At 41.5% G+C, this 72,089-nt stretch overlaps 1 protein-coding gene across 1 annotated transcript; it reads left to right on the top strand.

Annotated features, from left to right (window-relative positions):
* The first annotated feature begins 36,718 nt into the window (after positions 1-36,718).
* Positions 36,719-60,408, top strand: LOC6563098 (homeotic protein antennapedia). The gene is made up of 6 exons (XM_001990617.3): positions 36,719-36,736; positions 46,805-47,080; positions 47,405-48,217; positions 48,400-48,438; positions 48,585-48,807; positions 59,922-60,408. The coding sequence occupies exons 3-6, from the start codon at positions 47,573-47,575 to the stop codon at positions 60,170-60,172; spliced, it is 1,158 nt and encodes a 385-aa protein (XP_001990653.1). The 5' UTR covers positions 36,719-36,736; positions 46,805-47,080; positions 47,405-47,572; the 3' UTR covers positions 60,173-60,408.
* The last annotated feature ends 11,681 nt before the right edge of the window (positions 60,409-72,089 follow it).

Here is a 72,089-nt window from a genome sequence, read left to right as displayed (position 1 = left end):
TGCACGCATTGAATTTCTTGTAGACGTGCGATAAAAATTTGCGACATTGCAACAGTTTGGCGAACGTGCGAGGTGGCGGTGCCCCCAGCCCCAGCCCCTGATTCTGCCTCTGCCTCTGCCAATGCCAGTGCCACTGCCTCCTCCTTTGTGGAGCGTTACCAGCTGGCGTAGAGCGAAGCACTCAATGCCTGAGCTCTTAGCCATAAGCCGCACCACACAAAGCAGATGACACGCCGATACTGTTAATCTGCGTGAATAAAAATGTAAATGAATTGAAGATTGCGCCGCCATCGAAGATGGAGACTAACACAGAGTCAGAGTCACAGTCGAGTCGAAGTCAGTGTTGGAGTCAGTGTCAGGGGCATCATGTGGCAGCAACAGCATTATGAGCTATGGCCATGTCTGGCCACTTAGGTGCCTACAAAACTGCCCGGACAAGTGACAAGCGAGATTAGGCCGGGCTATCGAGCAGGCAGCCGTGTTGGACAACGTTTAATAAGCAATGACGTGCAGAATAAAGCTTCAGGCACTGGCTGGGCTAATCAAGACTCTGGGTGCAGTTGATGCTCAGCCTGGGATGACTTCAACACAAATGTTTATTGAACCTTTTGGCCAATAGCAGCTCGCTTGGTGTGTGTGTGTGTCAGTCGTAATAAAGTGTGGACAAGTTTAGCACCAAATGGATAGATGGCCAGATCGAGTCGACGAGACGGCGAGGATGCACGCAGTTGGCAGCCAGACGCAGCCAAAATCCAAGTCTCAAGTCCACATCAGCCACGTACAGACAATATACTACTCTCTCGCACTACATAAGCAGCCTGAGAAAGCTAACGGCCAGTTGTTGTTGTTGTTGTTGTTGTGGTCGCTGTTATTGTTGTTGCTGATGTGGTTTGCTGTGTATGTTCGCAAACATGTTTCAAGTCCAAGTCCGCCACACGAAAGCCAAAAACACAATCAGCAAACGGGCCAGCTGCCGTCAGTGGTGTGGCACAGAAGGGGCTTCAACTAGTTTCATTTGTTATTCCAGCTAAAGAGTGGAATAGGAAGAAAATATATAGACTATCATTACATAAACGTAAAGTTGCACTCACTTATAAAATATATAAATTTATAAATGCTATGTGCTGAAAAAATTGACTCTAAAAATAACTAAGTTTAAAATTAGATAACAATTTTAACTAAAATACAATTTAGGTAATTTTTAATAAAATGATTGATAATAACAATTATTGTTTAATATGATATCGGTGCCAGTTATTTATTAAATTGTTCCTACATTCCGCATTTACCTAATCCAAACCTCTCAGTACAAAAAACAACCTTTAATTAATCTTATATGTAACAATTACCAACATATATTTTTATATACTATATTTAGCATTGTTATTTACAAGAAGACTTGAGAATTTCTGTGGAAAATAGTTAGACAATTTGCACCATTAATTTCACTTCTTTCAAACTGACCCCCTACGTCACTGGCCATAAACCATTTCCGAGTCCCGATGCCCCCTTGTAGCGAGTGCTCCTTTCGCGTAAAGTGTTTGTCGATAAACCGTAGCAAATGTGAGGGATGGTTGCGGATGCTTGTGAATGTGGCTCTGGATGAGGATAGAGTTGAGGAGATGGCGAACGTGTGCGATTGACCAAAGGCGCATATAATAAAAATTAAATCGCACAAAATAAAAATGTTCAAGTGGCGAGTCGGAGGCACGAAACCGACAGCTAACCAGAAAAAATGAAGATGGAAGACAGCAGAGGAAGGAAGAGAGAAAGAGAGACGGAGAGGCGGAGAGGTGGAGAGGCAGAGAGCACAAGAAGAAGAGAACGCCAATGTAAGCGGTAAAAATCGAGTCACGAACATTGAAATATGTGTCCACAGCTGATGAGGAGGACATAGACATGGAGCATTGGCAGACACCGACACCGGCTGATAAATGCGTGGAAAATGCAACAGCTGCCAGTGCTGGATAACAGCAGGCAGCTAGGCACCAGCAGAGGCAATTGGAAGGCTCTGAAAGGCGAGCGGAGAAAGGCCGCGATGCGCTGTTGGTAAACAAATCATTTGAAAGGATTTTCACACACAATCTATCTTCGTTGCTTTTGGCCAGCATTGACTGACTGCCTGCCTCCGTCGCTGAGATGTTGCCAAACGGCGGCTCAAGAAATTTGTCAGTGCACTGCGGGAATGGCATTGGAAATGGGAACAGGAACGGGAGCGGGAACGGGATCGGGAACGAGTAGAACCTGTTTGCGTGCCAAACACACAAAAAAATACAAAGTCGAATCCTTTGCGGCCTAGAGCGAAAGTGTCAGACAACAGGACCTACAGCACAACATGCAGCAGGACAAAGGGCATACGGATTAGTCCAGGCACCGGCTGCGATTTCGTGCTGCTGCTGCCGAAAGAGAAAGTTGCATTGTTGTGCGATGCAGTGGGCGATTTTGTTTTTATTATGCTCACATTTGAATAGCCAAAACATTGCACCCAAATTCCCTGTCCTTTCAAATGGTCAGCTGAACTTATGCAACCTCGACTCGACTCTCGCAGAACAATCGACATTAGTTACAGCCACACTTGGGCAGCAGCAAGGACACACGCAGACAATTTGCGTGACCTCGCCCAGGCAGCAACAGGCGTATCAGGATCAGCATCGTTCAAGGCGAACGCATAATATTATGCAATCTCTGACAGCCTCTCCGTCTCTCTGACCATGTGTCAAGGTCAGCGGAAAGTGCAAGCGACAATTTTAATGACCTTCAGCATACAGACAGTTCCCATTAAGATGCCCATTCCGATAGCGCCCACGCCATCTTGCGGTTGGGCAAAGTGTAGCAAGGTCAACGTCTCTGGATTCTCATTTACCTAAGAATAATGTGGCAGTAATTAGTTTTATGACTCAATGCGGCGCTGTGACAATTTCAAATATAATCGAATTTGCAATGCAATATTTTTCAATATTTTTCCGTTCTCATTTGGCCTGCATATGTCGTCTGATTCATGAAGTTATTTCTTTCTGAGCAATGTTGGGTTTATTTCATTGGAAAATGTGTATTTCATATGCCACATTGGCAATTACCTTGAGATTTTTTATTGACAGCAGAACACCGCTTAATTTGTATTAGTTTCTTAATTTGAATAGTTGCAAGCCATGAATTTAACACATGAACTGTTCTAGACTTTAGAATCTCGATTAGTTTTACAAAGACTGTTCTACGATTTTGAACACTACTCAGGAGACTTACAAATATTTCTAGACTACTCTAGGAATTCAATTGAAAATATTCTACAACAAATAAGAACATGGAAATTTCAATAAATTCTTAGAGAAGCAGAACACTTCAATGTCGCTGACGCTTGCCCAGAATCAACTGTGTAAAGTTAAGGGTGGTCTTAGGGGGTGTACATGGATGGTAAGGGATATGCCATTTCATTTTGTAATTTACACAAAATTAAATTCGAACTGTCCTCGTTGTGTCGTGTCGTTGCGAAAGACAACAGCAACAGAGTCCTTGCAATAGAGAGAGAGAGAGAGAGAGAGAGAGAGAGCTCCTTCATCTGGCGGCAACAAATGAAAAAATTCCAATGCAGCGTTTGAAGTTTATTGGCCCATAAATAAGAGATGGCCGAAACGGAGAACGCTTAACAGGCGACAGCGATTGACAATTTGATTAAAAAAGCGAGCCGGCCAATGAGTTGCATGCAATGACGACAACATCAGCAAGGATGCGTTTCGCATTAAAGTGAAAGTGCGAGGACACAATTTAATGCCAGCAGCAGCGCCACAATGCAAATTGCCAGCCATCCGCTCTGAGTAATTGTTGCTAATGTAAACGCGTCGAGCCGAGGAGCGGGATGCGGCAACCTGCCGGTGGCGCATTTAAGTGGCTAATTTCGCTGGGGCCAATTGTCAACGCAATGCCCAGGAATGCGCACAGCGGTGGATGGTGGTTGTGGTGGTGTTGCAACAATAGAGTGGAGCGGGTGACAGATGAAATTGCAGGCGATGCACAAAATGCAAATGAAATGTGCAATTGCCCAGGGATACAGGACAATGCGAATGTGTGAACATCCTGCAACATTCTACGTATGCATGTGTGTCTACATGTGTGATTGTGTGTGTGTGTGTTTTGCATGAGTGAAATGTCCTGCGTGTGTGCGTTGTCCTATGCCGTCCAGTGTCCGGTGTGGACTGCTTTACAAATTTCGCATTTATTGCCAGTGACAAAATATGATACGAAAATTAATATTATTGATTAAATAATTGAAATTGGCGTGCCAGCAACGCACAATGAATTATTATCTGCCCCAACCCAGCACCCCAACAGATACAACAACTGCTGCGAATGTCAAATGCCATTTGTATTACCATTGCATGTTTACAGCCTGTGTGTCTGTGTTGGAGTTTGACTGCGTTGACATTTTGAGCTTTTGTCATTTTGAAATGCATTGAAATTAATTGGAAGGCTTGTGCAAATTAAATGTTGTAAATTATATTGAAAAAATATATTTATTCATTTTCTTAATATAACGATGAGCAAAATAAGCACAATACATCATGATAAGGAAGACAAAATTGGGTTACCAAAATAATTTCTTTAGTCATGGTTATTCCTAAAATATATATTTTGCATCGACACGCATTTTTTAAAATAGATTCCAAATTAAAAAGAAAAATATATGTATATTTATACTATATTTGAATATATATAAAATAGTGATATATTTTAACTTTTAAAAATGTGAAATCATTATGTGACATGATATAATAAATTCCATTTTTAATTAGCAGAAATAGGCTAAATTTACAGTAAAACTTGCCAAAGTTGTTAATCAAATTTGTTGCCTAGCGTGTTAAATAAGAGAATTTTTTTGCGGGTCAAAGCTGATTTGCTTTAATATTATATCATATGTGCTAATACATAAACAATTTAACCGTTTATATTTATGTAATAAACAATTACGACGCAATCAAATCCCTTGGGCACCCAGCACTTAGAGCCCCTCAATACTTCGCCTCGCATCGTCACTCTGGCCTGTTAGACAACACCATTGTCCTTTGGCTCGTGTCATTTTCCTTCTGTTTTAATAAAATATTTCATAATTCCCGCTCAGTTTTGCTATTGGCACTGTCTGACGGCAGGCAGCCCTCGCAGCCTTGCCCCCCCCCCCCCCCCCCCCGCCCCCTGCTCTCGTCCTCCCGCTGTGCTGTGCAAACGCGTAGGTGAAAGTTTGCCCCCTTGGCGAAGGGGCGATGCAACACAGCCCAGCACAATAGCAACAACAAACACACAACTCCAATAGCCAAGCCTCAAACCTCAACGAAACCCATCAACAATGCCAGCAGCAGACCCTGTCCGGTTGGCTGTAGGGGTAGGGCTTGGCAGGTGGGGCTGTGGGGGGGTGGTGCAGGCGTCGGTGGTTGAATTGATTTCAGCGTTGATGGCGTTGACACAAAAAGCTTTTACGGCGCCCTCTGCGGTCGCGTACCGTTGACCACCTACGGCGCATCCGCATCCTGTGGCTGCTCCTGTTGTTACTGCACCGTTTGTTATTATTATTGTTGTTGTACTTGTTGTTGTTGTTGTTGCTGTTGTCGTTCTGCCGGGGAAGCTGCTCGAATGATTTACATACAAAGTGAACATACCCAAGCCTGAAGCTGTGTGTCTGAGTGCAAATGTGAGTGCGAGTATGAGTGAGTATGAGTGAGTGTGTGTGTGTGTATGTGTGTGTGTGTGTGTATGTGTGTGTGTGTGTGTGTGTGTGTGTGTGTGTGTGTGTGTGCGTTTTGATGGTGCTTCTTTTTGCTGTCCTGCCTGGCTGCTTGGCTGCCATGGAGGAAGTCCTGCGGCGGCCGGCTCCAAAGGGCGGAAATTAAAGTTGTGACACGCTTAACCAAACAACTTTTTGGAGTGTGAGCCTTCACAATTTTGGTAATTCCTTCAATTTTTCTATATGTAAAGTGTTAAAGTTCTCATTTCAGTTGTGTGCACCACTCACTGAAATTACAACCACCGAATTGTTGGTGTCTGTTATTGCTGTTTCTTTTGCTGTTGCTGTTGCTGTTGGTGTTGCTGGTACCTTTCGCTCGAGCGCACAAAGGATATGGCTGTGGTGCTCTGGTCCTGGTTGCTGCTGCCCTCCAGCTGCGTCCGAATTCCCTTTTTAACCAGCCGCCAGTTGCCAGTTGCCAGTTACCAGTTGCCAGTCGCCGGCTGCCATGGCCACCAACAACACACAATTCTGATGATTCGTTGGCTGTGTCGGTGCCCCCATCTCTTTTATGCCTCTCTACCTCGCCAGCCCCCAGTTGTCCAGTTGATTTGGCCTCGAAACCATTTACGCCTCTCTGCGCCGTCTACAGCTCCGCTTGTGGGCATCGCAGCATGTCTTCTGCTTTTCTGCCACAGCAACAGCAACAAAAACAGTAACGTCAAAAAATATCCGCCCGTGTCTGCAACCAATTCAAGCGACGGTTTATTATTATCATTACTTTTTCTCTCTCTCTCTCTCTCTCTCTCTCTCTCTTGGCTTTACCCTCTTTTGCTTCCCTCTCAGCACACTGGATTTTGGTCATGGTTGAGTTTTACGTCCGCCTCTTTGTCTAAATGGCCGCTGTATTTAAGAGAGTATGGAATTATCTGAATGGCATCTCGAGATATATGAAGATCTTAAGTTAGAGTAGATAAATAGCTTACCCAAAACTTAGAGCAAAAAAATTGTAATTTTCTTTATGTGTAATCCATACTATATACATGACATGGACTTTAATTCAACTGAGAATTTGTTAGCATAGTCTGTTTCATATTATAGAGCTATTTAGGTTATTTTAATGAGCAGCAGCTCGTTGCGATGCACCAATAAAATTTTTGATGTCATTTCAATTGGGCGTAACACAATTAAAACTCGATTTTATTATTTTATACCCATTCCATATGCATTGGGAGCAGCGCTGACCTAACCTAAGCTCGTAAAACTCTTGCAAACCCAACCCACCACTTCATTATATCACCATAAAACATAAAAGGCGTTAAATAATTATTTACTTAGCCAGTTGGTGGCATTAAAACATTTGGCACACTTTTTATTGGTCGTTTAGCACATGGAAACGTTGAAATACTTTGGTCGCGTACATCTCATAAATATGTCCCATAAAAGCAACACTTCACACAATGCTGCAGAGTCACAGGCAGAAGGACAGTGAAAGGACCAAATCAGATTCAGTTGGAGAGTAAATCCAACTGTGAGATAGATGCAGTGGGATAGATAGAGAGAGAAAAGATAAATGTCGACAGAGCGATTTGTATCTAATTTTATGAGGTCATAAAAAGCAATCATTTTGCCATTTGGCCCCAGACTCAGACTCAGACTCAGACTCTCAGGCTGAAACTCAAACTCGAACTCATACCGAAACCAAACCCAGAAACAGACCACAGCTGGCAGCCATGCCCATAAAAATTGTAGCCCAGCCCAGAGCACAAAGCGAGCAGCTCTGCTTGAGAAGAGCTACGAGATCCGGCAGTTGAAAGGTTCTAATGCGGCAGTTAAACGGATTTTATGAGCTCTGTGAGCTTTGGTTAAGTGAATTACATGAATTGGCTGCTTATTGGCTTTTAATTGCTGTCTCGGGCCGAGAGCGTAGTCGGGGGTCACACGGGGGCGGAAGCGTGAAACTCTGGCCAGCTTTTCATTTCCGCAGGTCACTGCTGGCCAAACGATCAAAAAATGTGCTGCAGATAAGCGTGTCACATAATTAATTGGATACAATGAAAATTTCAACTAATTAGCACACAAAACAAAAGGCAAATGCCAAAAACACCAGTGCGGGGGAGGGGAGGAAACACACAAAACTTGATGGTTCAGCAGAGTCTGACTTTTCTATGGGCAGGGGAGGGTGGCTGACAGTTAGCAAGGGGTGGGAGATCTTTGGGAACGTGCACAAAATAAAAATGCGCAGTAAAATTAAATTTAATGAGTTCATAAAGTAATAAACACAAAGCCAACGCCAAAGCCAAAAACCAAAAACAGTTCAAGGTTCTGTGCACACCAAAGGGCAGACATGGGTTAACAGCAACAGCAGCAGTTCGAAAACATAAATATTTAGAGAAGAAAAAATACATTTTTAGCTGAAATCAATTTTGATAATTATTAAAAATTAGATACATATGTTGCGGCGCCAGTGTTGCAGCTGGCTGGCAGTAAAGGCGCCAGGGGAAAATATGGCGAAGAGGCTGTGTTGGGCGAGTTTCATGAATGAAAATCCAAGTTGCTGCAGATGCCGATATGCTGGCTGTGTGCACCTTTCTAGGGACAGCAGTGGAGAAACCAACAATTTTTGGCTGGCAGCGGTATCCGTATACGAATTCGGGTCCAACTCCTCAATTTGGGCCCATAAATCAATCGATGCGTTGCCAGCGTTCCAAACTTATCCCAAAAAATCGCCGAGTATGTGAATGTGGTTGTGTGTGTGTGTGTGTGCTTTTGGGGATTTGTTTTAGTTTTTGGAAATGCCTGAAGAATAGCCAAATAAATATATATGCAGCGAGACTCATAAAAATGTTGCCAAACACTTGGCGATCACTTATACATAAATAAAAATATAAATATATATTTAAATGTGTATATCTTTTGTGTTCATTTAAAAAACCTTCACTTCTGTGATTCTGTGTGTGTTTTTTTTATTTCAGCACTTGTGACACTTTGTGAGTGCTAAAACTGTCAAGTTCCCTGTCTTGTCATAATTAAGAAGGAAATTTTCCCAACAAATTTTTTGCCCATAAATAATTGTCTTCTGTTTGGTTGAGGGGAGTGAAATCCATTTGGCAGAAGGCGTTGACGGCTGATTTGGCAGACACCAAAAAGTTAATAAATTTTAAAGCTTCGCTTTTATAAACAAAACAATAAACAATAACAAAACAACACCGACTGACAAATAATATCTTTGGTTAATTTATTTAGCCTCTTTAAATACCAAAATATTTTTTTGTATTTACTTTTAATTTTTTTTTTAAATTTTTGGATTTGTTTATGTAATCCAAAGTGACAGCATATTGTGTTAACAAATCTGTTGCGAAATAACCAGATCAGCTGAGAATTACTATACAATTGTAGAAATATATTGGAAAACAAAATAATCAGAGTTTCTCTTTAATCTACAATATAATGGGAAATTAAATTAAGTGATTCCATTGTCGTTTACCTACTTAGAAATTAATAACTTTTTATCTTTACTACGCTTAAGTTCTTTGTTTACGATATGTTCATAACATTTGTTGCCCTCCCATTAGAAGTATGCAATTTAACAATAGTCTAAAATTCCAACACGCACTTCTACACAGAGTTGTAATACTGGGAATTACGACACACACATTTGAGTAATGCTCAAGTAATTTCTCATTTTTGGAGTTATGAATGGTTGTTGTAATTAGTGTAAAGCGCACTACAAGATGCTTATCACTGACCAACAATAAAACTCGATTTGAGGCTGAATAGCACCACACAATTCGCTCCCTTCTGCTCGGCTTTTGTTGTTGTTTTTGTTTTTATGGTTGTTGCTGTTCCTTATTTTAATTACGAATATATTTTTAAATGCTAACATGGCATACGACGAAATGGAAATGAGAAATGTTTGCACGCACATGTCATGTCAACTACAAACGCATAAAATTTATGCCGAACACGCAAATCCAACAAAGAAATCAACACGAGCCGAGCCAAAAATTGAACACAAGCTGCCCAAAAATACAAAAAACGACAGAGACCAGTAACCAAAAATGAAAATAACACGAATTTAAGCGCCGTCGAGATCTATTTGATTTGGTCTTTGGGCAATGCTGATCCCCGAGTCCAAATGTGATTGCTAGTTATTATTAGACTAAGACCGGGCGCAAATCTGTATGCTCTGCAGGAGCGAGACCCCCAAATCAAATCAAAGTTCCGAAAAATCCAGCGCTCGACTTGAATGAAAGGTGCAATTTTTATGATTTATCGCCGTTATTATTATGAAAGCGGCAAGAGGTGGAAACCAAAGAGCCAAAGAATTTCACAGCGCTAAATTATTCAAAAATGAAATAGGAACGTGGGTCGCCGTCGTCATCGTCGTCGTTGTCGTCGTCGTTGTTGCCGCCATCATAAGGTAGCCAGACCTCTGTAATTTTCTGAGCTAATGCCATCTCGCCTCCACTCCCTTATCGCCACATCCCGCTCTGGCGCAGGGCCAAAGCGCCTGAGGCGTCATCGTTGCTTGGAACCAGACCCAGCCGTAAGGTCTTCTTCTGGCACTCGAACAATAATAACAAAAACAAAAGGAAATTAAGGCGACTACACTCCAAGTGGATGTGGATGTGGCAGTGGAAGATGGCGCGCCAAACATTAACATATGCAGCGGTTCACACGATATATTCACCCACACACTCACACACACACACACACACACGCTCACACACTCGCTCACACACTCGCTCACACATGTACGCTGACAGGTGCCAAGGCATTGAACATTGACTGGCAGCCAGAGGAATAATAGTTGGTCTGGATAAGGCATCTACCCACTTATAGCTCTCAGGGCCTTAGTCGCCTTTAATCAATAAGCGTTTACGCGAAGTAACTGTAATTGGTGTGTGCCTATCGCAAGTCTATCGATAATTTAGCCACAATTTGCGCCTCGCTGTTATCGCCGCAGATTTGACCGGCGCACCACCGGTCGCCTCCCCGCAATGCCTCTCCACATCCCTCGCACATAAAGCTGTCGGGTCGATAAGCCAATTTAACTGCATGGCCAACGATCAAAACTGACCAGTCCCCAACCACTCTACCCCTCCCGCTCCAACAAGTCGACCAGCTGCAGAGCCTACAGCCCCGACAGCGACAGGCAACGGCAACTTCAAATTGCAACGCCGGTGGTGCTGCCAAACGAGAAAACAACTCGCATTCACTGTGGTCAAGTATCGCGAATAGATTGGAAAAACATTTCAAATACAATATAAATATCGATGAATTTAAATTTTTAGCATATTTATGATCTTGGAGGCCTAACAACTGATTATTTAAAATGTGCGATTTGTTATTGAATGTTGTAATTTTTGTTAATATTTATATCAAAGTAAATAATATCGAATAAAATATTACCATATATCTTATATAAAGTATAGTTAAATTTGATTGTATTTACTTTGCAGTCACAAGAGTAGAATCCATTCTCTTTCTTTCAGTTTTTATTCTACAAAACAAAATGCTTAGCGCTTTTATAAGCTCGTATGAGTTTATTTAATGTAATTAATTAATTTCACACCATTTATTGCCAAGATGGCGCTGAGTATTTTATTTAATATGTTTATCGACTTCATTAATAATATATTATTTGACTATAGTAGAATACAAGGAGTGCATCACATTGCTGCACCCTTGTTGCACTCTTTGCCCACTGTGCGTACTCGCCATTAGATGGATGCATGACGCATGACGGAGACTGGCTAAAGCCCGGGCCAGACACCAACACACATATGAATAGAAGCACGCAGGGCATTTGACTGACATCCACTGCAAATGACTTAGAGAGCTAGACGAAGAGCGTGTGCGTGTGTGTGTGTGTGTCTGGATATGGTAATATGTGCTCGTGTGTGCGAGTGTGAGTATCTAACTCCAAGCACTTCGGACAGGTTGAGACACACGCGTAAAAACTACACAAATTGACGGGGCAGCCGCCTCAAATGGAGGCTTAGCGGGGGCGCTGTGCACCACTGAGTTGGGGAGTCGTAGTCGGAGCGGGAAGGGAAGTCGACGGAATCGGAGTTGGAGCTGTAGGCCGCTAATCGCTTCAGCTGCAGCCCAGGGCAGGCCAGTCAGACGAGCGACTGAACGACTGAGCGAAACTGACCAACCGCACAGATCATAGACGGCAGATAGCAGGACAGCAGGCTGTGGTGTAGGAGCCCGAAGAGCAGGAGCGGGTGGAGTGGCAGGAGCTGAGGCAAATGTACATGTCCATCCGGCAGTCCGAACTGGCCGGCCACGTTCGGCCAATTCCAGGCAATTCTGCAGTCAAAGCGTTCGTATTTTGATTGATTTTAAATGATTATGGTTGACATTGATTTATGTGCGCCTCATGCATATATTGGGCCACAAGATGGCGATGGCGCGAGAGCTCCAGAGACGAAGCTGGAACATTTGTTTTTATTGTTGTTGTTGTTTTTATTGTTGTTGTTGTTGTTGCTGTTGTAGTTATTGTTGTTGTTGGTGAAAGGTGGCCCAGGCTGGTTCAACTGATTCGCACGCACTCTGGACAGCTCGGACCCAACCGGACAGGACGACAACAACGATTCCGATTTGGCTTAGAGAAGCCTTAGAAGGGGTTTTTCTCCACTTTGAGCTGAAAGCGGAGACTATTCAAAGCACGTTCCTGACCTAATATAAGTAAAAACACCCACCAAATTACCACAAGCTGCGAACTTTTTTTCCGCCATGTGTTTGTTGCCATGATTATGGGTTTCCGATGTTATATGTGTGTCGGTGTTTGTGTCTGTGTTGGTCATCTTGCTGCAGACGGTCCGCTTTCTTCCCTTTTGTATTCTATTTTTCCCATTTTTTTTTTGTTTTTTTTTTTTTTGCATTTTTGGCAATCGTTTTGGGCCTGTGCCACACTATTGGTATTGGTAGCTCCTCGCCCTCATTTCGGTTGGCATTTTGGATTTGATTTTAATGAATCGATTTGAACTGTGTGCTCATAACTTCCGAGAAGCGGCTAAATTGGATTACCAATTTGGTTCTGGAAGAGGCACAGGGATTGGAACTCGTTTTGAGCATGCAATTCATAAATTCCAAGTCCAAAAAATTCATTGACGAAAGAAATGTTCTCAAATATGCGGGCGGAAGAAATAGTAAATAATAAATAATGTGAATACAGTTGGAACCCCTGGGGAATGCATGCTAGGAAATTGAACAACAATTTCCAGATATGTACGTAATCATTAAAATAATATTATGAAGTGTAGTTATTTCTGCGCTTTATTCCTTTCCCATTTGTTCCCATGACTCATGCAGCTATCGATAGTCCAACCAAATATGAAAGCAAATATGTATGGCAAACCTTGGAGAATTGAGTCTGCGAATTGCGTCATTTCATGTCAGAGTCGTGTCACAATCAAATCAAATCACAGCGCATTCAATCGTATCGAAGTGCTGCGAAAAACTGTAACAACTTCATTCGCAATGAGATCTGGGGATAAATTTGACTTGAAGGTGCGTGGCTTACAAGAAAATGTCATAAACAGCGCACTGAACCGGTCCCTCAGCTAACAATGAGCAAAAAGACGAGCAAAAAGCCGACAACAACGCAACAGGTTACCAAGCAAACAATCAGCCCAAGACCCAGAGCCAGACTCGCAATTGGACGCATTCTTGAAGTTAGAGAGTTGGAGAGGGGGAGTGGGGTCACCTACTAGTGGTATATATATCATAAATACGCATAACTCGTGAGCAAAAACGTCAGACGAATAAGGCAAAAAATGCCACGCAACAATGCGCTGGCCAAAGCCGAAAGCCAAAAGCTGCATTAAATTCATTAGCCAGGCCCGGACAGAGTCCGAGTCCGTGCCCGAGTCTGACTCTGAGAGGTGTCCCACTGTCCACAGCGAGTACTCGACTCGCACTCACACTCACACTCACACTCGCACTCGCACTCGTAGTAACGAATGAGCGACACACGCTTACACGACAATGATGTCAGGCGCACGAACATGCATCAACTTGAGTCTGTGGTGATAGGAAAGGGGAGTAAGGCACGGGGACGGGGTCGGGTGGACAACAATGGGTAACTTGGGAGCAATTGCGCGGCGGTGGCGGCATGGAATTTGGATCAGCGATTGAGTTATAACCAGGCCCAGGCACACACAGTCCATGCCGTCCAAACTTGAGACATGGACATGGGACATTGTTATATGCTCACAAGATGAGATCAGATCACCACACAGCCAGCACCAATTCCAATACCAATTCCGATTCCAATTGCAATAGCAATTCCACCTGATGAAGATGTCGAGATCAATGATCGCGGCGAGTTCATAAATTTGTTTTATGAAGTGCGAGCGACATTTGTAACGAATGCGATGTGCCCGATTAAAGTTGCACGCTTTCATTTTGTATTCGTATGTATTCGTATTCATTGTGTTCAGATCGGATGAATGACATGACTGAGTACACCTCGCATCAAGTATGAATGTGTTGAACGTTGTTTAATATACATTTAGTTAAATTGCACATGTACTTATGAATAAATATTATTAATTTGTGTACATTCATAAGTAATATTATTAATTAATAAATTAATTCATATTAATAAATTGTTCATCATCTCAATCAATTTCATTCGGTATAAATATTACTTATTCTATATAAATATATTTATCTTATTTTAAACGATTTTTAAGCCTAGAAGCATCTATTTCTAATTTGTGGACTTTTCCACCATAAACATGCATCATACTATTGGCAACTTTGTCATCAACAGATTTTCAATTGTTGCAAACAACTCATGAAAAAATAAATAAATTGAGTAATGCTGGGAAAACATTGCAAATAAAGTGAAAAGTCAACAAAAATGTAGCCATTAACTTTTCCCCCAAAATGGAAACTGTTTGCAAACATTTTTGTGCACTTTGCTTTTGTATGCTCACATTTTTTTTTTGTTCTCTCCATTTTTACTTTTTTTGGCGAGACGGTGACTTTGTCCTCACTCTGAACTTAGTTCCAAGTTTTGGTCCTGGGTTCTGTTGGGCTGCTGGGCTGCTGGGCTGCTAGCAACGGAAGCATCCCACGCTGCCGGCGTCGAATCGCCCTCCGAGTGAAAATAATCGAATTACTTTCAACAGAATAATTTCTAATTGAAAAATATTGTAACTCATGTATGGGCAGGGACCAAGCGGACAAAAGGACGAGCTACAGACAAAAATCCTGAGCGCCAGACCGGCTAAAGTTGGTTTGCAGACTTTCGGGTTGTGGACTCGATTTGGAGGCCAAACGCATTTGTATGCGAGTGGCATTGTTGTCATCTCGCTAAATGTCTTGGGCGGCCTGCTCAACCTTTATTTTGGATACATTTCTCGACTGATTTTGTTGTTTTCATTCCAAATTATGTTTTTTCCTAACTACGCCGAGCAATCAGTGGGCATAGCCCTAATGATAAGAGTTGGAAATGCGAATCAAAATACTTCATGGGAAAAGGAAATGTAATTCAATTTCCTTAGGCCACGTGTTCGTGTGACGAATTTATAAGTGCATTTCACTTGTTTACATGAATCGCTCCTAAAAGGTCGGTCGAACTCTTCCAGCCTTACTAACGAAAGTTTCTTTCTCTTTACAGGTAAAATTAAAACTCTTACTACAGAGGAGGCTACTGAATATAATAGAAATTCAGTGTAAGTGAAAGCTCAAAATTTAAATCTATTATTTGTCTCGTATTGACGAAACATTTCTACAACAGCTATTTTTGATTAATCTTATTATATAGATATATTATATTATCTAAACATTTTTATTTCATATTAAAAAAATTTAAAAATTGTTATAACAACATAACTTCTTCTCTTAGGTATAATTGCTTTATAAAAGTTTCCGTATCCAAGTGGGTCGCTGACCTTCTTGAGTGTTATCTAAGTCCATCTTAGTGAAACATACTATCAGATCATAATGCTGTCTTCAAGTATCTTAGTTAGAAGCATAACCCATTAGCCATTGTTCAAAGGGGGTGTATACATTGTATATTTAACTCATCCCAGTGGCTCTCAGGCGTAACCAATTAAACTTTTGTAAGACGACCGAAAAAATGTTCAAACCCAACCCAACCCAAAAAAAAAAAAAAAAATTAAACAAAAAACAAAACAGGCCTACAAATTATTCATGAATAATTTTCGAAATTTTCTGGTGTCCGCCAGCCGCCCGCGCGTTCTTCACCAAATTGTATTTCAACACATTTCGCTTGGTCTGTATGAAAATAAAAAACAAAAGAATTACCTACAAAATGGGAAAACTTTAATACACAGTCGCATTTCAATTTCCATTTCCACTTCGATTTCCACTGCGTGCGCTTTCGACTTGAGTGCGTCGCGAGGCAACAATTAACATTTTCCATTTTCCGGTTGCCAGGTTTTTTGTTGTTGCTCCCTTTTGTTGTCGCTGTTGCTTGTTTCTCTATCGCCTGTCACCTTTGTCTGCTGCCAGACACAGCACGCAGGATATTTATGAATATTAATCAAAGTGCATGCCGCGGAAATGAAGCTAAAGTTTGCCCCATTTGCATTTGCATGACAAAATCGCCCCCAACGGCAACTGCCGCCTAAAACCCCCCTTAGACACAGCTTCTGCGCTGGTGCGGCAGCCATTTTGTAGTTCGAGCTCGAGCAGCCCATTTTGAAAGCAATCAATCCGAGCGCAACGCAACGCACCCCCGCCCCTACCACTGCCCCTACCCCTGCCCAGCCCTGCCTCGCTTGGACACACGCCATTCACAAAAATCTCTCTCGCTGCGGGTGACAGTTCGTCAGTTCGCCTTGCCTAGCTCCGGGAATGATTTTAGACACTTTACCGCCCTCGCTCTCGCTCTCTCACACTCACACTCCGCCATAACAGCAGCAGTCCGTCATCCGTCATTGTCCGGGGGTGTTTTTTTTCCGACACACGCACCGAAAGTGTCCAAAAACTCCCAAAGACAACTCAAAGCAATTCTGCGCTTGTAAATGTATCTGTAGCTGTATCTGTATATCTGCATCTGCATTCGTATCTGTGTACGTCCAGCTTGTGTAGTCCGCCCAAAAAAAAATGTTTGTTGCTATACTTTCACCCTCCAATCGCTCACAGAACACATTGGAAAATGAAATGAAAAAAAACCGGAACACGTTTCTAAAATTGAAATTCTTTTTTCGTAGGCAACAACAACAACAACAACAACGAGAACAACTGGCAACGTGTAAGTGTAATCATGCCATGTACAGTTTTTGTATCCGTTCGCTGTGTTCGCTTAGATTGGAACATGTGCGTTGCCAACACCAGGCACAGGACAACGCCTGTCTCCTGTCCTTAGCCAGCCTCCGCCAGATCCCCGATCCCCTTTGCCCAGCCGAGCCGAACCGAGCCTAGTTGCGTGCCCTTTTCAGTTTGGTTTCGTCCCTGTCGAAATTGATATTCGTTACAAAGAAAACATTTCAATTTTCACTTGATGTTCGACTTCTTGCACTCAATGGCTGGCGGGGGCGTGCAAGGATCATTTTATCGGACATTTCCACTGAAAATGGCTGTGTGAGAAATGAGTTCTTGAAATGACGACAGGTGTGATTTATAATGCTCGATAATTAGAACATTTTAACCACTGCTTAAATTATGTAATTTGTATACACTTGAAGAAAAAATACAGAAAAATATTGAAGAAAATATATGAATCAAATAATAAATAAAAATTAAAAAATACAAGCTGATCAACTGTATCGAAAGGAATATAGTAGAACAACCAACTTGAGAGTAATTTATTAGAGAAATTTAAGAAAATCCTGTGAATCAAAAAAATAATAAAAAAGTGTTCTTCAAAAATGAAATGTCAGAATTCAACTGATGTATTCATTTATAGCAAATGTTTGGCAAACTTTAATCCTGTTGAGAAATGAATAACTAAAAGGCTGGTCAACTAGGACTTTTGGTCGATTTAATGTTGTCCATCTTTCGACCTTTCTCTTAGATTTCTTCTATAGTTATGTGGGGTTTTATTTTTATATGTCCATAACCGATGACTATACAAACTTAAATTTATAACAGAACTCCCCGTGGAGGGAGTCGATTTAACGGTTACAACTGGTCGCGATGGTCGTGTAACAATTCAGTTGGAATCTTGTTGAAAGCCATCATTCATCTCCCACTCGAATGCAGTTCGATGTTTTTGCTCACAACAATTCTATTAGCGTTAATTAATATTCAGTCACTCGCTGGCGGCGGTCGCAACACCAACAACAACAACAAAAACAAGAAAAACAAGTGTGTGAGTGAACCACAAAACAGCAACCACGATGCGCAGGACTCGAACACATGACATTCCCATAGCCGATAGCAACTCTTTGGTAGCGCAATACACACACCCACACATACACACACACACACATGCACAAACACTGGGGATCTCCTGAGGGGGTAAACTGATGCCTGTCTGTGGCCCATTCTGTGCCCGCTGCGGGCTCAGGCTGCATGCTGCCTGCTGCCTGCTGCCTGCTGCTTTTGCCGTTGCCTGTTGTCGTTCCTGGTGATGATTACAATGATGGCCGTTGGTTTCCTTTTGCCTTCGCTTATTTTCGGCTGTTGTTGTGAGCTTTTGTTTTGTGTGTTATGTGTTGCCTGACTTTGGATCTGGATGTGGATGTGGATGTGTATGTGGATGGGGTTGTGGATGTGAATGTGAATGTGAATGTGGCTTTGCCTGACTGCTGCCAGGCGAGGCCTCTTCGCTTTTTGGTTGATAATTTTTTGCTGCTGTTGTTGTTGCTGTTTCGTTTTTTTTTTTAGGTTTTTGCGTTTGGGCTTTTGTTTCGTCATGTGTGCATTTCATTTCATTTGATTTCCTATGGCGGCAGCAGCGGCTACGGCAGCGACGGCGACGCAGTGCGCCCATGTTTGTTCTTTTGACAGGCAGTCAACCCGTCGTCATTTCATTTGTTCAGAAGCGCGCACTCAGCCATGTTCGCCCTGCTACCCACCACCACCCCCATCACCAGCACCACCACCGCCGCCGCACCCGTTAGCAGAACTCCCTTTGTGCCCCGGCAGTGACTGAAACGGAGACTGAAACTGTGGCTCAGGCAGAGGCGGAGGCCGAGAGGATGAGGCAGAGGCAGAGGCAGAGCAAAATGCCGTTTCCTTTCCCTTTTCAGTTTCATTTCCCGTGTGCCTGCTACAGCCAGCCAGCCTGTCAGTCTAACCAACAGTGTGAGAGAGAGAGAGAGAATGAGGGGGGTTGAGAGGGTAAGGGGAGAGGGAGAGTACGGCGTCCGATGGTCCGCTGTCCGGCCATTTTGATTTATGTGCGTTTCATTTCGTCGTTCAATACTCATATGCGGAATGTGGAATGTGTGCGGATATGGGAGTTTGGAATATCTACCGACCCTCTGCCCTGCCCTGCCATGCCCCGTACCGCATCCAAAGAACGAGCTACGAGCTGCGAGTGCGACCATTAGCTGTGCATGGGAGGTTCTAATTTCGAGTCTAGTGGCTGCTGCCAGGACATGCGCCACGTTACGATTTCTGATTTTCGTCTTTGTCAGCTTTGTGCTCGGACAGCAGACAACAGACAGGGGACAGCGGACAGGGAACTCAACTAGGGCGGTTGCACTGCCCTCGTTTTCGGGTGCGTAACTTGAAATTTCAATTCATCGGATTTGCCGGCAATTGTTTTTGATACGTTCCTCTATGTTGGCAATTGTCTTTTTCGTGATTTTCGACCATTTCAAATGGCAGAGAGGGGAGCGGAAAACGCTCTTGATGACGCCCAGCATCAATGTTGCCTACCAGAAGCAACAACAACAACAGCATTTGCAGCAACGGGCGAAGGGAGTGTGAGTGGGAGTGGGTGGATAGAGGACGACTGTGTAAAGGATGTGAGTGCAATCAAGAGAATTGCCTCGCCTAATGGATGTTAAATGTGCTCGAAACAGATGCCCAAATAAATTAAATTAACAGTAGCCGAGTCACACAAAATGAAAGCTATCGGAAATGGCAACAATTTCTTTTTGCATCGGACTAAGCAATTTTGGGAATTAAAAAATATTATCATTGATTGGAATTGTTCATATGTTAACTTAATTATGCATTTTTCATATCTAATTCCACCAATGTGTTTGTTGCAAGTTAGCGGTATACTCCAATCTGCATAAATTCAGAAGGGGTTTCCAGGAAACGTATATAATATTTATATATTCATCTATTTGGCTTAAGAGATTTTAGAATGATATTGTTTTTTGTTTCTATTTTAATAAATGTATTATTAATATATTAATTTTGTAATTTCTGTAATTATTGAAATGTATGCCTTATTTTTATTTTTTTTATTGCAACGTTTTTATAAATGTTTTGCATTCAATTTATTCTAGTACAGAAAAATGTGTGTGTGTTATTTTTTACGCTAGTTGTGTGCAGCTGCTGATAATCTTAGCCCAAAATGAAATCTAGAAATTGCCTTTAATCAATTTTAGAATCCATAACGCCAACAATTACAATAACAGCAGCAGCAACTGTAACAACAACAACTGTTGCTCTTGTGGCGTTGCAAATGCATTAAATAAAGTTATCAATGTCTGAGTTGGGTTTGTTTTTTTTTTTTTGTTTTTCGGTTTTTAGGTTTCATTATTTTGTTGCGTACGCATAGTCCAATAAAAAACAGAATTTTAGATTTATGGCTTCACGCAATTAGCGCTTAAATGTATGCAAAGGGATATTGAAATAAGAAATTTATAAAGCAATAGCAACAACAACTGGGTAAAATTGCCCCAGGACCTGAGCCAGAGTCAGGACCAAGGTATAATGAAGCCATTCACGTGGCCTGCTCGCTGACCGACCAAGCAACAACAGCAACAGCAGCAGCAGCAACAACAGCAACAGCAGCAGCAACAGCAACTGCAACAACAGCAACAACAACGCCGACGACACTCTCGATGACTTCCACGTTTCCACGCTTTTCACTTTCAATTGTAGCTCAACTTTTTACTATTTCATGAGGCGCTATCTCTGTCTCTTGCTGTCTCTGTCCCTCCTCTCTTTCGCTCTCTTAACAATTGCGCCGCCAAAAGCAATAAATCTTATTGTATATATAAAACACAAAAAAAAAATCGTGTTTGTTGCGTGCGCTTTTAGCGACGTCAGCGGCGGCGTCGAAGTCTGCGACAACGTCGGCATATTTGTGTTTCATATGCATGGCGGTAATTTTTGTGATTATGATGTTGTTGTTGCCGCTCCTGCTGCTCACAACTGAATTTCAAGTTCAGCCAGTTTCCCACCAAGCAAAAACCAGAAAAGCTGAAAGGGTTTTCGGCTAAACAAACAACAAGCGGCCAAACAACGCCAAGTTGGGTCGTCGCATGCTCTGCCCAACCACGCCTGGCAACCCTCTCGCACACAGCACATAATATTGAATATATTGTAGAATTATTATATATTCATGACAGCAATTATCGGCACCAAATCAAAAGGCGCCACGCATTGTCGTTGTTGCCACTATTTTCAATTTTTCTATTATTTATTTATGATTTTAAATTCCACTCTCAATTCAATTTGAAATTTTCGTAAGCGCTTATCGGTTGCATGCCCAATAAGCTGGCCATCATTTGTATCTATTAGCTATTCATTTGCCCCATGTGCAACTAAATTATCCAGTTTTTTTATATTCCCATTCGCTGTCAAGTACTTTAACTGCAATTATTTCGATATTGCTTCATTTGCGCTTCGGCAACATGCAGCCAACAAGTTTGCAGCAAGCGCGCAACATGTTGGCCACATGCACGCGACCAAATGTTGCAGAGCAACAATGCGCGCCATGCCACATAGAAACAGTCAGTAAGGAGTGGAATTCAAGTATATTGAGAACCTTTAGTATGACCTTAAACATAAATAAATAAATAAAATCAAAATCCAACTAATTTGATTCAAAAATAGGGTTATTTTTTATTCACAATAAATTTACATCTTTTGCGGGACAGAGAACACAAGAATCCATTAATTATTTGTTATTTCTTTATATTATTTTCTCATATTTCAGTGGATAACACATTTGAACTGTGCAAATATAAACATTAGTACGACCTTAAACATAAATAAATAAATAAAATAAAAATCAGACAAATTTGATTAAAAAAATGGGTTATTTTTTATTCACAATAAATTGATCTCTTTTAAGGGGCAGAGAACACAAAAACCATTAATTATTTGAGGATTGAGGATAATATATTTGAACTGTGCAAACATAATCTTTGATACTATTGACTAATTGAGCAGTAAGACACTATTAAACGTCGATGTCAGTGACTGCTGCCTGATACATATTTTGTTAATACTATTTACTTTGAATACAAACTAATATATACTTTAACAAATACTTAGGCTTGAAAAGCTTCTTAACGTGTAAAAAATCACTCGATTTCCTTGGAATTTCCAATTGGTTTCTATGCACACAGCCAGCGCTGTGCTCGTGAGTTGCGATGTTCCAAAAACAATGCCGCCATTTATCATATTGTGTTGCCGGCTCGCTCATTCGCCAGTTCGCTCTCCGAGGTTCGTGGGAATGGGGCAACATGCTTTGCGCGCAACATGTTGCTAAATGTTGCTGTGCCTGCGTAAGTTTGTGTTTGTGAATCTGAAAGATACATGTTTACGAGCGTTTACGGTTAGTTGTGAATGAATGAACGTGCCAAATAGACGTGCTGCCGCCGCTGCTCGGTTACTCGTTCTCGCGAACTTCATTCCAAACTGACGTAAAAATATCTCGACTTGAGCGAAACACACAAGAAATATATATTCGCAAACGTATTTGTGTTTTTTTAGTGTATTTTAAGAAGGATTTCGGTTTCGGTTTTGCTTTCGTGTTTTGAATTTGGAGTTTTGAGTTTGAAGATACCCGCAAAAAGAATTAAAGTGACTTTTCTGACAAACAGCAATTGTGTGCAGCATTTTGGCGCAAAATGAAGGAAGACAACGCGTGGAGCCGCATCAGTAAAAAGTGTGCGCGAAAATGACATGGAAAATACGTAGAAAATCGTATGTGGACTGACAAAGCAGCCGCGCAAAGAGTACCCAAAGAAGCAACATATAACAATTCAATTAAATTGATTTTTCACAAATTTTACAATAACAATTGCGGCCAACTGGCTTATCAGCAAGAGTAGCAGTAACAGCATCAGCAGCGCGAACTGAACTCTGGTGTCTGCGAGGGTTGAGATGTCACCGGCACTTGGGAAGACACTGGGACATCGACATCAATTTCATCAGCATCATCATCAGCAGCAGAAGCAGCAACAGCAGAAGCAGGAGCAGCAGCAGCATCCGAATCGATTCCAAATCTCTGCCAATTTTTGGTGCTGGCTCAGCAAAGAACGCCGAACCCAAACCCGAGCCCGAACCTGAGCCCTGAGCCCTGGGCACAGTTGATAAGCAACGTATGGTGATAAGCACGCAGACCCGGACCCAGACCCAGACCCAGTGCCAGTGCCAGTGCCAGTTGCAGACTGAGTCTCGTACTCGACTCGACGCGACTCGACGACTATTCGAATTGATTTTGACCGTGAATAATATACAAAATATTTGTTGTTTATGGGTAGAAAACGCAAGTCGACCCGTCAACATCGAAATTATTTGCGTTTGCGTCTTCTCGTCCTTTCGTTTATCGTTCTGATTGCCATCGCTGTGGCGCGAGTTTTATTCATTTTGCTTTTGTATCGTTTGCAAAATTTTAAGAAATTCAAAAAGTTCATCTTCGAATTCGACAGCAACAATACAGCAAGAACAAGAACAAGAACAATAACAATAACAACAACAACAACAACACATGCGAAATCCAAAAACTCAGCAACAAAACATTCGCCACATTTCATTTGGTGATTTTATGTGTGCATATGTGTATGTGCGTGCGTGTATATAAATATATATAAATATAAATCGTGCTTAGTTATATATTTGTAAATTCACCAACAAAAATTGTGATTATCGATGTTGTAAATAAAACATTTAATAAAAAGTAAAATAAATTAAAGCGCAACAGAATCATTTTAATTAAGTGTAAATCTAACAAAACGTCGACGTTTTTAAAAAGAAATTGTGATATTAAATATATATATATATATACATATATTAAAACATTAAACTTACGCGAGTCTTAAAAGTAAACAACAACAAAAAATAAACAAGTCGATTTGTATATATATAGTAAAGTGTATAAGAAAACATCAATATTTACGCACTAAGACTAAGCTGAGCAAAGTACACAAGAATATATAAATATATATATATATAGATATATACTCATATATTTTGGGCACCGATTTTTACACAACCAAGACAACAACCAACAACAAGACAAGAATTATATCGAAAAAGACACAAAAACAATCACAAAACTAAGGTAAATATATTTAAATGAATATTACTTATATAAACTGACAACAAATAAGAAAAATTTGATAACTAAATATATAATTTATAAATTGCTTAAATCGAAAACGATTTTATATATTGAGCAAGGATATCGTTAATAAGATAAAACAACATGATAAAAATATTTATTTTGCATTGTGCGCAGAACTTTGAATAATGCGAAGCAAAAATGCAAAGTTTTATCACAATAGATATTACAATGCTGTAGACAGGTAAAATTACTTATTTAGATACACAATTAAGCACTCAAAAATAGGTAATCTATCTCGCAATTATCACATTTGAAATTTTCTCATGCTCAATTGCTGCCCAGCTATGTAAATAAGATTCTTTGCGAATTGGGATTAATATTCCAGTAACATCAATTGAATTTGCATAAGCGCGTGTCGATAATTAAATATAGTCATCCACAAGCGATATACTCATCCCATACTTAGCCATCAACCCCGTAGTTGACTTTTACGTAGTTTCAAAGAGTTATGATGGCGAAACGAGAAATGACAGCGAGGGACGAAGTGAAGTGAACCGGCTGATGATATTCATGGCTAGTTGCAATTTAATTAGATCATTAAAACAGTTCATAAATCTTTTCAGAGTTGCCAGCAGTTGCCAGACTAAGCGTACACAAAGCGGCAGACAGACGGGCAGACAGACACGTTTTACAAAACAAATTAGTTGTAATCACAAATCACGAATCGCAAAACGCGAATCTCGAATCGTAAATTGTAAATTGTGAATTGTGGGTTAAACACTTGCCCGGTTCAATAATCAAACAAGTTGTTCTAAGTAAATGCCAGCAAATGACAGCAAATGAATGAGTACGCAATAGCAGATCAGATAGCCAAAGGGAAAACCGAGCAAGAGCGAGACACAGATAAGGGCAGAGACGGACAGACAGACAGAGAAAGAGGCAGCAGCACTTTACAAGCATATGAAATAATTAGCGCATGGAGATGAAACCGTTCAAATGTTGAACAGATAACAGAGAGAGAGAGAGAGAAAGAGAGACAGAGACAGCGAGAGAGAGAGAACGACAAATAAATACCCACCAGATTCGCTGTAACAACTCGTACTCACAAATGCACTCATACACTCACCCAATGTTTGCTCTGCTTCTGTTGTTGTTGTTATTGTTATTGTGCCATAAATCATTTCTCGCTCATATTTTGTGCATATTTTTAAGTTTCTTTATGCTGTTTGAATCTATTGAGTGCCAGTGCACATGAATCTCTTGCACGAGTGTGAATGCGTGTGAATGTTTATATGTGTGTGTGTTTGTTAGTAGTAGTATTGATGTGCCACGACATGGCGTCAAGCATGTATGCAAAAATAACAATTACATTAAACGTTAGTAAACTTGAAAATTATACAATTTCATTTGTATAAAAATTGCAAATAAATTTTAAATGCTTGTCGAAAGATTCTGAAATAAAGAAATATTCAGACAGCTTGTCGCCGATTATCTTTACAATCTGAAATTTTTATTTGTAATTTATAATATAATTAAGATATAATTTGTGAATAAATTAGTATGTAATTAATATAAATGGCCTGACTACTTGTCTTGCATTTTAAGTGTATTTATTTGTATTTATTTTCATCTCTTAAGACTTTGTAATATTTTTAATTCAATGTAGTTAGTTATTTGAGTTATATTTGAGTTCAGCTCTTCTTTTCTGCTCTCGTTGCGTATATCTTCATGCAGTGCCTGTAGATCAATTAAATCTAAATATACACATATTGTTTTTATGCACAACTTTTTTTACACAATTTGCACTTTCACTGTCAGGGACAGTGTGTTGTTCGTGTTTATACAGTAAATACAGCAAGCAAGCGGCAATCATTTCGGAATACAGAAGCTCACCCAAGGCTGGTCAACGACAAAAAGAAAAAAAATATATAAAAATTATAATAATGAAAACATAAAAAAAAAAACTGGCAACTGTTTGGCAAAACTAAACCAGGCTCACAGCCCCGCAGACATGTGGTCAAAGAAGAGGTGGGGAGGGTAGGCAGTGGGAGCCCCGACTGCAGCCCCTGGGCGAATGGACGAGTGGACGAGTGGACAGGCGACCCAGTCAGGCAGCCTCTTTTGTTGCTGTCATAGCCGTAGTTGTTCTTGTTGTTGGTTGTTGTCTATCGGTTTCATAAGTTCTATGAATAAATTTCCATAAATGTGTTTATTTTTTGCCGCCACTGTTGCCGCACTCGCAGCTGGTATCCAGAGCTCAAAGCGCTGAGGTAAAACTCACGCATACACTCATGAGTACTCATACATAATACTCGTAACCGAACACTGAGTAGCCCGACGGATGCAACAACGCTACCCATGCAAAATGCAGTGCAGAAAACAATTTTCAATATAAGCATCAAGTGACTAAAATTGTTGTTACTGTTATTGTTGTAGTTGCTGTAGTTGCTGTAGTTGTTGTTGCTGTTGTTGCGCGTGTGTTGGAAGCGACAGTTTGACTGACATTTTTCTAGCATATCGTTTACATATATATTCGTTAGATTTTCCAGCATAGTTGTCTTTGCTGTTGTTGTTTTTGTTGTTGTTGCAGTTGCTGCCGTTGCTGCCGTTGCTTGTTGCTTGCGTTGTTCAACATGCTGTTATATTGAATACAAGGCCCAAGCTGCGCTCCTGAACTGTAGCCAGACACCAGTGCAACCTGTCTGACAGTCAAGTGCACTCTTAGTCTCCCCTCTCCCTCTCTCTCTCTCTGTGTGTCTGTGTGTGGGTGTCCTGGCAGCTCATGTGACTCCTGTCACTGGCTGTTTGTCGCAGTGTGCATGTGTGTCTTATTAAAAATTAACTTGCCATAGTCCATAGTCAGTGCGCCCAACTGCACTAGCCCAACACACAAACGCGCACACAAATTTCACTAATTGCTTTGTAATGAAGCTGTCATTGTCACCTGTCGCCGATAATCTCTAACAAAATATGCCGCACACACATACACACACACACGCAGAAATACAAATGCAGATGCAACTCACGATGATGATGATGATGATGCCTTGTTGCTGTTGTTGTCACTGCAATTGGCCAAGTTTATATCTCAGTTGCGCTCGCAATTAAATTACACATTTTATTGCCCTGTCTGTCTCTCTCTCTCTCTCTCTTTCTCTCTCTCTCTTTCTGTCGCTTAGACACACGCAACATTTGCATAAGGCAATGATCATGACAGCAGATAATGCCAAGAGCAGCCTCCATGAATCCATGAATCTATTAATATGACCACATGCAAACGACTCCGATTCCGATTCCGATCAATCTGCCATTAATTTCAATTTCTTTGGAGCAGGCAATAGAAATGTCACAACGCTTAATCAAAGCGGCTTGGGAAGATTTTGCCACAGAGATTGTTGTTTTTCTTTCTTTTTTTGTTTTGCTCTGGTCAACTAGTTCCCACTGAGCCCATAGATCGCTTCGAACCTGAACTGTGTCACTTGAATTTTCGATTTTGCAACACGAAAACAAATAAAAAGAGAATAACATGAAATTGTGATCAACTTTTGTGTACACATTAATTTGGATCTGGTTAACAAAACGCTGGCACAATAGATTTGTCAAGCCAAAGGCTAGCATATGTTTCTGGCTATAATCTGTATTCGTTTTCGCAAGATCAACAAACCAAGCATTTGTCTCAGTCGGTCTAAATTTATACAAGCGAAATGCTAATGTCCAACAAAATCGGATATAAAACTCCATGATAACATGCTGTTTAGATATAGTTTTATAGCCATTTCGTCCCATTTTTAACTCAATTTTATTTGTTCGACATCAATCTCAAAATGTAGAAACTATTTTCAAAAAGTTGTACATTTTAATAGCTTTCCATAAATTTTCTTATTTTCCTTTTCAAATTGAAAGTTTATTCCATTCCATTCCATGCATCCCGTTTTCTAATCCCTATTTCCAAGCTGTCGAAATGAAAACAACACTTGAATTATTAGTTGGCGTTTGTATGGGCCACTTTGTTAGTCTAGCAAAACCAGCTGATAAAATTAAGGCTGTTGAATGTTTTGTTTAGTTTTTGGGTCAGAAGAAACTGTCGCTGTTGTCGCTTCTGTCGTTGCCGTTGTTGCTGTTGTTGGTGTTGTTGCATTTGTTGTTGCCGCTGGTGTTGCCATTACCATTAATGTGGTCGCTATTGTTACGAGCGGTCTCATAAGATGCATATGGCCACTTTCAACTGGCTGCCACAGGGAAAGCCAAACGGGAATGGGAACGGGAAATTGAAAAGGGATAGGCCTGGAGTTGTGGTTGGGGCAGGAACAAGGGGTAGGAGCAGGGCAGCTGGAACAATGAAAAAGGGCCAACAATAGCCAGAGAAGAAGCCACGTTAATGATGACACGCGCTGCTGCCATGCACCCAACTAGACCAGGTTACAACGGACTAAAGATGCCAACGCCAACAAATTAACATACAAGCACAAGGCGAACTAGGCACTTGCAACTTGCAACGTGCAACGTGCCACTGGCAAGAAGCCGCCAACGCAAAGCCAGTGACTTCGATTAATATTGTTGTTGTTGTTGTTGTCGCTACAAATAAGGCAAGCGCACAATGCGAGTTGTAAGCTGCACCTCATCGGGGGGTCGTCAGTGAGGGGGCGGGGAGGGGGTCAGGGAGTGCGGCGACTTACCGGGGATTAAGTCAATTGCACTCGAATGTCAACCGAATGCCGACGGAAACAAGTTGCCAACTAGCAGCAAATAACTTAATTAGCCATGAGTGCTATTGTTGCAGTTGTTGTTGTTGTTGTTTTCCTTGATCTTGTTGTTATTAATGGATCATTAGCCAGGCAAGGATTAGGCGTAGGACAAACAGTTGGCAGATAAAATCTAGTTGAAAAAGTATTTCAAAAAGATTCTTGGATATTAGCACAGTCAAATCATTTCTTCTAACGTTCTGCAGCCATTTTGGCCATATATTTCAAATATTAATTCCATAAGCAGAAAAAATAAGGTATTTACTTTATTATAAAGAAACGATCATTTAACGGTAATGATTTTTTAAAGTTATATATCAATTGATGACATTTTCACCCCTAATTCAGTGGCTAGTCTTTTCTTATTATTGTTATATTTGATATAAGTTATATATCTAGAAAGGACATATTTGCATAGTATGCTCTGAGTAGTGTTTTTTTTTTTGTTAGTGGTCTCTTTGTAGAGCTGTAAATGACTCTGTGCTGTTCACTTATCCACTTTCCAATCAATCAGACCACTTTCAGTCGCCATTTTTATGTAAGATTCATCTCACTATCCCGCTCATCCCGATTACATCTTTTACTGTATACAGTGTGGTTTCAAGGCTCTTGTTTTAATTCGGTATCGGGTTTTTAGTGTCGCATAATTGTCGTTTTCCTTTGAACTACAGCGCCTGCAATTTGCTTATCGCCAGCGATCGCGATTGCCAATGGGGAGCTCGACTTGGAGTCGACTTCAGTCCGTATATTGTGTATTTATTGTTGTCGTTATTGTTTTTTTTTGCTGCTGCTGCTGCTGCTGTTGTTGCTGTTGTTGCTGTTGTTATTGTTGTTGTTACAAGCGCTGGCGCTGTCTTCTTCGCCATTGCCGTCGCACTGCCGTGAGGCTCGAGTACATTTCAATTAATTAACATTCAGCTGCACATGCGCAACGGAGTCGCAACGTTGGCGACGAAGCTTCAGATTCAGCTTCAGCTTGAATCGTCTTCTCTTTGTGGTTGTTGTGCTGTTGTTGTTCTTGTTGTTGTTGTTGTTGTCGTTGACTGTGACTCAAAAGCGGATACCGAAAATTGCTGATTGCGCCAGATAAACCCATTTACAGCGGTTAAATGCCACCGGCGGCGCACATTGCCAACACTTTCGGGCGGTCCGCCAGTGAGACGTGGTCGTTGCCGTTGGATGTGACTGTGGATGAGGCGGCGTCTATTGCGCATTTCAAATGAAACAGCAACATCAGCAGCAGCAACAGCAGCAGCAACAGCAACAGCAGCAGCAGCACAGCAGCGACCCGAACGAACTCTCTGATCGTAGTCTAAATACACTCGTGAATAGTACGAGTACTCGCATACTGTTTGTATTCACTCATTTGCTGCTGCTGTTGCTGCTGTTGAAGCTTTTGATTGACAACAGCGACCCGCTGATTTTAATCGCAATACACACACGTTTCTTACCGACAGACCTGTGTACCTCCCCCTGTATCCCCCGACTTCTTGGCTCCTAGTGGCCACCATGTTCGTGTCGGACTCTGCAAATTGTCATGTTGTTCAAATTGAAAGCGGGAACGAGTCACATAGATGTCTATCGCCACGTCACGTTAGAAATTTATACCAAGCGACATCGGAAAAATGATTGTAATTAGGCCCGTAAAGTACAAGCCAGCGAGTCATGTAAGTCACACACAAACACACACGCTCACACACACACACACTCACACACACACTCACACACATGAGTTGCTGACTCCCCAAAAGCGGAGCAGGAGTGAGCAGCTGGGGATGGAATTGTGAGTTTGGACGCAGTTGGTCGTGACTGGCGTTTAATCCGCAGCACAAACAGCCAGCGGCGCCAATATCCTGAACTCCCTCACACACAAACCCACACACTCAAAACACATATAGATACACATTGGCACATACGGGGACATATGCCAGCGGCAGATTATGAAAGGCAACCCTATGCAAAGTGTAAAGTGTAAAATGTCTTAATGATAAACAAACAGAAAGTTTGCGGCGCCCCGTGTCTGGTTAGGATTGGAGTTGAGCAGCAGAGTGCGTCTGCCGAGGCACTGGCGGAGGTGGCAAGTGGCTGGCGGCAGGGGGCGGAGTCACATTGATGAAGGGCGTTGGCAAAAGTTGCCACACATCGTTGAAATCTTACAAAATCTATGTGTGGCAGCTGAACGCAAAACACGGCACACAAAACAGTTTGAATGCCGTGCGACGCTTCGATTTAGTACATGTGGCGTATACGTAATATTTACTCGTCTGCACGGTGGCTAAAGGGTATACTCAACTAACATTGTAATATGCAAAGAGGTAAATCCAAAAATGTAGGCTATTAATTAATATTTATATATTTCTTTTATTATTGTCGAATTATGTAAAAATTAAATAAAAGCAAATGTATTTTTGGGCATTTTAAATAAATTTAAATATGTTTAGCAAACTTTGTTTAAATATTACATGCCATTTAAATCAGTTTGAACCACTGTGCATCGTCATCGCTTAGTTGGTATTTGGAAATTTATTCACAATTTTTCATAGACGAGTGTTTATTTCACCTCACTCTCTCCCTCTATCTCTCCGACTCTCTCTCCCACTCTCTCTCTCTCTCTCTCTTTCTCTCTCTCTCTCTCCCTCTCTGTCTTTTTCTGATGGTTACATTGAAATTGCATGTTGGCACGCAAAGGTTGTTATTATTGTTGTTGTTATTGTTATTTTTGTTGCTGCTGCTGCTGCTGCTGTTGCTATTGTTGTTGCTACTGTTGTTGGTGTAATGTCTTCTTATTATGCTGCGACACTGTTGCGGTTTTCCATACCCGAGCCTGGCCAACTAGCTTTGGCTGTGTTTGGGGAGGGGGCGAGATGGTGGGTCGTGGCATGGAGGTTTCTCGTTGGTTATTGGTAAATAAAACGTCTAAGCGCGCAAATTTTGTATAAAAATAAAATATGGTTTTACTATCAGCAGAAGGGATCGTGTATGCGGCTAATGCTAATAACATGCAATTTCCACCAGAAACAACACGCATGCATGCCACACAGTTTTTTCCCAAAAAGGAGGCAGGTGAAAAGTATTCCATTTGCATGAACACCAACCAAGCAACCAGACCAACAGCCCAACAGCCCAACAGCCAAGCCAACCAACTGGCGACGTCGCTGACAACCCGCAGAGGCGCACCAGAGGCGAAGGTGTTGAAAATTAGTAACTGTCTGTGAGTTCAATCCTCTGCCTCGGCATGGTGCTGCTTGTGGTGGTGGTAATGGTGGTGGTGGTGTCGTTGATGATAGATGGTGAATGGTGGATGGTGGCCAGGCGGTGCCAGCTACCATCTAACAGCTGCTGCCGCTGCTGCTGCTGCTCCTAAATTTGAGTTATCGATTGCCATTTTCACAACTGTTCATATGTGATTCGCGGCAAAGGCTTATCAAAATCAGGGAAATATATAAACTGAATACTGCATAATTCTAATGAGCTAGATAGAATTGCAGACAGGCTCTGTCGATAGAAAAGTGTCTGCAAGCAAGCCACAAAGCAGCTTAGTTTAGCAACTGCTATTAAAAAATCAAATAACAAAATATTTATGCATATAAAAAAATATAATAGATAATAAAAGAGTTCGATCGTATGACAGTATAATGTAATTTGAAGTTTCTATGCGAAAAGAATCTTATCGATTGCGAAACTTATCAATAATATGGCAGGCATAATTCAATTAATCATCATCTGCAGATGCAGATCAGCTGAGAACTTGGCGCTGAATTAAATTCATTTCATATGCAAGCCAGAGAGAATATTTTTTGTTGTTAAGAGCTGGGGAAACGAGCAACTTTATGTGACGACAACTTTACAATGTGAGCAAAACAAAACAGCAGCAAGAACAACTGTGGTGAGACACAGACGGAGGCAAACATGAATAAAATTTGCTAAAAAGTGGACACAACGAGCAAATAAACAACAACGAGAGCAACCGGCAAGGCAGGCAGCTAGAGGCAGAGACAGAGGCAGAGATAGAGAGAGAGAGAGAGGGAGAGATATTTGAATTGGAGACAGCGCTTGGACTTTGGGATGTTTGCAAATGTGGATGTGAATGTGAATGTGAATGTAAATGTGGATGCTTAATAAAATAATGCGACAGAAGGAACGACAATGACTACGATGATGGTGATGATGCTAATAATGATGATCGAGTGTATGTGTGTGTGGATACATTTATTGGTGTGTGTGTGTGTGTGTGTGTGTGTGTGGCGCGAAGTGAATTAATGGCTTAATTGAAAAATTTGTTCTCACCATGAGAGTTTCTTTGTGTCGTCGACGTCGTTGTGGACAAATTGAGCGACTATCCGCAGTGTTGCCACTGACCCGATGGCAACCCTACTAAAATAAATATATATATATATATATATATATGTGAAAAGTTCCCATCGTTGACATCTTTTGACTTTGACACCTTTTTTACCGTTTTTTTTTTTTTTTGTGGTGCGAAATTAGCATTTTTGCTGGCACTTTTAAAAGGCTTTTAAAACTGGCGAAGACAGTCCCAAAGTGCAAATCACAGCGCAAGGAATCGCGAGAGAAACGAGTTTCTCCAACTGACTTCCCAGTCGACGTCATCGTCTGTGTTGCCGTCTTCGTTCCACTGGGGCACTAATCAATTTCATATCAATTTGTAAATTTGCAATAATTACGATAATTAGCTGCGAGTATCTGACGATTCCAATGGCGATGCTCCTCTCTGCTCCAGACAGACATGGACGCTGTCTGGACCTGGGACCTGTTTCGTATTCGCCTCCAAATGCATTCAAAGAATGCGTCGAGGTGATAATGAGATTTTCAATTCAATAAAACATCAGCCAGCATCCGCGTCGCATTCGCATCTGTATTCGTATTCGTATTCGTATTCGCATTCGCATTCACACTGACCGTTGCCAATTTTGGGCTCGGACATCGCCAGGCGAAATCTCTGCATGAATATTTCATTCAATTTACACTTTGGTCGCAACTTTTTTGCTCGTCTTTGCCATGGCCAAAAAGGAGCTGACCAAGGATCTCGCGACAGCTAATTAAGTAATTTTTTCTTGCTGCCCTGTATTTGTCTTGACAACTGTTGTTGATTTTGCGCCTCGCCTTGCCTCGCCTGCCCCTTCCCTTGCCCTTCTCTTGCCTCTTATTGCTCCATTGCCTTTATGGCTGCTTAATCAACACTCCGTCCAGCTGCTCTTAAGTTGGCATTGGTTAGCGGGTCTGCAGTTGACTTTTTCTTAATTGCTTCTTACAGCCGATTAAGTGTAATAGCCAATTGGCAATTGAGCACTCGAATTGGGTTCAATCGAGCATGAAATTGTAGAAAACTTCTCCACGCATTTTGCCAGCTGCCATTGGCGTCACAACAAAAGATCTACTTGCTCTTGTTTTTTGCTTAAGCTCATCCAAAACTGGGGCACTTTGAAGACTATTATTAATACAATCCTACCCATTTTATTTATATAATTTACTGTTCAATTTAAAATACATGAACTCTTTAAACTGTTTTGATTAACCATTTTTCAAATTGTTTGTCTCATTTCAGGTAAATATCTTCGATCGTTTCATTCAACCCAATCCACAAATTCACAAAGTAAGCGAGTTGAAAAAGAAAAAAACCAAAACAAAACCCATTAAAATGCAATACCAAATTGTTACATTGGTGTAATTAAATGAATGTGTATTTGACACCCTCCCGCTTCAATTTGAGCCCCGCTATAAAAATGGAAAAACTTCAATAGCTCTGAGATAGGACAACTTTGCCGGCTGTTTGACACTGGCAACGCACTTACGACAAAATAAAAGCCACCCTACAAAAAAAACACACACACATACACACAGCTTACACTACACTTTTAGACATACACACATACGTATGTCTATCGGAGAAACTTACCCCGTGGACGGGGTTGTTTTTCCGTTTGACGCCATGCGCTTGTGAAAATGAAAATGAAAATCCACCCGAGCCGTGCGGCAGCCTGCGATTACGATGTTTTAATGCCATTTTTAGTTTTTCATCCATATGGTTGGTCTGGCTGGGTATCCACCCACGGTGGACGGACTGGCTGCCCAGCTGGACGGGCAGTTCAGCTTATAGGCCAGGCCGGCGGACTGTTCAGGCCAGGCCAGGGTTGCCAACAGCTTCTTAGCTGTGCTCGCTTGTTGCGTTGGTTATGGTACAGTGCGGATTCCTCGTTACGGATTTATCGCAGTTCACACACACACACACACACACACACATGCACAGACCGACGCACTCGGACGAATCAACATTGACTACTCCCGTGGGCATACAACTAAATCTGTGTATCTGTATCTAATGCGGGGACAACTCGGTGGCCATGGCTATCGAGCATATTGTATCTACAAGTAGTTGCTGGCAATGTGCGCCAAAAACCGATAGCCAAAATTGCAGTTGAAATGTTTTTATCGATTTAACAGCTGCGTTTCGCAGTGGTCGGGGCTAAGCATTTGATTCGACTGGGTTGGGTTGGACTGGGTTGGGCTGGATTTTGGTCTGGGCTCGAATCGATTCCATACAAGTGAATTGGGTGAATGTATGTTGGAGGCAATACTAAAACTGGGAACAACTGTTTTCGTTGACAGCTACAAGTTGAACCTGCCTGAGAAAGTTACCGCTGCAAAGACTAACAAATTTCGAATGTTAACATCAAATATTTACTTCGAACTTCATTTACACATTGTATGTGACCACTTTCATATTATAGCGATATGAGAAATGTTTTTATTATTTAAATATAAAGGATTCTCATACAAATATTTAATTTAATTTTTTTATTTGTCTGTCCTGATTCTCATTTTATTAAATTAATTTCAGTGGTGAGTGCAGTTCGTGGAATATTTTTGTGCATTTGGATTTTTAGTTTTCGGCCATTTGTAATAATTAAAACAAATGGCTCACTGGTCAGGGGCGTGACGGTGGCGGGGGCTGAATGAAATTTTTTTTAATTAGCAGCAATGCCAACGCCAACCGTCGCCTGTGGCAGCAGCACCGGCGTCAGCGTCAGCGTCGGCGTCGGCATTGGTTGGCCGCTGCGGTGTTGCAACACGTGCACAAAGGCTACAGAGCTGAAGCTAAAGCTAAACAGCGTGCGAGGCGTGGCCAGGGCAAGTGGCGCCAGGCCCAAAACCCAAACCCAAACCTAAGCCCGAACCCAAACCCATGCACAGCCCGCAACCGAAAGCAAAGGCCTGTTGTTGGTTAAATCCCCAATGGGACCTCCACGTTTCAGCTTCAGTTGCTGGCTGTTTTGTGGCTCTGTGAATTAACCGCGTACAGCAACAGCGAAAACTACTTTGGCAAGGTGTCAGCTGCGCATTAGGCACAGTCCAATCCCCATCCCCACCCACAGCTAACCTCCTCCTCCTCCTCCTCCTCCCCTGCGCCGCCACCACCTTCTTCGGCCTACCTAGCTAGCCAGAATCCCGATGAGGCCTGCTAATGGGCGTGTTTGTGCCACAGGGCGGTGTCGCTGGCAGCTCGTCATGTTGCCAACTAATTTCATGAAAGTTGACATAGAAGCACATGTGAAATCAGGCAAACGAGCCGTGTGGGTGAGGGGTGAGGGGGTTGGTGGCTGTGTCGGGGGCAACAATACCCAATGGAATTATTTCATTTGTTGTTGCTGTGTTGTGTTGCTTCTGCTGTTTTGTGGCGTTGACTAAATTAACATTGACGTGTGCGTTGTTGTTGTTTTTTGCTACTGCTGCTACTGCTGCTGCTGCTGCTGTTGCTGCTACTGCGAGTTGCCTGCCACATGTGGCATTTGGAACCGTTTTCGGCGCTACTGTGCTTTTTTGTTGTTGGTTTTTATGCTGTTGGTAAGCCAAATGAAATATTCACACATTTTCTATTTTATATTTTGACTTGTAGTTGTCGCTCCATGTTTTGTAAGCCCGCCATCCCCTCCCCTCTCCCCTCTATCACTCACTCTCTGCTCCCAACCAATGTTGGCTTCCTGCCGTGTTGAAGTTTTACGGCCGTATATGAATTTAACATTTTGTGTGTGCTTTTTGCGGACACCGCATAATTATCATATCATAGAGCAGTGAATGAGTTAAGGACAGACAGAGAATGAGAGCGGTGAGAGAATCAGTCTCTGGAGTGCAATGAGCGCGTCCTCTAAAAGGGATTTGGGGCCAGGCTCTTCTGACACATTAGCATAAATAGGAGCGGGTGGCTTTGTTGACGGGTTGCTTGGTTTCCCGCAAAGACTTTAATGGCACTCAAATGAAACTTGTAAATTGCTTTAGCATAATAAATTGTTTGAATTTCGTTGAATTAAGTTTCAAATTTGGTTCCAACATTAAACAAAAGCCAACTGCTCATAAAAATTCATAAAAAGTATGCCTTAAACGTAGCCATATAAAATATTATTTTAAATTGAACTGTGGGAAAATGCCACTAAATAAAATTAATTTTAGATTTCATGCTAGACTTAAAGCTTTTCATTTTGAATTGCTTGTGAATCAATGAATACTCAGAAATATCTTAGAATAGTAAAACATAAATAGGTTTTTGTAGAAGTCAGCTCATAGCTGAGTTGAGTTCATATCTCAAATGAATATTGGCGCCCAAACAATTTCGAGTTGTTTTTTTGGGGTCAGTGAAAAAGAAATCAATTAAAGACTTGTCTGCCGCAGTGGCAAGTAAAGATACATTTATGAATTATTCAGCTCAATTCTGAATTAGGCATTTGCGCTCGTTTTTTTCTTTTCTGCTGTTATTTTTTTCACACAATTCACTTAAGCGAACGCTTCAAAGTGCTAAAGATGCAGATACAGATACAAATGCACTTGCAGTTGCAGATACACATACGGATACAGATACAGATACAGATAGAGATACATTTTCGCACTGAGCTGCATTTGTGTGCAAATTTTCTTGTTGCAGTTGATTTCTCAGTCAAGTTCAGTTTGCAATTTGTTTTTGGCGCGCATTTGATTTGCATTGTTGTTGCTGTGGTTGGTGTGGTTGGTGTTGCTGGTGCTGCTCCCGAGGCATTTCACGCTGGGCTGCATTTTCTTTTTGTCGTTGGCAGGCGGCGGCGCCGACGCCGACGCGGGCGCGCCCGAGACGGAGCCAACGAGCCATTGCCAGACGGAAAGACAAGCTGACAGGCGGAAAGACGAACGTTTTCGGTTGGGGGGGTTTCGGTTGTGGGACATAGGACATGGGACAGACAAAAGCCAAGTCAACTCAAGTCGTGTCACGGCAGCAGCAGCAGCAGCAGCAGCAGCATCATCAGCATCAGCACTCGTAGGGCGACGGGGTACGGTGGGAGGGGCATAGCGGTACTTGGTTTTGGGGGCTGCAACTGGGGCGGTCGCGTTTTCCATTTCGTTGAAGTGGAAAATATTTTGTAAATATTTTTGTGTGTGTTTTATTTTTTTTTTTTCTTCTGGCTTTCGACTCTCCTCGCTTGTTTTCTTTGATTTTCGTTTTGTGTGGCTGCTGCTGCTGCTGCTGCTGCTGCCTCCGCAGTTGTTATTTTTGTAAAGCTGTGAGTTTATTTTTTCGACTTTTTACTTTTTTTTCAATGTTGTTGTTGTTGTTGTTGTACTAGTCCCCCACCTCCCCCCTTTGCCGTGCGTCAACCGCTTGTTGTGTTTTGTATTTTTACAAATATTTTGTGTAATCTTTAAAGCAGACAATGATGACAGCGACGACGATGGCGGCATTTTGTGTCACATCCTGAAAAGTATTCTCTCATTTTGCTCTGCTTCGCTTGCGGATTGTTATTGTTGTTCTTCTTGTTGCCAAAGTATTTAAGCACGTGCGCACAGTGGGGCCAAACAATGTGTGTGTGTCTGTGTGTTTATATGGCCCTGGGGCATCACAGCCACCAGCCACATCCCTTTCACCAACTGTATCTAAGTATCTGCGTATCTGCGTATCTGGGTGTATCTGCTGTGTATCTGTATATCTGTATCTGAATCTTATGCTGAAATGGACTCATATTTCGCGACAGGGCTGTTAGTCAGCAATTCAGTTTGGCGGGGTCCCGAAGTCACTGAGCCTGTCATGACATTCACTGGCTCTGGGCGACTCTTTTCGTTTCGTTTCGTTTCGATTCGTTTCATTTTCGTTTTGTTTTAGCATTTTTGCCAGTTGGCTTTGCTCCGCCGCATCTCGTCTCAGCTCGTCTCGGCTTGCCTCATATTCTCTGAATAAAGCGACACAGAAAAGAAGCAGCAAAAAAACAAAACATAAAAATAAAAGAATATAGAACAAAAGTTTTGCTCATGGCCTGTCGCTGTCAGAGAAGTGTCAGGCGGCAAGTTGAATAGGACAGGGATAGAGACAGCCAGGGCGGCAGTCGACATGAGATGGGAAATGGAAATGAAATGCTCGTCGGGTGGGATGAGGTGAAGTGGGGGCGGTAAGGAGGGGGATTCAGGCGGAAATCTCAACGATTTGAATAAGTAAATAAGCATATACGTGTATGACAGGAGGAGCAGGCAGCAGGCACCAGGCACCAGGCAGCAGGCACCAGGCAATGGCAAAGCAAATGGCTGCAGATGACGATGACATCCTTAATAGGGCTAAAGATGAGCCGGCAAATGCACTGAATAATAAAATACACTGTGATCAAAAGAAGTTAGCTTTATGTGTGTGTCACTTAAACAGAGTACAACCAAATGAGTTAGTCTCTAAGTTAGAATGAGATAAGAATATTGTTTTGCTTGGCAGCTGTAAATGAACAACTAAAGTTCACAAAGTCAATTAAGACAACAACACCTTTTGAGATTATGTCATATGACATCTATACTCTATACACTCAGGCAATACGTAATTGCTTAATTAGAGGACAATACAACGATCTGAAATTAAATAAGCAGATTGTTCGATAATGAATTAATTACTGCTTGCTTTCAATTAAATGTGCATTTTATGACAACTCCTGAGTACATGGAGCTCGCTCCGATAATCGCCGGCACTAACTGGCAATTAGGCAAATATATAATCGTACGTATAATAAAAAGACCAATGAAACTGAATGACAAAATGTTGCTACTCGTTAGCTAGAGCCTAAGGGCTAAGGAGACACTCGCTGTCACGTCGACAAGGTTAATTGTTCTATTTTGGCCATGGTCTGTCCAATATCACGGCCTGTCTCGGGCCTCAGGTATTCTACGCACACCTGCGTGCCACAGAGTTCGAGGCCTTGAGACCTTGAGGCCGGTGTCTTACGCAATTTATTTTTGGGAAAAACTATGAACAATTGCATATCTCGGACTTGGTTCTTATGCAATCCCAACTTTCACTTCGTATCCCGCTGATTATGTGCGCTCCGCGGGGAGTCAAATCATTATCCCAGGAGCAGGTTCCTCACTGTTTCCACTTCTTTAGGCCCAGGCTAATGGTTTGTGTTTCAATTTAGCTAAAATGGCATAAGATGTGACAACATTTTGGCCAAGAAAATTTTTAATATAAATAGTAATATTTGAAGCGAAGTTTTTTATATTTGATTAGATTATTTATGTAATTTATTCCGATTACAAACAATTACCGATTTATATAATGTTAAATTCACTTTCACTCGTTTCTAAAAAATAAAATAGAAATTAGAAAAGGTGAAAGTCACAAATTCGTATGTCTTCTACTTAATTTCAAATATTTCGCAATAATCACCTTCTGACTTCTTCTGTCTAACGCTAGATTAGGTTGCCAACCCGGTAATTCCAGTATAATTTCCGAGCTGCTCATTAATTTGTTACGTCCGCCATAAAATGTGTTATTTATGTTTTGTGTCTTCCATTTAATGTGCAATGCTAGAATAAAACAATAAAAAATACATACATATATCTATATATATATATATATAAATATAAATGTTCACTTTCATTTGCGCATTAAAATGAAATTTAATTAACACTTAAACACTTAAAAGCTAAACAAGCGAAACCGAAACCCGAAACTTGCAAATTGTTGACAACATTTTAAGTAACGTTTCTTTGTCGCTGGTCAATGGTCATGCAGTGGCTCGGTGGTTCGGTGGCTCGGTGGTTCAGTGGTGCGCAGTCTTCGCTCTTGAAACTGCACACGAAATTATAATTTTCACACGCAATCTCAACTGGGTTGGAGTTGGGGCTGCCTGGAATGATGTCTCTTGTTGCTGTTGCTGTTGTGTGATATTTTTTTTGTTGTTTTTGTTTTGCTGGCCCCGAACACACTTAACAATTCAATTGTGGAACAATATTACATGGCAGGCAGCCGGGGGAAGAGGCTACTTAAACTTGCTCATTATAAGATACAAAGAAAAAAAACAAAGAAAACAGGAAAAGAAAAAAGAAACAGAAACAGAAACAGGCGACAAGCGTTCGCATTTGCACTTAACAAGAGCAGCAACAAAATGAGCAGTGACAAACGTCGATAAAGCTGCAACAAATCTTGCCTATATAGTGCTGATCCACTCCACAACCCCCAGCCCCTCTCATTGCGTGCGTGAGCTGCTGCTCCTGCTCCTGCTGCTCCTGCTCCTGCTGCTCCTGCTGCTGCTGCTGCGTGCGTGAGTGCGTGTTATGTCTGACTATGGCCATGGATCTGTGGCTGCTTAGGTCTGCGGTCTGGCTGGCCATGCGCATGCGTGCATTGCGTTTACGCATTGCTTGGCTTGTAATGAAGGTATTCCTCATTACAACACTGATGGAGGGGGACAGCGGGACAATAGGACAGCGGGACACCAACACAGCGCTGGCCATGTTGTTGCCAATCAATTTCCAATAGGCAACGGCACACAGCATTTTTCTCCTGCCAATCAACGGCAACAGATGAAGTCCAGTGTGGACACAACAGACAGCGCACAGGCACCAAAGGGGCCACAACCACATCCATATACACTTGACTTGCTAGCTGGTTGTCTGGTTGGCTGGTTGGTTGGTTGGTTCCCTGTCGCATTATCACAACGGGCAGCAGGGCAACCAGAAGATTGATCGATCGAGCGATCGCTGGATCGATCGTTGAGTGCCATGTTGCGATGGATGATTCGATATGATCGCAAAATTTATGTATTGTGCACATTGTACATTGTCAACTCTTTGGGCATAATTACAGCAATGGCAACAATCGTTCGACCGTCTGACTGATCGATGGGCTGCCCCAGCCCCCAGCCGCCTCCCGATCCAGCGATCATTAGCAATGCAGTTCATTTTTAATTGCACGCACTCACATATTATTGGCTGGATGAGTCGGAGTCATGTCAATTCTCAGGGGACTAGCTGTGATGCACTCGTAGTCTACCGGCGCAAATGTGTCAATTAGATTTATTATCAGTTCTTGCTCTGCACTCTCATATTCCCAACTGGGCTGCAGTTGGACGCTGTGCAGGTGCTGCACACTGGGTCGCATGTCCATTAGTGAATGCTAAATAGCGCCAATTAAATGTAAGAAATGCGTCTTCGTCTTCGTCTTCTTCCCTTCTAAATGTAGACAAATCAACAAGCAATATCCTCAATCGCTCCTCTCTCTCTCGCTCTCTCTCTCTCTCTCTCTCAATTGCTACCCCTCTCGAGCAGTTCCCAATTTCCAATTCAAATGCAAAATTTTATTTATGAACCGGCAATCGTCAAGCAACTGACATTTTTATTATCAGGGGCCAGAGCGCGCGCCCAAAACTCGATCCAGCTGTTGGGCACCTTTTGAGCTCTGAGCCCCTGCGACCAACAGAGCACTGTTCAGACGTTGCCCCTGCCACATCTTGCCGTGCCTTCTCAATTGATAGCCGGACTAGCCAAGCGTCGCGGACGGCCGCGTTGACAAGCTCAATTTCCAATCGCAATAAAACGCAGCACTCGAAAAAAGATAAATGTGAGAAAAATGCAGGCCTCGTTGAGTCCAGTTCTCTTAGTTCCCCACACCCCAACCCCTCAACCCTCAACCCCTTTGCCACTCTCTTGTGTTGGCTGCCGCGGCCGCTTCCGTCTTGTTCGCCGTTTGCCTCTTACGCTCGTTCTCGTCTTTATGCAACACCGTCGCTAAATCGCGTGGGCTTATCCTCAGCACCCAGGCAACCAGGCCAACAGACGAACAGACCAGGCCAAAACTGAAGAGAACAGAACTGGAGAGAGAGAGGAACCTGCCGACGCGTCTGCGTTTGGTCCGCTTCAAGTGCTGAAATTTATAGTGGTAATAAAATTTTATTTGCTCCTTTAGTTGATGGCACAATAAACTCTTCTGGCATTCGGCCTGAGCACGTGCTTCAACTTGCCAGTTTCTGTTTTTTATATCCCTTCATTTAACTACTTGCATATTTGTTTTTCTATGCGCACATTTTTTGGTTAATATTTCAAGGCCATTTGCTTAGCGTTTATTGGTTGTTAGCATATAAATATGGTTTGACTTATGACATCAAGCTCGTTTACTTAGTTTCAAGCAAACTATTTGGTTGTGTATGTAGTTGAATGTGCCTAACAACGTTAAAACTACATTCTAAAAATCATAAAAATATTTTATGTTTACTATAAATTGTCATTTAATATTTTTCCGAGTGTTCTACAATTTTTTACATGTTTGCTTTACAATTAATTTGGATTTTAGAGAACTTGGCTGCTTATCTCGTAAATAGTTTGGCTTTGTGAGTTAGTTAGGCCAGCTAATTAGTTATTATTTAAATAAAATGCAAAGCAGTAATTTAAGCAAGCAGCGCAGCCAAGCAGAACGCTCAACTCAACTTGGCTTAATTGCCACTTGGCAACTCCACACAATTGGGCTAACTCGCACCAACTACCTTTGGTGAGTTTACCGTTGCCTTGGCTCCTCTGTCTGAAGATGCCGACAACAACAACAGTAACAACAACAACAGAAAGAAACACAAAGGGAAACGTTGATGGGCGACGCCTTCGCATGGCCGCTATGCAAAACTATGGAGAACAAGACGAAGACGAAGACGAAGAAGAAGAAGCATCAACGCCGACGCCGACGCAATCGTAAATCAAAATGGCTGCAGCTGATGGCTGAAGAATGAAATCATTCATTTTCATTTCATTCCATCAGCAGAGACAGCGCATGCGTGTGAGTGAGTCGCTTTCGGCATCGTCTCGTTGTCTGCTTGTGTGTGTGTGTGCGAGTGTGTGTGTGCGAGTGTGTGCTGATTAACTGCATTGCTGAGCTCTTGTTGTTGTTGTTGTTGTGCTTTGTCGCCTTTGATGGATTGGCTGCCATATGGGCTGCGTTACTTCACGCTTCGTTCATGTTGTTGTTATAGTTGTTGTTCTTGTTGTTGCTCGGGCCAGCTAAAGTCAGCTGTAGGAGGCAGCGTGGAGGGTGGGTTGCCGTTGTCGTTGACGACTTAAACAGGTAACGGGACTGGCCATATGCCATGCGCAATTCCCGTTTTGTTGTTTGTGTGTGCGAAAGTGGGCTGGGCTTGAAACTATGGTTGTTGTCTTAGCTAATTGCATTACCGATTGCACAGTGGTCAAAGGCCTATGAAAATTCTTACAAAATTTCAAAATTTTAAATCTACCACCAATAAAAATTAAACATTCTTTGTATTCTTGCTCTGTATTTTAATTATGTATTAATGTTATTACATTTTATTAAATTTGTTATGTGCAATTATGTAACTTACTATTTTCTCTAGACTGCTTATTTAGCCAAATAGGTTATAAATTCATTTAAATTGAAATTTCGCTGCTTTTTTTAAACTATTTGAGTGAGACAACTTCTATAAGATGCGAAAAATAATTTTTAAGTTCATTGAATCTCAGCCGACTGTCACCAGACACATTTCACTCACTATCTACAAGAGGGCGCCACATGTCAGTCAACCGAAAGCGACATCTGTCAAAATTGGCTTTAGTTGTTTCGGCGTTTAGCCGCTAGAGGGCATCAAACACGTTAGCCTAAGAGTATGCTATATTAAATGCTTGACGGACTTGAATTCATGTTGCCTACCAAAATGGCTTAAGGGGAAATAAAAATCAAAGGTGAGAAGATTGTTTGAACGGAAGTCAAAAGTGTTTATTAAGTTTATTAATCGCACTCAAACACCAAATACAATTAAAGCCCTTTTGCTTTTGATGTGCTGCAAATCTTTTATTGCAAATCAAATTTTAGCATTTGTTCGCTTGAATAAATCACATCAGACAAACATAAATCATAAAGTAAACACACTCACACCCACATCCAACAACAATAAGTGGCATACTACAATACTGCAACACACACACACACACACACATACAAAACACACATCAGACATTATTATCATCTCGCTCGTGCTTGAGTGAGTTTCTTCGCTCCCCGCGGCGATGAAAGCGTCCATCGTCCAACCGCCACGGCCAAGGCTGGCGCTCCTGTCTACCGTCTCATCCGCCCACACACCCCCTTCCATGGCCCAGCAGCCGCAGCACATGTCTGATAACCAAGAACATACATATCGCTTACTCGTTTACGGCCATCTTCTCCATAGGCAGAGCTAGCCACCGATTTGCCCGCATCCGTTCGTTGTGGGCGTTGGAAGGGAGTGGAGAAGCTGGGTGGTTTTGGCCTTTGCGCCAGGCAACGCTTCCTTCCGGAAGGCATTGTCCTTTCGCGTCGAACTTGTCCTCCCGGCCATCATTCTGCTTTCTCCTTTCGCCGTCAGCGGGAAATGTGTAATTGAAAGGGAAGCTTTGGTTTTGGCGCAAGAAATTATTTCGTTAACAAAAGCGGAATAGCTGAGAATGGAAGAATGGGAGAATGTGAGAAGAAGGAGAACACACAATACAAATACAATGCGCCGGGGAATGCCAAAAGAAATGTGTGGAGCAAGGGGGGCAGGTAACGGGAAAAGGTGGCAAAATATGCAAGCAGCGAATGTTGTTAAAATATTTTTAAAGTTTCACGTTTTCTCTCTCCTCTCGTCGTTTCGGGCATTTCGCAAAGTTGCAAAAGTTTCATTTCCGACAACAAGTTACCGTTAGTTAGTTTTCGGCAGGGTTGTCACCACAGTCACAAAAGACAACGAAGGAGAGAGAGAGACCAAAAAAGAGACATAGAGAGAGAGAGAGAGAGGGAAGCTGCATGCACACTTACATAAATACAGACATATATGCATGGCATTTAACGTGTGTCTGTATCTGTGTGTGTGTGTGTGTCTGTATCTGTGTGTGTGTGTGTGTATCTGTGTGCGTTAGCTGTCTCTGTCTCTGTCTCTGTCTGTCTGCATTGTTCGAGTTTTGATTTATGAGGTCAGAGAGTCGTGATAATGAGCCAGGAAATTAAATCACTTTGACCGGAAGGATGTCAGGTCAAAGGGGGATAACACAATTGATTTCATATTCATAAATTCAACGAACGTTGTCAGCTTGTCAGCCAGCCAATGAATGACATTTCTATTAGAATATACATGCACATAAAAAAACAAAACAAAAAAAACAAACAAACTATTTGAAATGGGATGCCAGGAACAAATAACTATTAAATATTGGCAAACTAAATAATTATATGATACTATCCTAAATAGGGGGCGGGGAAAGGGGGAAGTTAGCAGAAGGCATTAAAACTATTTTATGATAAAAATTAATTTTGGAATTTTTGGCAACATGGAAAACCTTTAGTTAATAAGCTATATGAATGGAATGACAGTTATTTTGGGTACGCTGAATGATTGACCTCGCCTTTCTCTCTCTCCCTCTCTCTTTCTCTCTCTCTCTCTCTCCCCCTCTCTGCCTCTCCTTTCTCTGTCTCTTTTGATGCTCCAATATGATTGGGATACTTTGCCAGAACTCGTCAAAGCATGGCATAAACAATTTATCAAACGGCAGCCCAAAAAGATCTTAAAGCACATGTTGCTCCAAGCTTGAGAATCACATGTGTGCCACAATATTCGTGGGGCACTTTGAATAGAAACCTTGTGCGAATAACATCGAGAATACAACTTGTTCAATTTTGTTTATTTGCAGAGTTTCAAAATCAAAATTGAAAATACCAACTAGAGGTTAAGGCTACTTAAGGATTTAGGCAACAGCAATTACAGCACCAACGGATTTTCTACCAAATTAAGAGGAGCAGCGAGGAGCCAAACGCAGCAGCAACCAGAGGAACAGAGGAACAGCAAAACGCAAATCACTTTATACCTCACACCACCCCCCACACACACACACACATACACACACAAATAACTTGATAAGTTTAAGCCGCAACTGTACATTGTACTTAAGTGTTCAAAGGATATTTAGGTGAGTGTTCAATGTCAATCAATCTGTGCTATTGACAACTGTTGACCAGATAAAGAGCTCCGTTGGAGACTTTTAGTGTTGTGAATAACATTTTCGCTTACATTTGTGGTTTTTTGGCTTCCCAATTAATTTGTACTAACTCTTTGTTATTTTGATTTTGGCCTGATTTGGGCTTTTTCAAACCCATGCAACAAATGCTGAACCAACTCATCTAATTGAAATCACCGAAATTCATTTTTATTTATTTATTTTTGTAATTTTTTGTGTGTGTAGATATTAATTGATATTTGGTATATTAAGTAAATAAATGAATCCCCTTTGCAGTTTACTTTGTATATAGGAAAGTAGCTAAAAGCACACGGAGTCGAGCCACAGTCACTAGCAACTAATTAACTACGCGAGATAACCTTGTAGAGATAACACACACAGTCACAGCAACAACAGCAACAACAGGAACAGCAACAATACAAACAACAAGAAAGAAGAAACAAAATGACGATGAGTACAAATAATTGCGAGAGCATGACGTCATATTTCACAAACTCGTATATGGGAGCGGATATGCACCATGGCCACTATCCGGGCAACGGCGTCACCGATCTCGATGCGCAGCAGATGCATCACTACAGCCAGAATCCAAATCAGCAGGGCAATATGCCCTACCCGCGCTTCCCGCCCTACGATCGCATGCCCTACTACAATGGCCAAGGGATGGACCAGCAGCAGCAGCAGCACCAGGGCTACTCACGCCCCGACAGCCCCTCCAGTCAGGGGGGCGGCGTTATGCCCGTCTCCCAAACGAATGGCCAACTGGTTGCAGTCGCCCAACAGCAGCAGCAGCAGCAGCAAACGCCACAACAACAGCAGCAGCAGCAACAGGTGCAATCACAGCAACAACAGGCGCAGCAGCAGGCGCCACATCAGCAGCAACTTCCGCAGGTGACGCAACAGGTGACACATCCGCAGCAGCAGCAACAGCAGCCCGTCGTCTATGCCAGCTGTAAGCTGCAGGCGGCCGTCGGGAGTCTGGGCATGGTGCAGGAGGGTGGCTCGCCGCCGCTGGTCGACCAAATGGGCGGGCATCACATGAATGCACAGATGACGCTGCCCCATCACATGGGGCATCCGCAGGCGCAGGTAAGCCCATTTCGCATTTGGTACGGTCGAAAGGGTAGTCTTAATTCCGGTTGCTGCTTGGCCCCCTCAAATCAGAAATAATAATAATAATATTAATAATCATCTTCCGCTTATAACAATCTAAACGCTTCATTCTTCTCTCTATCTCTCTATCTCCCGCCCGCTACCCGCTCCCTCTCCAGCTGGGCTACACTGACGTGGGCGTTCCGGATGTGACCGAGGTAAGGACCAGTTATGCAGTAACCCATCATTATGCTCTTTACGCGATTAACTCTCGTTGATGTTTTTGGTGTTGGTGTTGCTCGCGCTTTTCTCTATGTTGTTTTCTTTTTGTTGCTGTATTAATATGAGGCGTATGGCATTGCAGGTGCATCAGAACCATCATAATATGGGCATGTATGGGCAACAGCAGACGGGTGTGCCGCCCGTGGTGGCGCCACAGCAGGCGATGATGCATCCGGGCGCTGGACAGGGGCCGCCGCAAATGCTGCAGGGACATCCGGGACAACATACGCCGCCATCCCAAAATCCGAGTTCGCAATCCTCAGGGATGCCGTCACCACTGTATCCCTGGATGCGAAGTCAGTTTGGTAAGTGTCAAGGAAAGTGATCGACAATTCCACGAAACGTATTAAGTGGAATTTTTCTTCTTCTTATAGTAGTGGGTTGCTGTAGTTAGTCATTGATCGTAGTTTAACTTAGTAGTTGCGTACAACAAAACCAAAACAACAATAAGCATACAACTTCAACTATTTTTAATAATTAACAACAACAAAAAACAAATATATTTTTGCCAATTTGTATTTATCAAATTATTTATCAAATTATGCGACATTTTTCCACATAGAAAATAACCGTTACGCGATGATCTTTTCGTTCAGGTATCGTCTAATGAACTGCTTGCAGCGGTTGTGAGTACTGCGTTGCTAAGCAGTTGCACTGCTTGCTGTTTCGTTCAGTTGCACTGCTTAGCATTTCGAACGTTAAAATTATGTATTCAAATGGAAATATCGCTGGACTCAATGAAAATCGAATGAATAAATAATGTTGTATTTATTTACAGCCTCCAATATAAACATTGAATTTGAAATGATTTCACATTTTATGAACGCTTTAAGTCAGTGCCAAGTTTTGACTGCGCTAATAATGCAATGGAGTAAAAACAAGTTAAATTTCAAAATGACAAATAGAAAAGACGCCACAGTTAAACAATTTTAATATGATATTAACATTCAATTCAGCTGTGATTCAGTTCAATTATTTCCATTTGCTTAATTTGCATACAATTCGAGAGACGAAAAAAAAAAACATTTACTGACCTTGACACGTCTGAGTAATTTCACTTTATTGCCCTGGCCAATCGGTCGCATTAACCGTAATCCATCTGCAATGAGGACAGAAACACCGCCCCGTTACCTGATATTTTGCCAAATTTGCAAATTTCCGTAAACGAAATCGATGAATGCACTGGCGAAAAGGGCCAGCACTTTTGGAAAAGGCTGCGACAAATGTCAAACTGTGTGAAAGAGGTCGAAGGTGGCACAAAACTCTGACTCCGACTCAGACTATGACGCTGTCAGTCACAGACACAGAAGGCGGTCGGGTAAATAATGCAAATTGACAATAGTTTTGAAAACGAAAGCGAAAAGGTTTGCAAAATCGGAGCGTAACTAATCCAATGACAATTTCTGTAAAAGGCTCGACGCACGTGGAGCCGACACAGAAAACAGCAACTGGAAGAGGGATCGGCTCAGGCAGCCGCAGGCAGATGCCCGAAGGATGCGAACGAGAGTTGCATAAGTGGGCGAGGCGCATTTCCATGAAGTGGGTTTGACAATCCAAATATAGAATTTCCTATCCATTTGGCAGCGAGTGAAAGTGAGCAGAGCTCAAGTGCTCGGCTGCTCAGCTCCAAAGGCACTTCCTTTGCATCCTGCCTCGTCACTGGCCATTACCAAATCGCCACCGAGTTGTTTGTCCACATCCAGGCTCAGTCTCAGCATTTTTTTTTTTTGTCGTCTTATTCATTTTTGTTTTGTTCCTTTTTTTTGTATTATTTTGTTGTGCTGCTTTAGCCAGATTGAGATGTAAAGCAGAATTGATGAGCGCCATTAGTTACACGTTATGTGCAATGGATGCCATCAATTTATTAATCTCCAGAACACGCCGCGGCCGCACTCCATGCCTCCCATGAATGGGCCCCGACCCGACACCGGACGGCGTCTTGGACTTGGCCACAGCCATAGCCAAACACTTCGTCGTCTTAATCCCGCCGCCACACCGCTGCCTCAGCTCCTCCAACACCTCCTCTGCGTTTTGTTGCCGCGGTGTCAGCGTGCAATAAAATGAAAATAAAACAAGAAGTACAAACACATTGTGCGCCTACAACAAAAAGCGCACTGCAAAAAGCAGCCACTCGCCGCCAACCAGCTCGCTGCGGTCACATGAAGTTTTCTTCTTGTTTTCCTTTTTATTCACCTTTTTTTCTTGTATTTTATTTATTTTGTATTATTTTATTTTTTTTTTTGTAAAAAATGAAGGAGCGACACAGAAACAGAAACAGAAACAGAGACAACTCCAACGTCACCCGCAGAGGGTGCGCCCAAGTTGTCAGAGTTAGAGCTGGACTTGGACTCGGACTTGGGACTTGGGACTGGGGTGCACTCTGACTGTGGCACAACATGATCTCGAGCTTAAGTTACGATGATTAAATGCATACGAGTTTATTTTTGCTTAGGTTTTTGCATTCAGTTTCTCTTCGAGTGCAACCCATAAAAAAGAGCCAACACAGTGGATTGAAAATGCATAAAAAAAATAAATATTACATTGAAGCAAAGCAGCTGACAACTTAATCGAAATTGCACAGCAACAATTTTGTATAGTTTATCAATTAATATTGATCTATTCAGTCAATTGCAGTCGAGCTTATTCTATGGTTAACTATAACTTCAATGTCAAATAATAATAATAATCATAGTAATTATTATTATATCTTTATAACCACACACTGCACTCCACTGTATGTGGCTTTTAAGTACTTAACGCCTTGTCATATTTCACGAGGGCATTAGGCAAATAACCAAAGAGTGCCGATCGTGACTGTCGTCCAAGAAGAACTCGCAACTCACAGACCTGAGAGCTAAGGGAGAACTCGATTCGTGCACTCTCAACAAAGCGCAGTTTCAATTAAGTTGTAACTCATGGGCACAAAAACATTCAGCCAAGAAGGGGCTGAGGACACTCAGTCCTCAGTCCTCTGTCCCCAAGCTCCACTCCAGACTCCAGATCTTCTCCATTTCCATTTCCAAGTTCAAGTCCAAGTCCAAGTGCAGCTCTCGTATCTTTAGTCAGTCGCATTGTGGCGGCGTTAATATTGTTTTGATGCTGTATTGGAGAGTTGGCAAAGTTTTAACTTGCTTTTTTGATAATTTGCTCATAAGCAGCAAAAACTTGCTGCCCCTTCAACCCGTTCGCACCGCATCATCCTTTACCCAATGCTCTGCTGCTGTTGCTGCTGCTGCTGCTGCTGCTGCCTTTGTCGCTTGGCGTTGGGTCATAAATTTAAGCGACAGTCAACAAATATTCGCAACAAGTGGCTCTTGGCTAGACCTGAACAGAGCAGAAGCTGCCGCAGCATCCTTTACTCGGACTATCTGTTTATATGTGTGTATATGCGTTTGAAACGAAAGAGTTTTATTTTTGACCTTGTTGCGCCACGATGTTTATCTAAATGTGGGTAAATTTCCACAAGCCAGGCACTTTAGGGTTGAGGTTATTTTTTGTGGCAAAAGATTGCAGCAGAGCTGGCCAACTGATTGGCCTGGAAGTTGGGGCAAATGCTGCATGCAAAAGAAGTTATCAATCTTATGTGTAATGAGTAATGACTGATGCTGAATGAAATTAGATAAATAGTTGTTCGAGTTCCAGTTGTAGTTAATCAATAATCGTTAGTTAATCATAGAATGTTACAGCAATATCCATTTCGTATACCAAGTCCTGCTTGTATATTACTTCCATCTAGATCTTTCCATTATCCTTAAGTAGCACTCAAAGAAAATGCCTCTCAATGGTATTTACTCGAAATGACAAACTTATTTTTATCGTGCATTTATTTAAGAACTCAATGCATATCCAATTGGTGTACGTGAAATTCTACTGCTCATCGGTTCTGGCTCGTTTGAGGCGAACAACTTTTCAATTCTTTCGAGTATGAAAAGTGCACTTCATTGTGCGCATTATGTGCGACAGCTCCGAATCCCCCCATTACGAAGAGCGCCCAAAACTCAACTCGCCACCTTGCCGACACCAACCGACAACCTTGGGCCCCCATCAGTGTCAGAGGGCGCAGCCCAATGAAAAGAACTTCTCGCCAAAAAGTTGCACATTGGACGTCGTCCCCTCCGTGCCCCTTTTGCCCCCTTTTGTCGCCCGTTGCCTGTTGTCTGTTGTCTTTTGCTAAAGTTTTCCACGGCTCCATGGCTGCTACGTAAAACGTTGATCCCCGGCCATCATCCGCTGGCAGCATACTTCTCCTCTCCCCGTTGCCGACCCCATCATCAGCACTTGGCGCTGGCTTTGCAAAACTTTTGCCTCGCACTTCTTCCCAGCGACTTTGTTGTCTGTTGTCTGTTGGCTGTGCACTTAATGTGCCCGGGCCGAGTCCTGGCCGGAGTTTTGCTAAGTTGAGGATTTGCGCGCAAACTACTTTTCGATGGCAGCGCGAGACATTTGAGACAACAACTACTTAGGAAGGCGATTGCCCCGGCTTACATGCCTGCCTCCTTTCAGCTAGCTGCTGGCTGCTGGCTGCTGGCTGCTCTCTGGCTCGTTGTCCACTGGCAGTGTTGACATCGCATTCGCAGCCACCTTCCGGTGCGCAATTGAAGCGTGCGGATCAAAAGATAATTTGCCAAATGCGTGAAGATTTTTTAAACCAAAAACAGAAAAAACCAAAAGAAGAAAATCAACCAAAACCACAGGCCCAGCCCCAGCCACAGCTGTCCGACTAGCAACACCACCACCACCTACAACAACAACCACTGGCAGCTGACACGGGCTGTCAAAATGAAAGCGACAACGACAACTGAGCGGCGAGTGAGAAAAAATGACACAGGAACTTTTGGGATTTCCATGTGCGGCAAAAAAGTTTAATAAAGCGCACCAAATGCGAAAAGGAAATTTCGCTTTTATATTTTGCTGCTCCCCACCCTCTATCTCTCTCTCCCCCTCCATCTCTCTATCTCTCTCTCTCTCTCTCTTGCTGTCTCCATGTCGGATCTTGGTCAGCATGGAAGAGCAGTCCAAAAATAATGGCAACAGCTCGCCAAAGGTCCTCGGGGTATTGCCCCGAGGCATCCACAACAACAACAACAACAACTGCAACAACAACAACAATAGCAACTGTGGGTGTTTGTTGTTGTTGTTGTTGTTTTTGTATCCGTTGTTCGCATTCACTCATTTCGCTCAATCGCAGCGTTGTTTTTGGATGCCGCTTCTGCTTTTTCTTTTATTTTGGGATTTGGCCAACCTTTTTGACAAATTACGAATATTATTCATGCAGCAATGAAGTGAGGTAGCTCTCTCGTGGTCTGTCCAACATCTTTGCCCAGCACCAGCAGCAGCAACAGAACCCCAGCTGTATTCCATATTCCTCAAGCCATAAGGTATTCAAACCACTCGGAAATGGCAGTGCCTTTAATCAAAAATATGAATCATTACTTGAAATAGTTAAGGCAATTGGGAATGCCATCCAATACTCTACTAGTTCAAGGTAATATAGCAAAACTACAGAATATATTTAACAATCCGCTTTACCTCTTGAATGCCTACTGTATTCAAATAGAGCATAATTAATATTTAGCTATTTGCTTGGATTTGATAAAAACAAATACGAAAAAGTATTATGATTCCAAATTAATTAGCTAACAGCAATTAAGATAACTCTCATTTATACAAATAATATGTTTCTCTTTTATGAAGAAAAAATGCATTTTATTGAATCTAAAAAAGTTGGAATATAATCCAAAGGCAAGCTATAAAAAAGAATAAAATGTGTAGATAAATATTTTGTTTGAGCTAAAATTCATTTTTATAAATTAAACATATCAAATTTGATTGCAAATCTGCATTTTACAATGCAGTTAACAGTTAATTAGTAACTTTTTTCTATGATAATTTATGTGCACAAATTAATAATTATTGTATTAAAAAATATATAATTAATATACATGTAATAGAAATTCGAGCAATTTAAGCAGCAGCAGCTTGAAAACACTTTGGCCCAACTGGAGCTCCTTGCCCAATCTGAGCTCATCGTCAATGTCAGACCACATGTTTCATGGTTCCAATGTTGCAATGGTTTCAATGGCCGCCAGTTGCGCCTGCCATGATGGAACAGGCGCTCAGCTCACAGGCCGCTTGACCGACAGTCGGAGCGGGAGGGAAAGTGCGGATAGAAAGAGAGAGAGTTGGATGAGTTTTGGGCTGCCTAGGGATATTCGGGTATGATGTGCTCGTCGACCGTCTGACTGTCTGTCTGTCTGCCTGCCTGCCTGCCAGGCAGCCCCGGTTCTCTCTTGAGCTGGTGTCCGTTCCCGTCTCGCATAGCATGTTTTAGTCAGCTGTCAAATATTTTGACATGGGTACCCATGGCCAGCCATGCAACCAGCGAGCGCCCGAATCTGAATTCGAATACATTCAAAATGGGGAACATAGAACAAAATACAACAAAAAAAAAAACCAACCAATTTGAACGCAGAACTAAACAAGTATGAATTGCAGACATTAGAGTGATTAACTTCAAGATGCCCTGCATTCAATTCGAACAAATAGAAACAACTAAAGATCAATCATTTAACTAGATGCTATCTATTTAAAACTACTTTTCGCAGTCAAATATTATAAATAGATATAATATATTGAACAATGTGCAGTTCTGAAACGAGACAGATCTGGAACCAGAACTGGAATTGGTTCCAATTTTACAGGGTATCATTACAGAATGAGTTGTGTGTGTGTGTTTTGCCTTTGCTTAAGCGATAACTAAATAAAGTTTAAAGTCCCACAAGCCCCTCCCCTGCTCCCTCTGCACATGTGCATGCGTCTCTAATGAACGCATTCATAAGGCAGGTTGCATGCCACATACCAAAACATATCTCTGTTGCCTTTTGCGGTCCTTTGTGCGCATTTTGTGTGTGTTTTTTGTTTTTTTCTCTCGTTTTTTTTCGTTACTTCTGTCAACTTTTGTCGATTTTTAACCCTCTTAAGTGCTTAACAAGTCCCAAATTAAAAAGTCGCAGCGTCTCCTGAGATTATGGCCAGCAGAAGGGAAAACGAAATTAAAAATGTTTATAAATGCGCTGCTGGTCAATGGTAATTTTTAATTGTTGTCCTTACCCCTGCCCCCAACCACTTCGCTCTGTTCGCGTTCAAGTTTAATTAAAAATAAAGAAACTGTTGCCTGAAAATAAATTAAGAACCTGTCCGTTAACTCATCAAATCGCCCATTCGCAAACCTCTAATTTGGATTGGGTTTTCACAGAAGCTACCCAAAGATCACTCCACTCCAGGGTGGATGGCTTGCCGTTTTTCCAGCAGCTGGAAAGCGTGTGAATAATAAATACTTTTTGACTGGTCTCCATGGAGATAATTGGCCGACCCACCGACAGGTGGCGCTGTTTAGTTAGCACAAACTCATCGCCTGACTCGACAACTTTTGCACTGGGTGACATTACAGGCTCCTCGAATGCCACACACGAACATTCTTGGCTCTTGGCTAAAATTTATCAACTCTCGGGCATAAACAATAATAATTTGTCAGCATTTGTTGTGGCTGCTCGCGCGTTTGCCTGTAATTTCCGCAATTAAAAAAACATTTACTCGCATTTGATGTGTGTGTCTCTCTGTGTGTCTGTGTTTTTTTTATTTTATTTTATTTTTTTGCATTTTGCACAATTTTACTTTTCGCCAAGTGCATTTGCATTTTCGTTTTTTTGCCAGATGCCGGTGCATGACATGCAAGTTTGACAAGTAAACAAATAAGCAAATAAACAAATAAACAAATAAGCGACCGACCACCAACAAAGACACCAGCAACAACAATTTCTGATCGATGAATTAAAGGTTAATGTTGGCGTTCTGCGAGTTGTTGTTTTATAATTCTGATTGCTGCAACACAAATGCAAAATGCAATCAATTAGCACTTTAATGGATCACTTGCGAGCTGTGATTAACACACATCAAGTGAGAGACAACCAATTCAGTGAAATGGCTAATAATCAATCGTTTGGCCTATTTGGAGATTAATCTTAAGCATTTGTATTTGTATGATGGGACGAAATATAATAATAATATAATATTATGAACATATTTATTAATGCATATTTAACTCATATTTAAATTAGATATGTGTGTGATATCCATTTAAAACATTATCATAACTATATAAAATCCTGTAATTCATATTTATTTAGTTTGAAATGCAAGCAAATCTTTCGATACAACAATTTGAATCCATTTTTATCCAAAGTGGATTCTAATTTTTCATTTGTCTTCTTTTTTTTTTTTTTTTGTTGTGTTGTTGTTGTGCGGTTCTTTTGTTTATAGCTAATAATAATTTGTTTGCGATTCAACGAATTTCGTAAAATATTGTAGTAATTATTTTAATGATTTCCTTTAAATGTTGCGTCGCACACAATCGCTCACATACACGCTGTGAAACATACACAGACACAATAATAGTAATGTAATTGTGTGCACATGGGGGGATGGAGAAAAAGTGGAATAAAATCCATTATGGAGCAAGAAGTAAAATGGTTAAAATGGTGGCCTAATCGCAATTTAATTACAATACGCTTTCATATCAAAAAGCATTAATGCCAGCCAGCCAGCCAGCCAGCTAGCCAGCCAGCCATGCGACCAACCAAACAGCCAACCAGCCAACAAGCCGACCAACTGGCTAACCGGTAGTCCAACTGGCCAGTAGCTGGGCGTGCGGAGTGTGAGGGGTGTGCGTGGCACAGTGCGGCCACGTGAGCTGCGCCACATTTGGCGCCTTGCCTCAAGTTGAGTCGAGTGCGTATTGCTACTCCTTTTCATATTAATTGTTTCACCTTTATTATATTTTTCGTAGCTGATACTCAGAACGCCCATTTTCTCCCCATCTCCCTACCCCCAACCCACACCGCACAGGCCCGTGAAACTAGCTAGCGCTGCTTCAAAGCGCCATTAATGCGTTTATAATAATTTTTCAGTACTACATTTTCGGAGCCGTGTAAATGGGGCGCCGCACACTATACCCAAAAAAAAAAAAAACAAAAAAACACAAAAACAAACACAAAAAAAACAAAGAAGTTATATTTTGTTTTCTTGGCTTTTGAGTGATGGCCGCATGAAATGTGCAAAGGCATCATTAAAAACTAATTTCAGGCAGCCAAGAGGTAAGCGTGCACGCTCTTTAATTGCCAGAGACCAAACGAAAGTCGCCCTGCCCCTCCACCCCTCAACCCCTCAACCCCTCCACTTCTCCAGCTGACCTTCCCCCATTAAGCCCGCTATCCGCCTCAGTCGCAGCCATCGACTTGTGAGCCACGAAGGTGTTTTTATCAATTAAAATAATCAATTATTTGCGTTGCATTAGCTGGAAGCATGCCCCGACCTCGGGACAAGCACTGACTCCGGAATGGACTCTGGGATCCGCTTGCTGCTAATTAGCTCAAGTTTTTGCACTACTTCCGTTGGCGGAAATGATACTGCTAATGGCAACGTATGTAACACAGACATGGCTGGAAATTTCGTTAGAATAAATATGTGGAAAATAAAACAAACAGAATCAGAAATTGTGGGTTTTATATTGCCAAAAATATTCAAAAATCAAATGATAATTTAATATTTTCGGATAAGATGATGGATATAATATTGATTTAGTTCACGCCTTTTTATAAATAAGCGCATTTTATGTTTATTATGTTATTAACATATTATTGAATTATTAATTAGCATTTAGCTGTGCGCAGGAAGAGCATTTTTAAGTGTGACTAGCCCAAAGCCAGTCTAAAGCGATCCTCTTCATCTTCGCCTAATGCGCAGCTTAAGTTGAGCCAAGTATTTACCACATGCAACTGCCAATACTGCGACTAACGGCCTAGACAGTGGCAGCTAGAAAAAAAACACGCACGCTTTTTACCACAATTCTCTTAAGGTTATTTTTTTTCATCATTTTTTTTTCATATTGCCTTTTTTTGTGCCGCTGCGGCGACTCGTCTAACTGATGATGATTAAATGCGAACGCCTTGGGTTATAGACATGGCATCAGTCGTGTCATTTAAAAGAAGGTAGCTGCGTTGCCCCCCCCCCCCCCCCCCTTACCACTGATACCCCCCGCCACTCTTGAGGCTTGGGCTGCCCGCGGCTGCCATGGATCTACCCCCTTGGCGGATGAATCGGATTCGCGCGCATTAATGGCCGCCGCACAAAAAGAGCTTATGATGTAATGACCGCCACGCAGTGAGATCTGAGGAAAAAACCAAAAAAAAAACAGAAAACAGAAAAGCTACAAAAATTGAACGAGCGAGTTGAGCAAGACAAATGCTGAAGATATTATTAAAAAATAGTTAGGCGAGTCCAGATGAGTCGAGGCAAGTCGCATAGTGCAGAGACGCCCCCCGCTTGTGGGTAATGCGCGATTCGAGTGACCAGCCCCGAGAGCTCTTCAGGTGATTTTCAACTTCCTAGCCATTTCCCCATCCGCCGTCGAGGGTGGGTCGAGTTGGCTGGCGACAATTTCAGACGGTGGCCCACCCGTCGGCTCTCACGCTAGCTGACCATTTCGATGGTTGGCCAAAGAAGGGCCAGAGGGGAGGGACACAATTGACAATTATATTATATTTGACATATTTTCGTGTGGCATTTTCATGCTTTGCTTTCGGTTTTTCTTCTTCTTTTTCGCTTTGTCGCTTTGTAGGTTTTGTGTGTTTTTCGGTTTATGTGCTGGTTTTTTGTCATTACCAAAATTATAATTATAGTAAGTGTCATTAGGCGCTGAACTCATTTCGGGCGCAGTAATTATTCCAAATTATTTTACAGTTACTCAGCTACCGTCGTCGAGTGTTTTGCACTGACTTCAACCTGACTGCCTTCCAGACCTCTTCGTAATTAGTTAGACTGCTCCTCCCCCTCCCCCTCCCCGCAATCCGTGTCGGTGTCCCACTGCAACTGGGCCCGTCCGTTTGTCCATGAAATCTCTTCAACCTTAATCCAAGAGATGCCGCAACGCAACACATACCCGTTCGCTGTCCCCTATCGGAGCCTGTTGGGATTTTGACAAGTACAAATATCTGAATTCGGTAAGGTCGTCTTTTAATCAGTGTCGGTCTACGGACGTGGCGGACGCTGCATGCGTCTCGCTTCATGTGGTTTTCAGATTGGGATTGGGTTTAGAACAAAGCCCGCAGAAACATTTACAGATACAGATACCAATACAGAGACAGATACCTATACGGATACAAATGTTGATATGTGACTGCATTTCAGCTCACTTTTGTAGTTGTTGTTTGTTGTTTGTTGTATGCATTCTACCTATTGTTGTTCTAGTTGTTGTTGTTTTTGTTGTTTTGGAATTTGGTAACATTGTGCGTTATGCGTTGATTTTAATTGTGAAGTTTTCTCTTCTTCTTTTTATTCCCTGTGCTCATCTTGGAACCAACAGAGCGCAAACGTGGCCGCCAGACCTACACACGCTACCAGACGCTGGAGCTGGAGAAGGAGTTCCATTTCAATCGCTACTTGACGCGCCGGCGACGCATCGAGATCGCGCACGCACTCTGCCTGACCGAGCGTCAGATCAAGATCTGGTTCCAGAATCGACGCATGAAATGGAAGAAGGAAAACAAGACAAAGGGCGAGCCCGGCTCCGGCGGCGAGGGTGATGAAATAACGCCACCCAACAGTCCGCAGTAGTATGGCATTGATGGGGCTAGTCCAAGTCTAAGTCCAAGTCGGAGTCCAAGTCGGAGTCCAAGTCGGAGTAGCGAAGCCAGCACAAAACTAAATGAAATTTCAAGCTAAATACAATTTACAATTTATGAATTTGTTTTGAATTATCTAAGAGGACTATGTAACTATCTATGCGTTGAAGTAGTACATAACCAGTACACTACACAACACTGAAGTACACTACACAACACAACACTTCACTACACTACACTAAAAAAAAACACTACAACTTAGTTAATTGTTATTATTTTCTTATTATTATTTAATTTTTACAAAATGCAAATGGAGAAAGCGTAATAAGTTAAATAAAAGAATACAAGTAAAGCGTAAAACTCAACAAAACCAACTCATGTGACCTCAGAATTAAATAAGCTATACACATATAGTATATATATAAACATATATATATATATATATGAATATATTAAACTAATAATATAACTATAATAATACGATTACAAATAATAATAACTTAAAAGCATATATATGAAACATATATACGAGTAAATACTATATACACAATAACATTAGTTCTACGCGTCCTAAGTGTAAAGCATACTTTACGAGTAATCTACGATTAATTTATATAGTGTAATACTGTATACTGTATACACCACATAAACCTACACATACTATAACATATAACATAAAATAAACTAAATTGAATGTTTGTAGCAATTTTTAGCGCAAAATAAACTCAGAACAGGAAACCAATTGCTAAACCAATGCAATATGCCGAATAGTGTGTTTTATGTTGTTAGAGCTGAAAAATAACGACCACTCTCTAGCAGAATACAAACAGAGAAAACCATGCAGAATACTAAAAACAAAAAACGAAAAACTTTAAGAGAAAAACCTAAAAAGTTAAACTAACAATAAGTGCTAAATGTCGCAAGATTAGACAAAGAGATACCAAAACCATGAAGGATGTTGCTAAAACTAAACAACAATACAAATAAACGATAAACCAAAAGCAAAGTTGAACAAATGAGATAAAAAAACAGAGATAAAACTCGAGATTCGTTTCGGCAAGCCGAATTTATATGATTTTTCCCTGAAAATTGGAATACACAATGATTGTTGAAAGTAGACAACTGTGGAAAGATTATCTCGCTGTTTTCTTTATATACTTACATATATTATTTCTTGTGCAATTTATAAATCTTTTCTTGTTAATTTTTGATTTTTTTCAATTTTGTATTTTGTAATTTTTGAAAAAACGAAAAATTGCAAGCACTTGAATTAGGTCGTAAAGGATATAAAGTATACCGACAAAAACCAATTGGCAAACATTATACGAAAAAAAATTATATATTGTTAAAAAAAAATGTACACGCTGTTTTCAAAATACTTAAGTGTAAACAAAACAAATGAAATAATCCATGTAAAGTAGGAAAATATAATAAATAAAAAAGAAAAAAACGAAAAATACAAATAAATACGTATATTCATATATTTCTGAACGCAGGCGGCGACTGCGCCGCCTACTCTTATACCTATAACAAAAATATATGTACGTAACTCAACTCAATTTCTACGTTTTTCAAAACAAACAAGCCCACACACACACACACACACACACACATATACATATACACACACACACACACAAACGAGAAATGTAGAAATCCATATACCAAAGTTATAAAGAAAATGTAAAAGTTAAAGAAAAAGATAAAGAAATGGAAAAGGCATCACATACTATGTTTATATGTAGATATATATATGTATTTAAACCAACGCAATATTATGCGTGCAACTTGTAGACAACGTTTCGTTTTGTTCCAATTCCCCCCCTCCCCTGCCACTCCCACTCCTGAATTGAACTGTAGCAAGGCAATAGCAATAGCAATAGCAAAAGATACGTAAAATCCCAAATACTACAAAGTACTACTCAATAGAGACAACAATTTGTGATTCCAAAATATAGATGCAGAGGGAAATGTAGGGCAGACCAGCAGCCAAGTGTGGTTGGTATTCATAAAGATTGCACCATTGATTGGCTTCGAAATCTAGAGTAAAATTGTAACTCAATCCAGATACGTAACTTTCGGCCTCGTTCTGTAAGAAACTAAGCGATTAAGTTTCGATGAATAAACAAACAAAAAATAAAAAACAAAACAAAAAAACCAAAACAAAAACAAAAAACAAAAAACAAAATGTATTGTAGAAATTCACAAGAAACAAAATTCAAAATGCGTATGCACATATTTAAAAACAATACATTTACATATTATATGTATTTGTGTATGTATGTACTTAGATGGGAGAATCACACATACATTTCACAGCGAAATTGAAATGAAATGTGCAAATAAAATGCTAAATAATTTGTTGTAAATAAACCTTAAATTTTAGTGTAAACATGATGAAAGATGAGAGAAGAGCTGCAAAATGCAAGAATAAAACAAGCAGAAAAAGCATAAAATTATAATTAAATTACAAATGAGATTTTGTTTTTATTTGTAATATTTATAATAAAATATAGTATTTAAAAATTTAAGCATCTGCTTTCTTTTCACATACACAAACAAATCTGGGATCCGTGGGGCTTAAATGGACATATAATTTTATGTATTTATTTCAGGCCAAACGATGATTGCCAAATATTGATTCTTTTTTTTAAGGTACGTATTTGTAAATATATGTTTTCTCTAAACAAACAATTAATTTTGAGGGGATTTTTTTCATTTTACAGATTTTCACTCTATCTCCGGGCAATTCCAATAATAAACTTCTATGGACTCGAGTGATTTCAATGTCAGAGGTAAGAGGCAAAAGTTGTTGGCTTGTCGGATTCTTGCGAATAACATGTTTAACTTTTTGGCCGCTTTGCAGAGACCACAAACAAGCCATTTGGAAAACGATCTTATTAATCTGACATCATAATAAGCCATTAATCAACTGGCATTAACAAAACACTGACCAATGGCCACCTGAAACTGAGGCCAGACCCAGACACGACTCTCGGATCAACAATCGCCAGCCTCGGCCTCAGTGATTGCGACTGCGACTGTTACTGCGACTGCGTCAGGAGCACATGACACCACTGCCAGCACACAGGCACTTGGAGGCGTTGGACGTTGGACGTTGGAGCCGGTGGTGCCGGCGGAGGCGGCAGTGTTGGAGACTGCGTACTCGATCTCTGGCAGCAGCTTAAACAAATTGAATTCGCATTGTTCACATAATCGCTGGCCATTTGTATTCGGTGCACAGAATGTGCTCACGTTTATGTCACAAAATCAAATTAATAATTTGTGCGGCATTTTTCTCTGAATTGAGACGGCAAACAAAATGTTCTCAGCAATATGACCGTCGTCTGGCAATTGCCGCAGGCGCGTGAAAATGCCTCAAAAACATAAATGATTTTGCCGCAAATGCTTGGAAATTTCAACATTTGATTGGAGCACATCGCACCACATCCCCAAACTGGCTGCTGTCCGGTTACGCTTCAATGGCTGCTTTAAGTACGTTCAACATGGTGGCGAGATCCACTCGAAATAGTTCTTGAACAGCTGCCAATTTCAATCCCAATCTGTCCCAGCCACCAGTTCGACAGCCAACGCGGATGCGCTTTCTGCGCCCACAGAGAGTCGAGCTGCATTCGCTTTCCCACTCCCAATTTTGCCTTGGGGCGACCCAAGGATTTTTTGCAAGAGCGCCATAGTTTTGAGTTCCAATTTGTTTTCGGTCTGCTGAAATTAATTAATAACGTTCTTGTTTGCCCAAACGAAGTGCCTCAAATAGAAATTTAATTGAATTCGCTTCCCTGCCAAAAACAAAAAAAAAACAACTTATCATTTGGGAGACGTTTAGTTTTTAGGCTATATTACTCAGAAGAACTATAAGCATTTTTCAGATAATATTTATCTGATATAATTACTGGCAAATCGTGCAAAATATGATTACGACTTCACTTCATCCCAAGAGAACTAGTCAATTTGAAAATAAAGACAAAAATAATTCACACTAAGAAAAAAGTGTAAAATTCAAATTGAAAAAATAAAATTTGGAATTGATAAAGGACAAATTGTACGCATTAGAAAAGTTAACACTTTAACAATTTAAGCGATTATTTAAAATCGATGTCTTCAATTTGATTTACGACTTTCCCTTTGACTTTCAGTTTATTAGATATGTGGCAGTTTTTTGTTTATTTTTAGTAATAGTATTTTCTTTGGGCTCTTTAAGATTAATTAGTTATCCATATATAAGAGCTTTATTTAATTAAAAACATATATTATGATAAATCTCATATCTTTTGAATGTCCTTACGTACCAGAATTAGAATTATATTTTATTAAATATATATTTATCGTATTCATACATACCAAATTATATATAAGACTGCAGTTCTAAATCAAAATTGGGTTTCGTTCCCTTATATTCCCATATTTGGATAATGAAAGCCCGTCGCCATTTCTCAAAGACCAATCAGGGTAAGAATATTGGAGCTGTACACCAGTTGGAGACCAACAACTTGGTAACAATCATTAATAATCACTTCTATGGAATTGAGACAACACTCGGCGGAGCTTGAATAAATCATTAATTACGTACAAATTGAAATAGGCAGAAAGATAAACGCCATAACGAGGAACAAAGCAAGATGTCAGAAATTCAATCGAGGTACTCGTAATCATGAGCCCTAAACAAGTGCACGCTCATCCCGCTTCCCCCCAGCCTTGCCCTCGGTCCTCAACGGTTCACACAATCCATCAGTTGATCGATGATCCATCAAGGTGATATTCAGACGGTTTACCCGATGCCCCCCTAGCGCATCGAAGGCAAATGATAAATTTAAAAATGGCTAAGACATAAATCATTGAAAACGATAATTAGCAGATGCAGACAATAAACCCAAAAGCCAAAGACACAACAACAACTCAACTCAAATTGAGTTGTACAACCTATTAAAGAGCGAGGGAGAGAGAGAGAGAGAGAGAGGGGTCTTCCATCATGGTAGCAATTATTTGCCAAAATGCCAATTGCAGGTTCAATTTAGCTGAGCTGGCAATCGCTGGAAAATTGCAGCAGTCACTGCACAAGTGTCCATATCCATATCCTTGATGGCAATCACACAAATGAGCCTCTAATAGAATATAAACTCCCGAAAAGCATCGATGGCAGCTGTAGCCGCACCGCAGCCACGACAACAGCAGCAGGTAAACCTCAGACTTGAGTTCGACGAGAACCAGTTCTCTGGTCTCTGGTACGGTGGCACCTCTTCGAATAGCCATGCAAGAGTCGAAAGCATGCTCGCAATCCGGTTTGAGCCACACATCGAAAACCCACACACAACCACAACCACACCGAAATCGATATCGAAATTCGAAGATCTCGCCGGCACCAATACCAATGCATTCTTGACACCAATACACTCACAAAAACGGCCGAGAGAGCCGGCCACCTTTCGGTATTCGGAACCTCGAGCAGCGACCATCGTAGGTTTCGAAATTCAGTTAGTTTTCGAACACAGACTGCTGCAGACCATCGTCAGACATGCTGTGCTGTGGGCCCAGCGCACGCGCACTGCGACCACTCAAAAGGGAGACGAAGCATTCACGCCGCCTACTGTCTGCTCGCTCGCACCCGCATGCGCACTTGACGGCGCCGCTGACTCCGCCCACAATTTTCGAAATACTTGACTGATTTTCAATATGGCCGCCGCAGATGCCCCTGTTGTTGTTGCTGCCCGTGCTGTTCGCTTGAGTGGCAGACGCGGCATGCGGAGCCACCGGCACAGGCACTGGGACCCTACACATGTTTCTGGTCTCAAATCATGCCGGCGGTGGTTCCATTACAATATTTGATCTCTTTTTAAATAATATTAATAACAGTGAAAATATCATTTTGTTATAAATGATAATTAGATTTTCATAATATTAAAAAGAATTCAATTATTTGAAAACTGTGAACTTTTTAAGATAATATATTTTCAATAAATAATTTTTATTAAATTCAATTGCCTTTTTCTGTGGTGTTTGCTTTAAAAATATGGTGGAAATACTTATATTGATATTGGTAAAAATATATATTTGCTGATTACCAACATGTAACAATTCCGATGCCAAAGATAAGATTCTGTTAACAATAGCCGTAAAATAAATGATATTATAAGCATTTGAAAAACTTTTTAATAGCTACAGATTATTTTGCTTGATTCATTTTAATGCTATTTAGCATTTTGATATAAAAATATATAATTTGGAAAGATAATAGAAGTAATAGGATTGGAGAAATAACAGCATCGCATATTAAATTTAACTACTATGAAAATGCATTTAATTCGCCTTAAGTGTTCTTAGAGTTTCTCATGCTAAAGTTTCACAATGAGCTAAATAGCTGCATCAGATATTTAAATAAATCGACTATAAAAAGCAATTCCTTCACCTTAAAGATTTACAGGTTTTTCATAGAAAAGTTCCTCGCTGAGTGAAGTGTTTATGAAGTGTATGTGTAGAAAGAGTGTTTGCTTAACTATTATAATAATAATTTACTCGATTACTTTCGCAATGTTCAAGGCTTTAAATTCGTATCTAACAAACAATTGCCTGATTAGCCAGATTATTTACATTTCTATGTTGGACATAGGCAATTTTAATTGAATTACCTCTTAAAAGTCAGGCAGTTGTCCAAAATCACTTACTAACCACTAAACATCTTAATCTTTTGGAGTGTTATTGCCAGCCATTGGAATTAAGTAATTTGAAGACAAGCGGGAAAATATTGTCACAACATTCCAGTAATTACCAGTGATGCCTAGAGAAAACGACGACAACTGCTCGGGCCGCTAATGATGGAATCATTTCGGATAATGTGCCCAACCGGCAAGAGGAGTAGCTGTTGCTGTTGCTGTTGCCGTTGTTGTAACTGTGGCAGTAAGTGTGACCATAAGGAGAGCCAAAGAAACCCAAAGACCGAAACTCGAGGCAAAAGTCAACTGAAAATTGAGCTGCAGATGTAAGTAAATCAAATAAAATCACGTGTCATTTGTCTCGGCGGTTCATTGAAAGATAAGATTCATTCCAGCAGTAGCACAATCATCAGCGGCAACGGCAACGGTAACTGCAACCGATATGATATGAGTGCCATAACTTTGTTTTGGGGCAGGTTAGTTAGCACGGGGCATATGAGATTGCGACTGCGACTGCGGCTGCGGCTGAGACTGGGCTGAAAATGAACTGTGTGGCAATCAATCAACGCTTTACTAAATTTAATATGCGGTTAAAAGTGCTAATGACGCTGGTCTGGCAATCGTTTAAGCCAGCTCCTCATCACCATCCTCTTCCTCATCGTCCTGGTGCGAGCTGGTCTCTCCGTCCACACAGCGACCGACACTAACAACGACAGACAGACGGACGGACAGAGGGACAGACGAAACAGTACATAAAGTTTAATGAGAAACCACTTAACACTTTCAGAGCTTTTTACGTTTTGCTGTCATTAGAATGATTTTTGCCACTAACTACGATGCTCGCCTGTCCTCCGGCTCCCCACACGGCTCCCTTGCCCTAGCCACTGAACATCCAGCCAGAACAACTAACTCCCTCACTGCCTGCGGCCTTTTGCCAGTGCACATTTCTTTCCGAGTCGTCATCGTCGTCGTCGCATCGTTCAGGCCGCTGCCACTGCCGCTGCCGTTGTCGTCATTATCCGGCCATGTTCGCAATATTGCACTCTCTGCCCCGCCCACAAGCCCACAAGCTGGCAAACTGGCAACCTGGCACCGCCGCCGCCCGCATGCGGCACGAGAGCTTTGCTTTTAGCCCGAGGGCAGCGCAACACAGAGCAGAGCAAAGCAGCGCAGAGCAGAGCAGTGTTCCGCATTGGCGAAGGCGTCAAACTCAAACTGAAACTCAAAGGAGAGCGAGCGCGTGTATTTCCAAAACAAATCGGCAACAATTTCATTAAATGAGTATCATATTAAATTTAATGATGCAGCCGTATTTCAGTTTTCGTTCCGTTTTTTGTGCACACCGACGAGTTTTTGTTCTTTGCCCCGGCAAGGTTGCCATAGAGTGGTTGGGGTAGCGGGATCAGTCCGGAAGCAGTCAACGGTAGCTGCCAGCAAATCTTCAGCTCAACTTGGCCCTTGCCAGAGCTGAGGCAAGAACTTGAGCCCAAGCCCAAACCTGAGCCTGAACCTGCTGCCTCAGCACTAAAATTCAAGTGTGATGCACACTTGTCAGTTTGGAATTTCTATTCGAAAAGTTATCCATATTCCACTTTGGCTGTTCTCAGCTGGTCTGGGCCAGCCCCAGCCGTAGACCCTGGTCTGTCTCTCGTCTGGCATGATGAAGAGGTCGTTGCTGGAGCAGCGTCGAGTGACTGATTGACAGCGAAGCGCTCTGCGATTATGGATTGCAATACATCTTCAAAGTTGTATCTGTAGCTGATGTTTATCGTTCTAGAGTGTCTAGCCCTATATTGACTTTTAATTATCGCCTCCCGGGCAATACATCAATATACTCCACCAAATAAACACATTAGCAATTGAGACAAGTAATTGAGCTATGATTGAACGTAATCTATAAAAATGTACATTCTATTTATATAGTCAAGCTAGTTTATATCTACTGAGAGATGGAAACTTCAAACTCTGCATGAGCCTGTATGCAGCTGTACGGATGATTTGTATAGCTGGAAAATGCAGGTGCAGTAATAAAATAGGGTTGGTTTGGCTGACCTTTATCAAACTCGGACTCTCTGTGGGATACAACAAGGTCAAAAGGGAATTGGACATATTTAAACAAACATTTTAAATCAACTTAATAGAATGCAAAGTATGAGTTTAGTTATCCAGCATTGTTTCAATTTGAGTTGACAAATACAAAATATGCGAGCATTGAGTAATAAACTGAGTTCTAGTTAGACGAGTTGCTGCTAATAGAATTAGCAATTGTTCTTCTAATTTGTGTTTGCTTAATTTAATGGGCACTCCAGCCACTGAAGACCGAAACAATTTTCTTTCAAAAACAATAATGAAGCCGAAGCCAAGACTCGAGAGAAGTGTGTGAGCATAGAGAGAGAGAGAGAGGAGAGGAGAAGAAAACAGGAGTAATGCATAAGCTCAGCCAAGTCCATTACCAGAGCCAGGCATCGATTGATGGCTGCACAACAATGGCTGGGGGAAATTAACCAATTTATCTTTGTTTTCTACACAGAACAGTAGAACGCAGCACAACACACCAGCCAGCAGAAAAACGAAGAAGAAAAAGAACTCAGTGGAAAGGAAAAAGTTTATAATAAAAAGCAAAGCTGAGGCGAACCAAACAACAATCCGTATGACAAAAGCAGCTCCGCGCACAACGCATAGGAGACATCAGCAACGGCGACAATGAAGGAGCCCAAAGCAACCCAAAAATAAAGAAGAAAAACTTAGAAAAAAGAAAGAAAAACACCCAGCAGAAACAACAGGCGGGGCTGGAGCTGCCCTGAAAGGATTCAGCCATTATATTTGAAAGCATCACAGTGAATAGTGGTTGGGTTGAGCAGGCCAATGCGTGGGCGGGCAGGAGAACTAAAGGGAGAAGAGGTCGGGGAGGGGACGGAGGCGGTGGCGGGGGGAGTCTTGTCGCCAACGTGTGACACATTTCTGCTTTTAAGGAGGATTGCATTTGTTACGCGTGCGTTGCTCCGTTACGGTTCAGCGGCAATCGATCAAGGGTAAACATTTCGGTTGGCGCTGTCCCCTGCCAGTAAAAGGTCTCGAAATTTAGTCAGTCTGAGTGAGTGCACTCATCTATTACACGAGTGGCTCAACGCCGTTGCTTCGCATTTTCGCTTCTTGTATTTTTTTTCCATTTTCCCCCTTTGCTCCCGATGCGTGTGTGGCATTTTTGTTTTTTTCGGTAATGGTTTGGATGGGGAGAGATGGTTGCGGGTGTTGCACGCATGCAAAATGCAAATGGAACAATCTCCTGCAGTCTGTCGGCACACGTCCCAGTCCCAGTCCCAGTGCCACTCTTCTGCCATTGTCCTTTCTCCTGCGGCTGTTGTTGTTGTGCCCCGCAATGGTGCATGAAATTTGCTCGGAGTCGAGCTAGGCTCACTTTCACTTTTTTCCCAGGAGCTATACTATCCTGTTCTGTTTAGGTAGCAACGGCAGCTACTATCTGGCATTAGGCTAATGTTATTGGGTTGTCCCGCTGCCGCTGCAGGGCCAGGCACATTCCTCATTTTGTTGCAGATGTGCTGACAGGCTGCAACCGGAATATTACGTGTCGCACTTCAAAATTTGCTCGAGCATCCTTTTTGCGTTGCTGCATTTGTAATGTGACTGCGACTGCCTCTATCCTGTACGATTCCTTGTTGCGTACTGCTGCTGACACACTATACACATGTTACACAACGCCGCCCACACACACACACACACACACACACACACACAGATACTGACACAACAAATTCCAAATGGCTTTGGTACGGGTCGACGCTTTGCATTGAGAGCAGGCAGGCAGCTCAGGAAATTAAAACCCATAAATCTTTGCCGCTCATAAGTTTATGTCCTCATGGACGCTCCCGGTCGCGAGCTTTACACTCTAACTGAATTCTATATCAGCCAGCCACAACAGCAGCAACTGTAAAACATGGCTAAGAATGAGCTGTGTGTTTGTGTGCTTTTTAATATCATAAGTGGAGCAACATGCAACAGGTGGTTAGACGCCAGATGAGATCGGAAAACAGAAAATATTGAAGTAAGTTTAAGCTTAACTTGAAGAAAATTTGAGAGAAATTGAGAGAATTGAAAGAAATAGAAATAAAAATAATAAATGAAACCGTTTGCATAATTCTTTTATTAATTGTATTTTATTTTCAATATTTGTATCAATTATATCCCAAGAGTTTTATATGGCTATGTATACATTAACGTGTGTATTTAACACATTAAAGTGTGAATATTCGTATTTACTTTATGTATTTGTTTAATGTTTATAAGATTATTATTAGTAGCACTATCTTGTGAGACGCCTTCGACCTGCTAAGCGGCAGCCAAATCAGTGACTGTGGCTTGATGGAGTCGGCAATTGTGCCAGCAATTTGGTGCCAGAGGCCATCATCATCATTAGAAACTGCGAAAAATCCTCCAAATACTTAACCGGTGGTGGCCTTAAATCGTTTTTGATGTACGTCGCTAACAGCGCCAGCAAACGACAAGGCAACTGCCACAACGACCAGCTGCACCCAAACAAACACTCACACAAAACAGAGACGGCGATGGAGGCAATCAGCGGGTCAACCATATAAGCAAGGGGTTCGACTATGGCTATATAGCGAAAACAACTCCGACAGCAGCGTAGATGGAATTAAGCTAAACATTTACTCCACACTCACTTTTGCGGCATCATTCGATGATGTGCAGGTGTCGATTAAGGCGCTGCCTGGAGCCGAGGCTGTGGCTGTGGCTGCGGCTGCGGCTGTTGCTGTGGCAGGTAATGCAACTTTAATTGTTGATCAGTCGTTAATTGTAGCAAATTATGAGAGAAATTGCACAACCGAAACCAAAGGCATCTTTTAATTGGGATAATTAATGACAACGCTTTTGTGCACCACCTTTGCACCACAATCACATTTCGCGTATTTATTTTTCTTCCTTTGTATGACAAGAATGTTTTTATAATATGTTGTTCAATGTGGTCAGTAAGAATTATAAAAGAATTCAATATTTTTATAATCACTGACAAACAATATATTACAGGATGTTTAAGTATTATTGGCACTTTCTTATCTGATAATTACATAATTACTACTCAATGTTTATGTTGGTCAAGATAACTGGGAGAACTTTCATGCAAGAACTTGACATAACTTTCTTAGAGTTTATACATTGGCTATTTTCTGAATAATTAACCGAGCTACACTTGGCACCAAATTTATG

The sequence above is a fragment of the Drosophila grimshawi genome, unplaced genomic scaffold (assembly GCF_018153295.1).
Source record: "Drosophila grimshawi isolate 15287-2541.00 unplaced genomic scaffold, ASM1815329v1 contig_311, whole genome shotgun sequence".
NCBI lineage: Eukaryota > Metazoa > Arthropoda > Insecta > Diptera > Drosophilidae > Drosophila > Drosophila grimshawi.
This window is presented reverse-complemented; position numbering and strand designations above follow the sequence as displayed.

Bases quoted from the DNA above. Each gene is read 5' to 3' on its own strand.
- LOC6563098 (XM_001990617.3), top strand. From the start codon at position 47,573: ATGACGATGAGTACAAATAATTGCGAGAGCATGACGTCATATTTCACA. The intron at 48,439-48,584 runs GTAAGGACCAGT...ATGGCATTGCAG, and splicing joins GCGTTCCGGATGTGACCGAG to GTGCATCAGAACCATCATAA. The intron at 48,808-59,921 runs GTAAGTGTCAAG...TGGAACCAACAG, and splicing joins CTGGATGCGAAGTCAGTTTG to AGCGCAAACGTGGCCGCCAG.